This window comes from Mya arenaria, chromosome 5, assembly GCF_026914265.1.
Source record: "Mya arenaria isolate MELC-2E11 chromosome 5, ASM2691426v1".
Taxonomy (NCBI): Eukaryota; Metazoa; Mollusca; class Bivalvia; order Myida; family Myidae; genus Mya; species Mya arenaria.
Window position 1 is genome coordinate 7,038,724 of NC_069126.1, and position 72,089 is coordinate 7,110,812.

General features: G+C 34.2%; 2 protein-coding genes across 3 annotated transcripts; one reads left to right on the forward strand and one right to left on the reverse strand.

The window, feature by feature from the left end:
• The first annotated feature begins 223 nt into the window (after positions 1-223).
• LOC128236235 (proliferation-associated protein 2G4-like) lies at positions 224-13,101 on the forward strand. The gene is made up of 13 exons (XM_052951116.1): positions 224-354; positions 3,695-3,823; positions 5,503-5,608; positions 5,811-5,880; positions 7,589-7,678; positions 7,890-7,953; positions 8,324-8,402; positions 8,884-8,962; positions 9,376-9,454; positions 10,202-10,253; positions 10,489-10,583; positions 11,136-11,263; positions 11,933-13,101. Exons 1-13 carry the CDS (start codon positions 273-275, stop codon positions 12,035-12,037), a joined length of 1,158 nt encoding a protein of 385 aa, XP_052807076.1. The 5' UTR covers positions 224-272; the 3' UTR covers positions 12,038-13,101.
• Positions 13,102-19,811: 6,710 nt separating this feature from the next.
• Positions 19,812-39,275, reverse strand: LOC128234692 (tetraspanin-13-like). 2 transcript variants are annotated; one of them, XM_052949099.1, is made up of 6 exons: positions 39,116-39,275; positions 35,217-35,384; positions 34,789-35,007; positions 33,922-34,089; positions 30,539-30,634; positions 19,812-25,347 (listed from the first exon to the last, which is right to left on the reverse strand). In XM_052949099.1, the coding sequence occupies exons 1-5, from the start codon at positions 39,176-39,178 to the stop codon at positions 30,560-30,562; spliced, it is 693 nt and encodes a 230-aa protein (XP_052805059.1). In that variant the 5' UTR covers positions 39,179-39,275; the 3' UTR covers positions 19,812-25,347; positions 30,539-30,559. The 2 variants fall into 2 exon arrangements, with proteins under 2 accessions (XP_052805059.1, XP_052805058.1); XM_052949098.1 differs by lacking the exon at positions 30,539-30,634.
• Between the last annotated feature and the right edge of the window lie 32,814 nt (positions 39,276-72,089).

Here is a 72,089-nt window from a genome sequence, read left to right on the forward strand (position 1 = left end):
CTCTTCATTCGGTGCACAAGGTCGTTTCTAAAAATTATCGTTGAAACATGTAGAAAACAGTGGTAATTCTCACCGAATCGAGGACGTTTATCACTCAAAACAATGAACCGGGAAGCATGGACGCACATGACATTACTGCCCTTGAGCCAGTACTGATCCGATTCAGCAATCTTGAAAAGGTTCCTGCTGTTTGACCTTTCTGAATTATCGGACTTGAATATTCTCTCCCGCCATTGCTTTGCATTGTGGGAACACGTGAATCAACTCTCAAGATGGCAGAGAAAGATGAAGAACCGACACCGGCCGATGACATTGTTGTCACCAAATATAAAATGGCTGGAGATATGGTCAATGGTTAGTTAAATCTAACATTAACTAAACAATTATTCGGAATAACGTTCCATCCTCAGTCGACTTCATTCAACGACATATGGTCCATTGCACAATAGTGTGTTATTTTTATGGGAAAAAGATAAGATGTTATAAAGCGCGTTCTGTAATGTTGTTGACAACAAAATCCATACCATTGAGAAAAGAACGTTGTTTTTCAAAGAAATCGCCAGAGGCCTAACAAAAACAACTCCCTCAATATGTATAATTTTGTTTAATACTGTACTGACATGGGTCGCCACATGTCTTGAATAATCAAGGTCCATAACTCTGTCATTGATAATTGTTAAGTTGTGGCCCTTTATGACTGAAAAAGATGAGCTTTGACATACCATTGTGCGGTAACATGTTAAAAAAAATGTAGATGATAAATTATTTTATTTTAAGTGGAGTTCACTTTGAACAAAGACTAGGGCTTATTTCCAGCTTTTGGGGGGCTGCAGTTGTGCGCTTTTAAAGAATTTAATTTTTTGTATTTTTTATCTAGAAAAGTGGATATAAACAGACTAGTCCAAATAATTGTACGTTGACGGATTTTTTTTAGATTTTTGATATGGCAAATCCTTCACGTACAAATTGTTTAGTATCAAAAGTGGGTAGTTGTTCCGATCAGGATTCCGGGTTAAAGCATATAGCGTCTATAAAATATCATAAAAACAAGAAATATTACCAGATAATGTTATTTTATATTAGTTCCGTACACAAAAAAATAAATATCCAACTTATAATTATGAGTTTGACGGCTTTTTTTCATTTCATTCTGTCAAAACATAACGATATATACATGAAGGGCACCTGCAAGGCTGAAGGGCACAGTTTTAAATCGCTCGGAACATTTCGGCCATGGCCGAGTTGTTACGGTTGTATAACGAGGTCTATCTCGAAGCTTTGTCGGAGGAGGCCGAGCTATTACGATTGTATCGAGTTGTTCCCCTTCGCATAATTGTTTTCTGTGTCAGTCAACTTTCGTTTTATTGGAAAGGTAAACAACTTGTTTTAATGCATTTAATGCTTGTTTAGTGCAAAATAACATTTCACTTACATGGTAAAATATGAATATAACTCTTTATGATCAATTTCAACCATAAAATACTTCACTTAAAACAATTTCAATATTTTTAAAACACCCCCGTTTTTTGCACATTCCCGTTTAGACCTTAGGGATTGGAAGAATCCCGTATAACACGTCTATTATTTTAGACTATAAACAGACTATTCAAACCAAAGTAAATTATATTTTGAAACTTGTCCAGTCGGACTCTATACAAGGCCTCAAAAAAAAAATTGTGTACATTTGGTTTGGGTTATCCAACCCTACCTACGAAATAGGTGCTGACCCTAGCCCTTTTATAGGTTAGAAAAAAAAAAAAAGTAGTGTGTTTAATTTGTAGTTTAAAACCTTGATTAATATAAGCTTTATACCACTGATCGTCACATAGCTTGGACACTAATCTATGGCCATTTTAGTCCTTTGATTGTTTAAAAAGTAATGGTATGACATGACAATATATTTCTATGAGTTTGACTATACATACACAGTGTTCTGCCAAGGACGCGCCCTTGCGCCATTGGCGCAGAAAAAATCAGGATGGCGCAACGAAATACCTGTAGACGGGCCGATTGGCGCGCCCGTTTTTCGAAAAGCCGTTTTGACTTAATCAAAAAATTTAAAGAGCCGTTTTGACTTAATCGATTTCTTTTTCAGAAGTTTTACAGCACAGCATCCATTCGATAAAACAACGATTTTCATTGGTCCGTTTACGTGTAACTAATCGCGAGGGGTAGCATATGTTTTTTTACCAAATTCAATGTCATCATCATGGCTGAGAAAAAGAAAACAACTCAAATTAGAGGGGGGAGATATCAACAAATTCAATAACAATGAGGCCCTGGTGCATTATAGGAATGCAAAACAGAGGAAAATGTTCCTGGGTGGGGAGGGTTATAATTTAGGAATGTGATTTGTCCGCGGATTCGCAGAATTCCGCGGTTCTAATGACCCCAATGACCCCCCCCCCCCCCCCCCCCCCCCCAAAAAAAAAAAAAAGAAGAAGAAATAAATTTAAAAAAAAATAATTTTTGATTTTTTAGCTGATTAATAAAATTACTAGTGTGCTTTTGGGCCAGTTTTTCTTCTACGGCAGTGTGCTTTTGACACCAAAAGTGCCCCAATGACAGAAATGGTTTCAGTCCTCCAGCTGCCAGGTCAATCACATCCCTGCTAAAGCATAACAACACATTGACATGTGAAAATGTTCATTAACATATCTCATTGTGTCTCATTTGTGCCATGTTTATAGTTTTTTTTCTAAATGTCAAATGGATCTGTCCAATATTTGAGAATACTGATGTCACGTGGATGTTACACCATGTATATAATGGGTAAATAAAACACTTTCATTTAAAAGTTTTCTTTTTTCCCCTGGAAAAGGTCATGGCCCTTCACTTTTGAAAATGGCCCCTAATTTTCATGACTGCTGGGCCATTCGGCCCCATCTTTTTCAATCCTTGGCAGAACACTGCATACAGGGCTTTTTCTATAGTACCCACGGGTCCGACTATCGGACCCATTCCCAAAGCAAAATATAAGATATTTTTTCCAATCTTCAGAAAATCCCAATCAAAAGTAAAATAAAAAAGACATGTACTGGTTCATTAACAACATCCTAATAAATTGTGTGATGTAGTTTTTTTGATAATTGAACTCGGAAATCATTGATTTTCATCACATTCAGATATCTGTATAAAATATTATCTGTCATGATTGATTTATTGCAGTAGATATTTACAACCAAGGATTGATATTTCAGCCATTTTGGTTCTATTAAAGGGAAATAAACTAATATAAAATCTTTTCCTAATTCACAGGAGACTAGACATTTTTTTCTTTTAACTGTAAAATTTCCCAATTTCGGCATTTTCACGACGCAAAATTTCCCAAAATGTCTAGGGTCTTTTTCCCAAATTGGGCAGAAAAAGCCCTGATATATATGTGTGTGGGAAATATATAAGGAAAACATGACTTGTATAGAAATTCCCAAAACTTCAATTGCCTTCAACAATGTCATATATTTCCTAAAATAATTGAAAAAATCTTATACTTTTTACCCTGTCAGAAATGTCAAAGACTAAGCTACACGAAAAACAACTTTTATCTTAGTTTCTGCTACAATTCATACATTATCGGACGATATGTGCAGGCATATAACTTTCGGTGAAAAAGGGACTTTTCTGCGAGGGGAAAGAGCTGAAACCAGTAATATTAACTCCCAAGAAATCATTGTATGGGATATTTTGTTTACAGGCATTCTCAAGGAGGTGATTGGTAAATGTGTCGACGGGGCCTCAGTTCTCAGTATCTGTTCGTTCGGAGATGAGAGACTTCTGCAGGAGACTGGAAAGGTGTTCAAGAAAGATAAAGAAATGAAAAAAGGTGAGGAACCTGAAAAGTGGTAATTATTGAGAGGAATAATGATTGATAGAAATTACATACTATTTCAAATGTAGCCTTGCCTGATCCAAGTTTCTTTATAGTTATACCAGAATTAGCTATGCTTTATTGTATACTGTTTTGTTTTGCGATTTGGCAAGGGAAGTCTTGTTTTCATGAATAACAAATGAGGCAGGTTCATTGGCTTCGCAAGGAAACATCTCCAGAAATCAGACTCTCGCATATGCACAGACACTCATACTTCTGTTTACCTGTGGAAAAAATTATGGCGAAATTTCAAATTGATCTCGGTCCACCTGATCACTACAAATTTAAACCAGCCAATTAGACGATTCACCTGCAGAGACAGAACAGTGTTATTAAAGAGTACTTAAATTATTATCAGTGATTTCATTGAAAGAGTTGTCTCCCTGCCTCATGCATATTCATGCAGGGTTCGAATTTAACTTTGAGGAGCACTCGCAAAATTTTGCGAGTGCATTTTGAGGCAACTCGCAAAATGACAAATCAACTTGCAATTTTATTATTTGCTTTATTCCCTTATAATATTGCCTAATTAAAGTAGAAATTAACACCTAAGACATATTATGAATATTAAAAAGTATCAATCTTGAGTGACTTGACTACTAGAACTTGTTGATGGCTTATTCTATTGGGGGGGGGGGGGGGGGTATGGAAAGACTCGTCTGATGCTGGCAGCTTTTTGTTAACAAAGCTGTTCAATAATTTGACATTGTTCACTTTGTATATTTACCCACGCCATCGGGTAATTTAATACCCATTCGACAAGCACGCTACAGATTTCATAAGTCTTTAAGTAATAAAAACAATAAAATAATAAATTTAAAATAAAAAAAGCAACAGTAAATGTAGCGTGGATATTTTGGACCATGAAATATATCGATCAACGAAGTCTATTCATTTTGACAGTTGGGTGGAAATATATTCAAAGGATGATGGGGTTTACATATAGTGTGCAAAAGCGCTAAATTTAGCCAATGATTGAGCTAGGTGATTACGTCATTCGTATTTACTTTGTAATAATGCATGCCTCGGAGCATCCTGGAAAGATTCGAGATAAAACTCGGCCTTTTCCGTATTTGTTCTATTTTTGAAAACCTACTAGAGCGTTACTCCGTACTGTCTTCTTTATACCGGTAGTGTAAACATGCCACTTATAGGCTGTTTACACTCAACTACATAGTGGAATTAAGTTCATGTTTATTCTACTTTCCTTTTAACATTTTGTGGTCTAGAAAAAGCCACTCGCAGAATTTTGCGAGCTTGAATAAAAGTCACTCGCAATTTCCAAATGTCGCTCGCATTTTGCGAGTATGCGAGTCTAAATTCGAACCCTGTTCATGTAAACAAGATTTTGTCAGTCAAGTTTTCCATGGTATGTATGAAATTTATCCGTAGAAAGTAGTGATGATGGTTTTCTAATTGACAGTTTTAAAGTTGAAATGATTTCATGTACTTATAAAAATCTTTTAGATAAGGCTTAAAAATATTAGGTTTGTTTCAGGTTAACCAAGCAACAATGTTTTAGACAAAGCCAACTGATGTTTTACAATTTGGAGTTAACTAATAAATAACACACATATTTTCAGGTTGTAACAAACCTATTTATTTAGGCCTAACATAATGGTGTTTTCTTTCAGGCATCGCCTTCCCAACCTGTGTGTCTGTGAACAACTGCATATGTCACTTCTCACCCCTAAAATCAGATCCAGATGTTACACTAAAAGAGGGGGACCTTGTCAAAATGTAAGTGAAGCTTGGTTAAATATGAGAGTTACATGACTTCTTTAGAGTATGTTTAAAAAATGTTCCCCTATTGTTGACAGACAGCCCTGAAAATGAATGTTCTTATATAAGTGCTATTTCACCATATACTGTATGTGTGACTATTTCTGCAAATTCACTGATTCATGTTTATAATGATTTGCCTGTGTTATGTACATTTCAGTGATTTGGGGGCACACATTGATGGCTTCATAGCTGTAGTTGCTCATTCTCTTCTGGTTGGGGACCAAAAGGTGAGAGGCTTGAACACTTCTTTTTAAGGCATAGCAAAATCAATGATGTGGTTTCGGTTAATCGACCATCTCTATTGTAATGTCCCAGTCCTGATATATTTTTGAATAATCAGTAAAATCTGTATGAAAACTTCATGGATGAGTATAAAATGTAATAAAAACAGAATCAAATTATTTTACAAAATCAGATGTTTTCCCTTCCTACCTAGTCTGAGTTTTTTCACCTTGGAATCAGATTGGTGAGAACCACAACATTGGTTTTGTATTTTCTACCATACTTCAACTGTATGTAACTTCTGTTGAAAGTATAAGACATAAGTTACGTTGGCTTTCTTTGGAAAGACATCAAATTCACATGCCAAAGGAGTGGATAAATATCATATGATCAGACCGGCAGTAATTTTTTTTTTCCGGCGCATACCGCGTCCTACACTAGCTGTTTTTTTAGCTCGACTATTCGAAGAATAAGGAGAGCTATCCTAGTCACCCGAGCGTCGGCGTAACCACTTAGGCCTAAAAAAAAATACATTTGGTTCGGGTTACCCGACCCTACCTACGGAATAGGCGCCAACTCTTAACGTTTTTATAGTCAGTTTGAAAAAAAAAAATTTTTTTTTTTTTGCTTTTCAATATGTAGTTTAAAACCTTAATTGCTTATATAGAAGATAACTTTAACACCATTCTCCAATGATGAAAATGACATTCTTATATAAAGCCTAATAAAAAAAATAAAAAAAAAAGCCTACCTACCCTACCTATTTTTGAAAAGGATGTGACCCCAACCAAACAATTTTTTTTTTTTGGGCTTTATGTTTAAGTTTTTTGAGTTTTTGTACCACCTCAAATATTTTCAAAGTCCATTGACATATGGCTTTGAAACTTTGCACACTTGTTCACCATCATGCCCCCAAACTGTACACAGGAGGAGGTAGCTCTATCAAGCATTTTGACAAAATTATGCCCCTTTTCTACTTAGAATTTACGATATTGCGTACCACCTCAAATTTTTTCAAAGTCCATTGACATATGGCTTTGAAACTTTGCACACTTGTTTACCATCATGCCCCCAACCTGTACACAGGAGGAGGTAACTCTATCAAGCATTTTGACAAAATTATGCCCCTTTTCTACTTAGAATTTACGTTAAAGTTTGCGTACCACCTCAAATATTTTCAAAGTCCATTGACATATGGCTTTGAAACTTTACACACTTGTTTACCATCATGCCCCCAACCTGTACACAGGAGGAGGTAACTCTATCAAGCATTTTGACAAAATTATGCCTCTTTTTTTACTTAGAATTTACGTTAAGGTTTGCGTACCACCTGGAATATTTACAATTCAATTTATGTAAATATCTTAAAGCACATCATGTATTGCATTGAAATCTAATCCAACAGTGATCCATGCATGTTTCGCCAAAACTTTTCAATCCATACACCGAAAAGCGGCGGAATAGTCGAGCACGCTGTCTCTGTGACAGCTCTTGTTACATATATGCATCCAGGGGTTGCATATTGATGACATAATCTGTACACTCTTCGAGTCCAAAATACACATTATAGGATGTTTAAAAAAGAATAACTTAACTGGAATGCAAAAATGACACTGAAGTCATTTAATGAGTTTCTACTGCTTTCAACTGTATTCTCGAGTAAGATCTAGGCACCATACAACGGTATTGTAGCTTTGATTTTTGTCTTGTTAGGAGAAGGTGAAAGGACGAAAGGCTGATGTACTTTTGGCGGCTCACAATGCAGCTGAGGTCGCTCTACGAATGGTGAAACCAGGCACAGAGGTAATAATCTAACTCCTTCAGATCTTCAGTGCAGTCTTTATTGTTTGTATGTTTGCTTATGATAATGTAATTGGGTATTGTGTATATTGTGGAAGAGTCGTGGGTTCGATCCTGAGTAGATAGTGCATTTTGGTAGTCTTGTTACATTAAACTCATTTTTTGTTTAATGAGTAAACTCACTGGATTTTATACTGGCTTTGTATGCTTACAGAATGACACAGTCACAGAGGCTATACAGAAAGTAGCAGAATCCTATAAATGCAAGCCTATTGAAGGTAAGTTCTATAATATGAAGATTTTCTGTTTTTAAAGCCTGTGGCATATCTTTGGAATTCTAGAATTAAACTCTGCGACCATAATAGCATATCTTTTGTTAACAAAATAAATACATGTAGCAATATTTAAAATTCTACATTTTTTTAAGAGGCTTTCGATGTGGTCAAAACAGTTGTTACTGAAACAGTTGTCAATTGATTTGGTATCTGTATTCATACCAATGCAAACAGATGTTTATTTCTCCTTCTCCATACATGAATTATGACCCTTATCGGTAGCACTGGGTTGTTATGAGGACTTGTTGAGGTATATTTAAATTATGATATTCATGACGGGCATTGGTAATAACCATCTGTGCACTGATTGCAGGCATGTTATCCCATCAACTGACGAAGCATGTAATAGATGGGGAGAAGGCCATTATACAAAACCCATCAGAAAATCAGAAGTAAGTAACTGTGCTGATGAACTGTGATGAACCTTTGTTGTGTCACTTTGAGTCACTTTTTAGCAGACATACATGGATGACCTTGTCTGGAAGCGTCATCCATGTCTTTGGTTTGTTTGATATGTATATATAAATATGATCTTATTCAAATAGACTGAAAGTTGATGGTTTATACTATTAAACAAGGCAGATGTTTGTGGGGGGGTTTTGGGGGGAGGGGGGTAGTTTTTTCAAATGTTGAATACAAATTCTGAAGATATAAAAAATCACAATTTTTTCGTAAAACTGGTGTATTGTTGTTGAAGATATAATAAAAGACACACCAATAATTGATTAAAGGAGGATAAAGGTCATTTTCCCAAAATATCAAGAGAGAATACTTGGAAGGTGTGAATATTTGGCATAAACAGAAACCGCTTGAAGTATATTGATTGTACATGGCTGCATATTCAGAAATACATGAATTGTTTTTTGTATCCAGGAAAGAGCATGAGAAGTGTGAATTTGACGTCCATGAGGTGTACGGCATCGATATACTCATCAGTACAGGGGACGGAAAGGTATAGGACAAAATATAGATCTATTTATGATAGTTTGTTTATACTAATTGATTTTCCATCATGGATGATTTGATTGTGACGAAAAGTGATAGCTTATAAAATCACTATTGAGTCCGTTTCCTGGACAAAAAGTATAACTGGTGTCACTTTTAAGAGGTGGTGAGAAAGTATCCCTGCTGGGGATCAAACCCACAAACTCTTGGCTGAGAGGTGGACACTTATACCACTATCACCCCAGTGTATTTACTGCTAACGATAATTTAGCTTGATTGTGTTTAAGCCTAAAAAACAACAGCAATATATGACTGTCATTTGCAAGGAATAGCGCTATTTGCAAGAAAATGTTCTTGACATAAAGAATATTCTAATCATAAAAACAGATTCACTAATTGCAATCCTGACTAAATTTTCAGGGAAAAGAACTGGACACAAGAACGACGGTTTATAAAAAGAAGGACATCGTATATCAGCTTAAAATGAAAGCATCAAGACGTAAGTGTTCTCTTAAGATGTTATTGTAAATCCACGATGGTGGTCAGTTGAGTATATGTAAGTGCATCTGGCTGTCTGACTAAAGCTTATCCTGACTGTAGCTTAGCCATGCACTTGAGGATTTTCAAGTATTTTGGCCTGGCTATGATTGTGGGATCTTGGAATGACTTGTACAAATGTTGACCATGAGGATCATGGATATGATGTGTTAACCTAAAGGTAGCATTCTGGGACATTGATAAAATGTTCTTGTATTTTCTGCTTGTCTGACATCCCTGTCAATGCATGATCATCCAAGTTTCCACCATTTTCATAACCAGTCAGAACAATTGAAATAAGATAACAGTTCCATATTCTTAAAAACATCTTAATATTTCATTGAACAAGACTTCACGGAACTTTTTCAATTTTCTATTGTTGGCATTTAGCCAAAAAGCTCTAGTATTCATAATGCAAGTATTTGAGGTACATGTGTACATGTATTATTACAAAACTCCTCACCGTGAAAGCATGCTGCATGCAGTGCCTTTTATCTTCATATTTTGGATAACCAAAAACTGTGATACTTTTGGTAGCCTGATTTAAAAAAAAATTGCAGCTCATGGGGCTGGGCACCAACTTGTGTAAGAAATAATTTAGAAAAGGTTAACAGTGATACATTTATGGAGAAAGGAACATCAATAGCTTTGGTTTTTTGCTTTCCAATTCTTTTTACCTTTTCTTCATGAAGATAATTGTTCTTTTCAGAATTTCTCAGCGAAACAGAAAAGAAGTTTGGGTTGATGCCATTTACTCTCAGGTAAGACTATCTTAACCAGGTACTAAGATTTCACCTCCTTTTTCTGCAAAATAATGTTCCATATAGTGTTAAGTTTTAAAATGTAAACATAAAAACATCAAAATGTGTAAAAAAATTCAAGACACTGTCTATATGGAGTTTATCATATGTGTTTAAAATTATTAGCACTGGCAACACAATTAAGAATTATTTACCAAGATGTTTACATTGTCTGCATGTATGCACTTAACTTCAGGTTATTTGATGAGGAAGTTAAGGCAAGGATGGGGGTGGTGGAGTGTGCAAAACATGACCTGGTGCAGCCTTTCTCAGTTCTCCATGAGAAGAATGGTAGGTTGTGTATTGTTAAGTGCTAAAATTTCATCAGGATTGATGACTCTTCAGTGATTTTGGGGCCAAATTCTGGCCCAATTTACCATCTTAAAAATATATTCTTACCCCAGTTCTTGTTTCCTTGATAATTTATGAGTTTGGTTTTTCAAATGAACCAGAAGGAGGCTTTTAGTTTATCCTGCTTGTGGTGAGCAAGACATAGTTTTCACAATGACGGTTCTGTGTATGTGTGTGTGTCTGTCCAGACTGAATTTGTCTAGGCTGTATCTTGACCATGCACTATAGGATTTTAAAAAAAACTTGCCATGAAGGTTCATCATAAATCTAAAGGTATGCTAGTCCAAGATTATGTTAGAACAATAGACTTTTAGATGAACGAGCCAAAATTCATACACTATTGCTTTCAAGCATTAAAAAAAAATCAACAAGCCCTTCAATATAAAATTGAGAATTTTAGCAAGGCTGGAAAATGTTATAGAAGTGCAAAGTGTGCAGGCTTGTGCCAAGTTCCACAACTGATAATTAATTGTTGTACTGGTGTTATTTCAGGCGAGTTTGTAGCCCAGTTCAAGTACACAGTTATACTGATGCCTAATGGACCACTGAAGATCACAGGCCTTCCATTTGAATCTGAACTCTACGAGTCCGAGTACAGCGTCGAGGATGAGGAATTAAAGGTATAACACCAGGGAAAGTACAAAATTGAGTGTGGCCAGTTCATGTTGTCTTGCATGCCTAATACTAAAATGCTTTGTCATTTATCACGGTAAAAAATGGTTCTTAGTTGTATAGTTAAGCAAACAAGGTGTGTGCCGTTTGTAATAGAGCCTTCAAGCAGTCTTGAAAATATAAACTTTAACTTTAATGCAATGGCGTGGTGTCTGTCGTTTCAAGCTTATACAGTAGTTAAATCCATAAGAGCTTGGTTCCTGTTTTAAACTTGTCGGATCTGCCCATGCATGACTAGATTATGGCCCTTGAAATGCTGCAGTATTTTCTAAGGGAGACAACTTACTTGTTCAGAGATTGTTTATTATGTTGTAGTTTTAGTTCTTTGTGAAACATATGGTTTACTGATTGCTTCCCTTTGAATGTGATTTCAGAACATAACCAAAAGATTCATACCAGTAGAGCACAGGCCCTTTTGGGCCTCTTGTTTTCAACCACTGGTATTGTTTGGTGTCTGTTTGAAATACTATGAAATAATTGATAGTCAAATAGCCTTGAAACTACTAGAATTTGGCCATGAATCAACATTTACCCAGTTTAATGAACACTTTGAATCAAAAGCAGAATAGTTATGAAACCTTATGACATTGTAAATATTAATGACTTTCTTTTTACAGTCACTGCTGTCTCAGTCCGCCTCCAGAAAAGCCGCCAAGAAGAAGAAGAAGAAGGCTGGCAAGGCCGTTCAGGAGCAGGCAGAAGCTGCTGACCAGGAGGCTTGACCTTGACCACTGAACATGTGACCTTGACCTTCAGTGGGGGGAGTCAATTACATCTCAGATATGGCAGAAGAAATAAGAATGGGTGGGGTCTTAATTCCATCATGGATGATTTTTGTGAGAAATTGGTAGATTTTTTTGTAGTTAATGAAATGAAAACCCACATTGGGAGATAGAAAAAAGTAAATGTATGAAAAATAACTTTTTTTATTATTGTTGCATTGAAATTTAGATGGCGAGAAATTAAACTTACTCAATTTTTAAGTGCTATTATTGTTGATTTTTTGCATTGTTAAAGAAAACTGCAACTTGCTTATTTGAAAAGTGCTAATATTTGTGATTACATTTAAAATTGCTTATATTGTTAAGAGTTAAAAATCTTGGATCCCTCCATGTTGGACTGTTAATAGCTGGGTGCTGGTTTTACTACTGATTGTGGAAGCTGGGGACTTGTAGAATCAAACTGAATTTGCTATATATTTACTGCGAGAGTGTACCTCTGCTAGTAATTCCTTATTCAACTTTGAATTTTTAACTATAAGAAAGTATCAACAAATGTAAGTTTTAAGCAATGCTTTTCATTCAAAAGATCAAAATAAAATTTGCATAATGTTAATAAAGAAAAAGTGAACACAATGATACTGTCATTGAAATGAAACTTTTAAATGATTACGCCCAGAGTCTTACACTAGTGCTTGGCATAAAAAAGTCAACAAACACTGCTATATAAAATTCGGAAAATTAGCAAACCCGGAAAGCATTTGACTAGTGCATGGCTGGTGGGCTTGTGCTTATTTACGTCAATGATGATATTTATGCCTAAATAATGAATATTTATGTTACATCTTGCAGTGAATATGTAGCAAAATATTATTTTTATTTTTGATAAAACCATCTGTATATGAAATGATTTATAGTGGCATACATTTGTAAGCATGAATTTTTGATGTCCAATTGAGTTAAAAGATTGAATTTGTCTATGCCTTTGATGGAAGTGGTTGTAAGATGTGTTGACAGTACAGATTGTAAATTGCCATTTAGTTACATCAATAAAATTTAAAAATGTGTTACAACTTCATTGGATTTATTTAAGTCGATACCTGAAGGAATTTGCAAGTTATGCTCAGGACAAAAAATAAGTATATGAATAAAGGGCAGTTACTAATAAATATGGAAGCCAGAGTTATGGTTCCTGTGCATTGCACTTATGCTCGATGAGATTTATCAAAGTTAGAGATAAAGAAAATGTACAAAAGGCAATAACTAAAAAATACTGCAGCCTGAGGTAAGGTTCCTGTGTACTGCACTTCACAAATGAGATCTATCTGTATAATTAGATTGTTTGAAGTCGAGACTTGCTAGTTATGCTCCGGATAATAAATGAAAATGAACAAAGGGCAATAACTAAAAAAGGTTACTAGGCACTGCATTTCTCATCAGAGAAATTGATCTGGGGCTGTATTCAATAAGCAACTTAGATTGAACTTAAAATCAAGATTAGAAACTGAGGTGTTTTGATTGGCCTGTATATTTAGCTGACCAATAAGCTGAATGGAATCACTGAGGCATGCCTAAGGATAAGATCAATATTGAATACTGGCCCGGGATATTGAGTTTTAAGTCTTGACCACAATGACTAAGATATGCTCAAGACAATAACACACCTACCATAACTCTATATCCCTTTCACCATTTACCTTGTAATAAATTAAATGGCTCTCAAAAAAGCAGATTGTTCTAGCCCCTTGACCTTGATTTGGGCCTGGATCCCTTAATAAAGAAATGTACAGGGTAGCGCATTTCGTTCTTTTATTATCCCTTCAAATGGCGAAGGGAGGGGCTGGCACTCAGGAGCAGTAGACATAACCACTGCACCACCTTTGTTTGCCTATATTGCATTTCTAAATTGTACATGAAAATGTCGGTATGAAAACTCGTGCTGAAAAGGTCATTGGGACTTGGAAGTCAATGTGGCCAGACGTTTATTTCATAGCAGTACATGTAGATCCCAATGCGGAATTGTAGCAACATGTTTTTTTTATGCCCCCGAAGGTGGGCATATTAAAATCGCACCGTCCGTCCGTCCGGCTCTGTAACTTTCCCTTGTATGGACAGATTTTAAAATCACTTGCCACATGTGTTCCACATACCAAGACGACGTGTGGCGGGCAAGACTCGTGTCCCTACCTCAAAGGTCAAGGTCACACTTAGTGTTTATTCACAATGGAGTGCTGCATTTAAGGATATAGAGTATAGGTTGTCGTGTCCGGGCTGTAACTTTCTCTTGTATGGACAGATTTTAAAATAACTTGCCACATGTGTACCATATACCAAGACGACGTGTGGCGTGCAAGACCCGTGTCCCTACCTCAAAGGTCAAGGTCACACTAAGTGTTTATTCACAATGGAGTGCTGCATATAAGGACATAGAGTATAGGTTGTCGTGTCCGGGCTGTAACTTTCTCTTGTATGGACAGATTTTAAAATAACTTGCCACATGTGTTCCACATACCAAGACGACGTGTCGCATGCAAGACCCGTGTCCCTACCTCTAAAGTCAAGGTCACACTAAGTGTTTATTCACAATGGAGTGCTGCATATAAGGACATAGAGTATAGGTTGTCGTGTCCGGGCTGTAACTTTCTCTTGTATGGACAGATTTTAAAATAACTTGCCACATGTGTTCCACATACCAAGACGACGTGTCGCATGCAAGACCCGTGTCCCTACCTCTAAAGTCAAGGTCACACTAAGTGTTTATTCACAATGGAGTGCTGCATATAAGGACATAGAGTATAGGTTGTCGTGTCCGGGCTGTAACTTTCCCTTGTATGGACAGATTTTAAAATAACTTGCCACATGTGTTCCACATACCAAGACGTGTCGCGTGCAAAACCCGTGTCCCTACCTCAAAGGTCAAGGTCACACTTAGTGTTTATTCACAATGGAGTGCTGCATATAAGGACATAGAGTATAGGTTGTCGTGTCCGGGCTGTAACTTTCTCTTGTATGGACAGATTTAAAATAACTTGCCACATGTGTTCCACATACCAAGACGACGTGTCGCATGCAAGACCCGTGTCCCTACCTCTAAAGTCAAGGTCACACTTAGTGTTTATTCACAATGGAGTGCTGCATATAAGGACATAGAGTATAGGTTGTCGTGTCCGGGCTGTAACTTTCCCTTGTATGGACAGATTTTAAAATAACTTGCCACATGTGTTCCACATACCAAGACGTGTCGTGTGCAAAACCCGTGTCCCTACCTCAAAGGTCAAGGTCACACTTAGTGTTTATTCACAATGGAGTGCTGCATATAAGGACATAGAGTATAGGTTGTCGTGTCCGGGCTGTAACTTTCTCTTGTATGGACAGATTTAAAATAACTTGCCACATGTGTTCCACATACCAAGACGACGTGTCGCATGCAAGACCCGTGTCCCTACCTCTAAAGTCAAGGTCACACTTAGTGTTTATTCACAATGGAGTGCTGCATATAAGGACATAGAGTATAGGTTGTCGTGTCCGGGCTGTAACTTTCCCTTGTATGGACAGATTTTAAAATAACTTGCCACATGTGTTCCACATACCAAGACGACGTGTCGCGTGCAAAACCCGTGTCCCTACCTCAAAGGTCAAGGTCACACTTAGTGTTTATTCACAATGGAGTGCTGCATATAAGGACATAGAGTATAGGTTGTCGTGTCCGGGCTGTAACTTTCCCTTGTATGGACAGATTTTAAAATCACTTGCCACATGTGTTCCACATACCAAGACGACGTGTCGCGTGCATGACCCGTGTCCCTACCTCAAAGGTCAAGGTCACACTTAGTGTTTATTTACAATGGAGTGCTGCATATAAGGACATAGAGTATAGGTTGTCGTGTCCGGGCTGTAACTTTCCCTTGTATGGACAGATTTTAAAATAACTTGCCACATGTGTTCCACATACCAAGACGACGTGTGGCGTGCAAGACTTGTGTCCCTACCTCAAAGGTCAAGGTCACACTTAGTGTTTATTCACAATGGAGTGCTGCATTTAAGGATATAGAGTATAGGTTGTCGTGTCCGGGCTGTAACTTTCTCTTGTATGGACAGATTTTAAAATAACTTGCCACATGTGTACCATATACCAAGACGACGTGTCGCGTGCAAGACCCATGTCCCTACCTCAAAGGTCAAGGTCACACTTAGTGTTTATTCACAATGGAGTGCTGCATATAAGGACATAGAGTATAGGTTGTCGTGTCCAGGCTGTAACTTTCCCTTGTATGGACAGATTTTAAAATAACTTGCCACATGTGTTCCACATACCAAGACGACGTGTGGCGTGCAAGACCCATGTCCCTACCTCAAAGGTCAAGGTCACACTTAGTGTTTATTCACAATGGAGTGCTGCATATAAGGACATAGAGTATAGGTTGTCGTGTCCGGGCTGTAACTTTCCCTTGTATGGACAGATTTTAAAATAACTTGCCACATGTGTTCCACATACCAAGACGACGTGTCGCATGCAAGACCCGTGTCCCTACCTCTAAAGTCAAGGTCACACTTAGTGTTTATTCACAATGGAGTGCTGCATATAAGGACATAGAGTATAGGTTGTCGTGTCCGGGCTGTAACTTTCCCTTGTATGGACAGATTTTAAAATAACTTGCCACATGTGTTCCACATACCAAGACGTGTCGCGTGCAAAACCCGTGTCCCTACCTCAAAGGTCAAGGTCACACTTAGTGTTTATTCACAATGGAGTGCTGCATATAAGGACATAGAGTATAGGTTGTCGTGTCCGGGCTGTAACTTCCTCTTGTATGGACAGATTTTGAAATAACTTGCCACATGTGTTCCACATACCAAGACGACGTGTTGCATGCAAGACCCGTGTCCCTACCTCTAAAGTCAAGGTCACACTTAGTGTTTATTCACAATGGAGTGCTGCATATAAGGACATAGAGTATAGGTTGTCGTGTCCGGGCTGTAACTTTCCCTTGTATGGACAGATTTTAAAATAACTTGCCACATGTGTTCCAAATACCAAGACGACGTGTCGCGTGCAAAACCCGTGTCCCTACCTCAAAGGTCAAGGTCACACTTAGTGTTTATTCACAATGGAGTGCTGCATATAAGGACATAGAGTATAGGTTGTCGTGTCCGGGCTGTAACTTTCCCTTGTATGGACAGATTTTAAAATAACTTGCCAAATGTGTTCCACATACCAAGACGACGTGTCGCGTGCAAAACCCGTGTCCCTACCTCAAAGGTCAAGGTCACACTTAGTGTTTATTCACAATGGAGTGCTGCATATAAGGACATAGAGTATAGGTTGTCGTGTCCGGGCTGTAACTTTCCCTTGTATGGACAGATTTTAAAATCACTTGCCACTTGTGTTCCACATACCAAAACGACATGTCACGTGCAAGACCCGTGTCCCTACCTCAAAGGTCAAGGTCACACTTAGTGTTTATTCACAATGGAGTGCTGCATATAAGGACATAGAGTATAGGTTGTCGTGTCCGGGCTGTAACTTTCCCTTGTATGGACAGATTTTAAAATCACTTGCTACATGTGTTCCACATATGAAGACGACGTGTCTTGTGCAAGACCCATGTCTCTTCCTCTAAGGTGAAAGATAGTGTTTATTCACAGGGGAATTCTGAATATAACAGTGTAGGTTGTCAAGTATGGGTGGTATTTTTTTATGTTCAGAGGCAATTTAAAATAACTTGCCATATGTATTTGACACGTGAAGGCAAGATCAACTTTTCATGTACTGACCTTGTTCGTAGGTCAATGTCACATTCGGGGGCATTCGTCACATACTGTGACAGCTCTTGTTTATCACTTGAATATGGTTAATATCACAGTAAAACCCAACCAGTTTACCCTTCTGTCTGGAAAACTTGACGCTGCATTAGCTCGAGAAGTAGGCATGCTTAATTAATGAAACCTGGGTTGTGGATAGAAGGCCATTAATAGATAATGCACGCTCTTTATGTGTCTGTTAAATATATCAATTTAATATTCATGAATGTAAGTACGAGGATATAGGGCCACCAGGGGATTGTGCACAGTCTGGTTGCTATGACAATGAAAATAGGGAAATACCATTTTTTTGGTAACTATTATACTGTAAAACGAACGCTACTGATTACCCTTTGTGTGTGAATGCTGGAAATTGCAATATCTTGGGAAAGGATGCAAGCTTAGTTAATGAAACTTATGTTGTGACAGTGTGTCTTTTGGAGATAATGCATGTTATCTGTTTGATTTTGACATCTTTCATTTAAGTCGGTATGAGGGTATAGTACCAGCACAGAATTGTGTTTTTTATATTGTATTTTTCTACGGACACAAAATGTGCTTGCAATGGTAACGAAATTAGTGCAAATACCACTTTTCTACTGGATCTAGGCATAAATTGAAATGTAAAGAAAGCTATTTTTATGTAACTTGACTTGTAGAAAGAAGTAAAGACGTATATTATGCACATTTTTTCAGTTTTTTTTATCTGAAAGAGTTCACCACAACCTTGAACTCTGACATATTCACGTGAAAATCAATAGGGTTCATCTGCTGTCATTTCCAAACTGCTATCAAGATTGAAGTCTCTGGGCCTTAGTGTTCTTTAATTATTGATAAGAAAAACATCTTTGCTCGAGGTCACCTTAACCTTTGACCCACTGACCTAAAAATCACTAGGATTCCACTGCTGGTCATTAATAACCTTCCATCCAAGTTTGAGGTGTCTAGGCTGAAGTTTTTTTCAGTTATTGATTGAAAACCTTGTCATTACCAACCTGCCTACCTAGTTTGAGGTCCCTTGGCGTAAGCGTTCTTCAGTAGTCAATCGGAAAAAGATTTTCAGCACAAAGTCACCACAATGTTGAACTTTGAACCAATGACATCAAAATTCAAAAGGGTTTATCAGGTGGTCATTACCAAACTACCTACCAAGACTGGGTTCTCCAGGCCCAAGTATTTCTCAGTTATTTATTTGAATCGTTCTCATCAACATTCAATTTAACCCAAAACTCGCATGTTCTTGGTTGGTCCTCTTCCAAATCCTTTTAAAATTAGTGGTTCCATGCAGTACTCTGGTTGTCGTGGCAACTAAGAGAAGTTACTTTTAAAATCTCCTGGCTTAAGTGACCCTTTTCCAAATTCCTTCAAGCCATGTCGGTTTGTAAAAGCATGGCTGCCTGAGGGCAGAAGTCTCATCCCCCAAATCAACCAGTTTGGTAAACATGGATGCCAGGAGTTGGGTGTGGCTTTCCCTCTATGGCTATATGGAAAACTTTGAAACTTCTTAGATGTATGGAACTACTTTTTCTGGTCACCACGCAACTACATGTACCTCCCTTGTTGAAGACAGTCATCTTGTATGTAGCAATATAGGTGGGAGAAAAAGCATCGAGCATGGGCGCCCATGTAAGATAGGTTCATCCAATCCCTTGCGCAGGGTGTTCTGCAAAAACTTTGTCAACCTTGTTTCTACAAATCAACCTGCGCTCGGGTTGGGAAAAACCTATCTAACTCATGCGGCCATGGAAGATACTTATAATCACTGGTGACATTCAAGCTATAAAAAGATCAGTTGCACTTGCCAGTCAATGCAGCCAACTGGGGACTTCAGACAATAAACGGGATTTCAATAAAACATTTTTTTCAAAAGATATTTTTCATAATCCAAATGCGTTTAATACTACAATTCCCAAGGCTAAAAAACCTTACCTCTGTATAGAGAGATGGCCACGTTAATATCAAATGACAAGAAGGCTTGATAATGAAATGTGTTTAATCATAATAAAAACAAGATATGCCTTTTAACAAATGAATGGAATGACATTTTGTTCAAAGGTAAATTACATTGGTGTTTATTTTCGAAGAAAATGTTCAGCAAGATCTTTCAATGTACTAGATAAAGTGTCATGGATAGAGTCATCTCTATAACAAATATATTGCCATTTATTCTAAGGCAAGATTCTGACTTACTTAGTTTTTAATTCATCATCATCCGAATCTATTTTATATACATCTGAGGCAATCTTCCTCAAGAATAACTCATCTCTGTAATACAACTGTTTGCAAAATTAATAATAATACACACAGCAAAATGGGCTCGCCAGTAAGTTAAAAAACAAGATCGCAATGCCATATTAACAACAAAGAGACGGTTGATTTTTACCTATCTAACAGAGCATTCAAACAGATTGTTTAAACGCTTTAAAAGAATTTTGCAAAATCAGCTTTAAGTTTTAATTGAACTGGCTTGTTGAATTGAAACAAACGCAAACTGTACATGTTAGGATACTTGGTGAGGCAAGAGCCTGCCTTTTTAGCATTGTTATTTCTATGTGATAAGTAAAAATATACGCCAAATTGCTGATCGTGATAGTCAATTTTTTGTTTTCAAATTCACTTCATTGATTGGGGCAGAGTAAAAGCCACAATCATTCAATGCTTCATAATCAGAGGAAATTCATTTGCAAACAGTAGTAAAATCATACCAAACATAGATAACTATATAACCATAGTAGCAAGTGAGCCACGATATTTATTAATAAGGAAAAAATAAAAAATAATACATTTTGCATTTTCGATTGGTGAAACATTTATAATATCTTTAATATCTTGTTTAGTTGAAAATGTTATTTCATTAATTACAATGAAAAGATAATGGTAAAACTTAAGGCAATACATCAGCACAATATGGAACAAAAAGTGCAACATTAATATAATTCAGTAATCAAGAAATACGTGTAACAACATAAATAATAAAACATGTCCAATAAAACAATGTCAAGCAAAATTTAGCGCAGTAATAACAGTGAAAATACTACAACTATAAAACGGAAATGAAGAGCAGAGTTAAGAGAAAAAGTAGCCCCCTGCCCCCATCTGCCCCACAGCTCCCGTTTCTTGGCACAAATAGGGTTCTTAAACGCGAAAATTGGGGAAAAAATATAAAAATATTGTTTTATTGGAAATTGCTTATCAATATTAAATATGAAAATTATTGCTTGACATCTAGAAAAATGTTGTGAAACAATTGAGTGCACCTTCTTGCTTCTGGGTAATTACTCCAGCACATTTCTTGCTTGAACCCTAGCCTCTATATCACGAAAATACTTAAGTAAACTATCATTCTCAGAATCGACTCATTTTATCAAAAAACATTGAAAGATATTATAAATTGTATATGTTTTTATACCTTTTAAAAGCGCATTCTTTAATAGAATATGTTGATTAAAAACGGTCAGAATTCAAAAGAAATAATATCCTACAGCATAAAATGTAATAGAGAACAACGTTAATGTTTTTTAACAATTACTTATGTTTTGCCCTTAAAATAAGTTTTCTTCGAAGAATGACAAAAAATTGTTTTTTCAACACATTTTATGAGAAATGTTTTATAAAATAAAAAAATACACACACAGGACTTTGAATGATACTATGCCTTTATGTGGTCAGGGGCGTACCTGAAGGATTTTGAAAAGTTCGCCCGTACACTTAAGCGCGGTTAAAAAGGTAACGGTAGTTCTATATTCTGGTCCCTATATGATATATGGGGTTGGAGCGGGACCGATATCCCCTGACGTGGGACTTTTTTACTGGCCATTTCGCGGGAATCTTAATTCATTTGTACGCCACGGCTTACTGGAGTATACCTAGGTACGCCCCTGGTGGTAAAAAGAGTTGAGACTAAAATTAAGATTTGACTTGAGCATGTTTATGATACTGAGGCCTGGCTCCAATTTCTCGAAACTTCTTAAGACCCTTATAACAGGATTAAGCTAATCTCATTATTTTTGGTTTTCAGTAAATTGCGTAATATTAACTTAAGAGTTTTTACGCTTTAAATAGAACTTATCTTTATGATTATCACAATACACCATTTTTCATTTATCAAAATTCAATTTAAGTATGTGTTTTGGGTAAATGAAATAAGCTACTTAAGCCTGTTAAGCTTAAGAAGTTTCGAGAAATCGGGCCTGGACTTCACATACATGACTTAACCAAGCCCTTGCGATAACTTTTTCATTAGTAACTATACACAAATAACAACCAAACACCTTGTAAACAAAAATCTTACAAAAACATCATACGGCCATACCAAATGAATTTTTCGTTTGATGTATTTTGGCTTGAAAAAATACCGGTAAAAGTGATTAGGCTCATAAAAAAATAATCTGGTAAGCTTGGTGAAAACTAGGAGAGGTTGCTTGAAATGTTTTTCCTCACTTTTCAGAAAAAAAAGGTATGGTAAATCCAACAAACAAAGAATAAATTTGGTATAGCCTTAAGCAAAAATAAAATGAGCACTACATCTATACAAATATACATGTATAACCAAATACATAAATATATTATTGCACTCCTATCTGGACACTTTTTCCCCTTGTGTACAAAACTTCTTGAATAATTATTATTAAATAACTTTCAGATAAAATGAACAATTTGGTACAACATACTGGTACATGTAGCAAACATTTCTAATAGTTCCTGGCTTAGAGGAATTTTAATAATAATATTTTTTTATAGTAGTATTAGGGGAGGGGGGCATATTTTCTTTCTTTTCTTGAAGATGAAAAAATCCCCGAAATCCACTTAAGTTTCTCACTCCTGATTTCTGCAGTGAAGCAAATGTTTTGAAATGAGAAATACAAGGAAAGCTACAAGACAAAAGTATGACGCTTTGGTAGAAATGCTCCACCAATGGATATGGGATATGGAGCCAGCAGGTTTCGACTGTACTATGATGTCATATTGTTACTTACATCATATTTAATAACATATATTGCTAGTATTTGTTGCAGTTTACTTAATACATATCATCATGCAAATACATGTAGTGACTTGAGAAAAAATACAACAATTTAAGAAAATGTGCTAGGGCCTAAAAAAAATAAAATTGTTTGGTTAGGGTTACATCCTTTTCAAAAATAGGTAGGGTAGGTAGGCTTTTTTCTTTTCTTTTTTTATTATTAGGTTTAAATAAAAGTTATCTTCTGAGTAAGCATTTAAGGTTTTAAACTACATTTTTGAAAAGCAATTGAAAAAAAAAAAAATATATATATTTTTTTTTATTTTATTTTTTTTCAAACTGACTTTAAAAACGGTAGGGTTGGCGCCTTTTCTGTAGGTAGGGTCGGGTAACCCGAACCAAATGTTTTTTTTTTTTTAGGCCTAGTCATACATGAAGTTAATTGACACTTTCACTATGAACATACTTGAAGAAAAACTTGCATGCATCTTTTATGACACAAAAGATATGTAATATCATGTTAATGTAAACAAGAGCTGTCACAGGAGTGACGAATACCCCCAAATGCCGCCTGGACACAGGAATGGCAAACCATTCCTTTGAAAAGAGGCCATAACTCCAAGGTTACTGCACACTGCATCTTCTTTTATCATGCATGTATTGTTTTATTTAAATCTGTTGAGTAATTTAGAAGTTACACTGCTGACAAGAAAAACTAGCCTTTCATGAGTTATCGTCCGGAAACCGTTTTTCTACTTTTAGTAACGGTGACCTTGACCTTGGCCCCACCAGCCCCAATATCGAACTTGACCTGTATCTTCTGATGTTACACCTGTGTACCAAAAATTGTTCAAATCTGTCTAGCCTTTCATGAGTTATCGTCCGGAAACCGTTTTTCTATTTTTAGTAACAGTGACCTTGACCTTGGCCCCACCAGCCCCAATATCGAACTTGACCTGTATCTTCTGATGTTACACCTGTGTACTAAAAATTGTTCAAATCTGTCTAGCCTTTCATGAGTTATCGTCCGGAAACCGTTTTTCTATTTTTAGTAACAGTGACCTTGACCTTGGCCCCACCAGCCCCAATATCGAACTTGACCTGTATCTTCTGATGTTACACCTGTGTACCAAAAATTTTTCAAATCTGTCTAGCCTTTCATGAGTTATCGCCCGGAAACCATGAAAACCGACAGACCGACCGACAGACCGACCGACCGACAAGCTCACTCCTATATACCCCCTCAAACTTCGTTTGTGGGGGTATAATTAGCTGTAGATAGAAAGACTGATTATTTATTTAAACTGTTGAATTGCAGTTGTTAGTTAAATTGCTGCAAAGATTATTCAAAACATATTCAGTCAAAACTTTATACACTATATAGAATACATGTATTCTTTAATTTCTTGCTGTAAGACGGTCACAAGAGAAAATTGTATTTTATAATCTGATATAGTCCAAAACTACAGAAAAATTATTCTAAGAACACTTTATGGAGGAAATTATGGAGGAAATGTACAAGTCATTATAAATATCATACATTTAAAGCTGGCACAAAATAAATTGGGTGCCTTAAAGGCAGACACCCATCAAAGGTGTTTTTGTCTAAATCTTATATACAGATATTCAGGTATTTAACTCAAAATTGAAATAACTTGTATTTTTTATTTTTTGAAACAATTTTTCGCCTCCATCTTCCATCAAATTGCTTTTTAATATTTGTAAATAATTATATTTTTGAACTGATGAGACATGGCATACACAATCTCTAATTTTGGAGAAAAAAAATGAAATAACTGTTTCATTTACTTTTAGCAACTGGGTAAAATACACAATCATATTTAATAACAAATGCAATGAAAATGAACAATCAATGAAAAAAATACTGGAAACACATTGTAGGAATTTTGAGTGTTGAAAGCTTTAAAGCTGCATTCTCACATATTGGATTGTTTTGACAACTTTATTATTTTTTGTCTTGGAATGAGGCCAGTGTTTGTGTTAATGGATGTAAAACAGTGATATAAGACTGCTGAAAAAGAGCAGATCTCAGTTTCCATATAAACATCTGAAAATTGATGTTTTATTGCTAAAAACGTCAATAACGCTTTCAGAAAATTGATTGTTTTGGCAGATTTCCATACAATTTAGATCTGTTCTATTGTGAGAAATCTCATATGACTAAATTGGAAGTGTTGACGCCAAAATCAGCTGACTCTTAGACAGCAATAAATAAAAACAGTCAAAACTGTCAATCTGTGAGATTGCAGCTTTAACATTTAAAGCGACATTTAACAAAGACCCACTTAAAACGTTTTCACTTTTGCCTGTCCATTCAGCCAGCTGATAAAGTAATACACGTTCCAGCTGTCTAACAGTCCTGTGCAGCAGCATCACATGTCAAGCAAGTTAGTATTCTTGTGACAGCTTGTAGCAAAATGTAGCGTGGATTTCAGATAGATGTTCTCAATGTTTATAGGAAAGCGTCTGGGTTGGCCCTAGGGTCACGTAGGTGCCGGTAACGGAATGCAAGCCACACCCCCAGTATCTGAAAATATACCAACAGAAAGTTGTGACCAATATGTCGCAGAGTAACAAATTTATTTCTATTGCATATGTATAAAACATAATTCAGGGTTATAAAATTGGCACTAAACTACTCTAGTATAGCTAAAGAGCTAAAGAACAAATAGAGTTACTGCTATTTAGGTGAAAAAATTATTTATGAAAATGACGTTATTTTTCACCTACACATTTTTCCAAAAAAGGCATGTTATTGAAAAAGCACAAATTTTAAACTTTTCTACATTTCAATAATGTAATTCTAGTTAATGTATTTTGTACAATTAAGAGAACAGTAGAAGGCAGATACTTGATTGATCTTTTTTTGTACAAAAGACATCATTTTGATTTGAAAATTACATGTACTGTTAGGATGTTTACATCAGATTGGTAATAAGCGAACACAACCAAATACATGAAAGAGTAAGAGTGATTTTGTGTAAAAAAAAATGGCAGTTAAACAAGTGTTTACAATTGGTACACGACATATCAGTTCCATGGGTTTGAATATCATAATCAAACTGATTAAATATATTACAATTTATTCTTTTTCCTTCTTTTTCATTACTCAAAAAACAATGCTTAAAGGGACTAGACACCAGATGGTCCAAAAATCCGAAAATACAGTATTTTCTCAAAACATGCCTAGAATTATCAAGACGAACTAGTATGAGGTCGATTATACATCTTTTTTTATGATTAAATGAATGTTTCCTTACTTTCTCAGCTGAGTTGACCCCTTTAAAAATAGCGCAGAATGAGGTCCCCAGATTATAATGTACATATTTAGTGGAAGTCATGTGATAAATACGGAAACATACACGGGCGATGCTATTTTTAAATCTTGTAATTGACAACACCAGTAAAACTTTGAATGGGAAAAATATGCCAAAAAATATGTAAAAAATACAGGTGCCGTAAGCGATGTGATGCACCACAAGTAAGACTCAATGCGTATTACACAAGGATATCAATTTAATGTAAAACTTTAACAAATTTCTTTTTTTCTTGCAATGGTATCATCTGGTGTCAAGTCCCTTTAATACCAAATCTCATATATAACATGTTTTTTTCTACATGTCTAAAGCTTGACAAATATTGACCCCAAACCAAGTACTGTAAGTTCAATTCTCAAAAAAATATTTACTTAGAAGACATATATCTTACTTAAGCAGAAGCATGATGTGCCAGAATATGAACTTAAACATGCACATTTACACCGAGATATCATCATAAACAAATAAAACATTTTACATGCAAACTCAGGGCTAAAATACTCTTAAAACTCAGACAAATCACCAATATTCATGGAAATAGGTTAAAACAGAAACCAAATGCTTTGGTTGGAAAATTAGTAAAAGGTCATTAATGTTTTAATATTTATAACATTATATATAAACTCATAATTTATACATGGGCTATATAAAAAAATATGTACACTGTTGGCAAAGCATTATTGGAGACAAAAGGCACTGAACGGTATAGTGACAAGCTGTCGTCAGATTTCATGGGGAAATTAGTCAAGGTCATATATAATTAATAATTTGGCCATTGAAACAGGAAGATACAATACTACCCCTGAAGAACAAAGATTGTGCGTGTATTGTAATATGCAAGTTATAGAATCAGAGTATCATTTTTTATTAGTATGTCCAGCATATAGAGATTTACATTTGAAATATTTTAAGTCTTATTATTGTAGATGGCCTTCTTTATACAAATTTGAAAAATTAATGTCTTTAATATCAAGACCGGCTTTAATCGGTATTTCAAAATACATATATTTTGCAATGAAAAGAACATGACTTGGTTTTTTGTACAAAACTTATTATTATAAGTTTCTAAAATGCATTGTATCTTACACATGCTAAATGTTATATCCACACTTCGTTTTCCTCTGAAAAGGTTATACTTTTACTACCATCCTGTTTGTTATCGCTATAAACTTTGTAAGTTTTTTATGCGAAATAAACTATGGTACTATTGTATTGTATTGTATTATATAAACATGAACCAAAAATACAAATATTCAAAATGTTCAAGTATAAGTAACATTATACTATAAAATCATTACTATACTTGGGCCATTTCAGAAACTACACGGCGTTGGCACAGCAATTATTGGAGATAAAGGCACACAATAGTATAGTGACCAGCTGTTGTCAGATTTGAGTCCCCAATAAATCCATACCAAGATAACATCCAGATAAAGAAATACCCTGCATATTCCCTCTTAACTGTCATTAGTATTGACAGAACCATTGGATTTATTTCCAGAACGTTCACTTTGCCTGTATACAGCGCAATGGCCAAGCCATTGCTGACCAGCTGGCCTTTTTCCCTGCATGGCTTTAGATTTTGTCAACTGGTGTGCTATATAATAGAACAATATAACGCACGCAACATATGGGACATTTTGACAGATTTTTATTTCTTGTACACAAAATGACTTTCAAAGATAGGGATTGAAATATTCCGTCAGACTTAAAAACAATGTCATATCTTAAATGGCAAGGCTTTTTCTGCCCATTTTGGGAAAAAGACCCTAGACATTTTGGGAAATTTTGCATCGTGAAAATGCTGAAATTGGGAAATTTTACAGTTAAAAGAAAAAGTTGTCTAGTCTCCTGCGAATTAGGAAATGATTTAATATTAGTTTATTTTCCATTAAAAAAAATTAAAAAATATCAATCCTTGGGGTGTAAATATCTATTGCAATAAATCATGACAGATAATATTTCATACTGATCTCTGAATGTGATGAAAATCAATGATTTCTGAGTTCAATTATCAAAAATAATTTACATCACACAATTTATTAGGATGTTGAAAATGAACCAGTACAGGTAAAAATACTTTCTGAAAAAAAAATAATTTGATTGGGATTTTTTTCTGAAGATTAGGGAAAAATATCTTATATTTTGCTTTGGGAATGGATCCGATAGTCGGACCCGTGGGTACTATAGAAAAAGCACTGAACGGAGTTCTGTTTTGAACATATTATCCTGTACTCAACTGCATAGTATTTTATGTTAAACGATGGTAATGATTAAATCAAGGCAAATATAGTCACTATATTTCTTTTGATGATGCCATTAAAAGTTCAAATGAATTTTACAGCAACCCTTGAGATGCCATCAGAGTGACGAATAACTTGGTTTTGTGAGGGTATAGCAAACAAAAAATATTTTGTAGTTTCCAACATTATATGATATTGATTCAAAATCTTTAAACAAAGGAAAATAATCATTACAATAAAAAAACATTAACAAGTAATTCATATAACACGAAAAAATCCAAACTTATAAGCAAATTTTAAATTGTATGGGACTGAATGGAATCATATTGTCTTCTATTTCACCAGCTTATTAAAGAATTAGTATTTATGAAATTTTATCAAAAAAAATCACTTGATTTTAACCAACCACTCCCTCCCCCCATTTCCAAACAAGCAACAATTGTACACATTGGTATAAAAATTAAACTTGAAACCATGCATCAAATGTTGTCAAAACTTTCTCAAACATTATGTTTTCGTGACGACAGGGTTTGATTTTATAATGTTATCAAGGTGAAGATAGATTTTATGATGAATATTGATGTTATTATGTTTTTGATGTAAACAGTGATGTTACCATATAAATAGATATAATGTTAACCAGGTGAAGTTTGATGTTGAAAAGTAAACCGTGTTAAGTTTGATGTTATAATGTAAACCGGGTGAAGTTAAATGTTATAATGTAAACAGGGTGAAGTTTGATGATGTAAACCGCGTGAAGTTTGATGTTATAATGTAAACAGGGTGAAGTTTGATGATATAATGTAAACCATGTGAAGTTTGATGTTATAATGTAAAACAGGGTGAAGTTTGATGTTATAATGTAAACCACATGAAGTTTGATGATATAATGTAAACAGGGTGAAGTTTAATGATGTAAACCGCGTGAAGTTTGATGTTATAATGTAAACAGGGTGAAGTTTGATGTTATAATGTGAACCACGTAAAGTTTGATGTGATAATGTAAACAGGGTGAAGTTTGATGTTATAATGTAAACAGGGTGAAGTTTGATGTTATAATGTAAACAGGGTGAAGTTTAATGACGTTAACCGCGTGGAATTTGATGTTATAATGTAAACAGGGTGAAGTTTGATGATATAATGTAAACCACGTGAAGTTTGATGTTATAATGTTAACAGGGTGAAGTTTAATGTTATAATGTAGAAAGGGTGAAGTTTGATGTTATAATGTTAACAGGGTGAAGTTTAATGTTATAATGTAGAAAGGGTGAAGTTTGATGATCAAATGTAAACAGGGTGAAGTTTGATGATATAATGTAAACAGGGTGAAGTTTGATGTTATAATGAAAACGTAGTGAAGCAATCTCATTGTGAAAAGCTGTAAAATAAAGACAGAATTATAAGCACCACCACCTTGAAATAATGATTTAAATAGGTTTAAATACATTATATGTGTATACATAATGTAAAAAAAATCATATGATGTGAGTATGTATTTAACTTGGTTACAAAAGTCGTACCAACACAAACTCGTATTTCTACAAATTGTAACCAGATTTTGAGACGCCGCCCCAAACATTTGGTACATATTAGGAGTTTCCTGTATACATATAAATCAGAAAAAAAGAAGTGTTACATACAACTTTTTAACATGTGTATTGGGCAACTTCTCTGCATCTGGTACAACTTGGTAGTGGTTTAAGCTTGAAATGGTACGCCTTCTTATATAAGCTTTTACTTGATCCCATGCATAGTTGTAAATAAATAATGAACTTAAAAAAGAATAATTTATATTTATGTACCCTCAAAAAAACATTTAGCCCAGACAAGCACTTAATATGTGAATTAATTAAAAAGTAAATTATCATATATAAAATGTTCATGCATTGTAAATCATAACTCCTTTATGGTACTTGATCCGTAAGATTATGAATACAGCAATGTAATTGGACAACAAGCAGCTGTTACCATAATGTAATCAATTCCAGCTGTTAACAAATTTGATACCAGCTCTGTTATGAAAGGACATGAGTATTAATAGTAGTATTAATAGAAGTTGTATGATATATGTTAAACAATCTCAGAAAATAAACAAAAGCTAATCCATGCTTGACCAGCTAAAAACACAATAACCAGAACACCTGAAGAGTGATACAACCTATTTGCAATTTGTTAGTAGCTAGAGAAACGAGCTAGGATTAGCGCGCGGGTCTTTCTGGTTACGATATCGAACTGTAACCCATACTCCTATAATCTGAAAGAAACATGCCAGCAGTGCTTTGTTAATAAGCATACCATTAATTTTGTTAAAAACGTTAAAATGTTATTAGTATAAATTATTGATTGAGAAATACAATGAAGTAGAACAGCTTTCGGGGAAAGGACTTCGAAGGTCATGCTGCAAACTATTCAATTAAGATGCGATCCTACTGAGTAAGGGGCAACAAGTCTAAACAATTATAAGCGTCTTCCCTGTTTTCGAGTTGGATGAAAAAAATATCAAAGGATACATGTGAAAGCCAGTAATGAGCCTTGCCCAAGGGTTGATTTTTTTCCATCTGTGCTGGAAACACATAATAGATACTTATTCTAGCTCACGCTCAACTTTTAAATTTTATCAAAATTGTTGAGATTTCACCAAAATGCCCATTTTGTCTTTGTTTACTGATGTCATCATGTGATATTTATTGAAACCATAATGAACGTCTAATTCATTTTATAAGATCATCACATTTTTACTCAGTTTGAATAACCTATCGGGATCATCTATGTGTTTATTCGGACCAAATTCTAAATTCTGTTTTCCAAAAAAGCCAACTCCATTGAACAATTTCAAAGAACAACAGATGTGGCCTAAAATAAAATGTTAAAGGTTTCCCGCCTTATTCACGTGACAGACACAAAATGAAATATATCTGACCGATTCCAATAACTTCATTTTTATTATTTGTACAATAAAGTCTGGAGTGAAAACTATTCTAGCTATATATTTTCACTGGAGTAAATTTCAGCAGTAGATTTTCATGTTTTGTATGTCTGACAAAGTTATAATAAGTTCAGAGCTGTCACAGGAATGTGACAAATGTCCCCTTTAAAGGCCTTATTGGACAGATAGCTGTTATTTTTAGGCCTATATGGACAGATAGCCTTCAGTTTCAAACACATTTTCATTTAGACTTTCCCAACCTTCCCAAAAATTTGAAATATTGATCACTTTTCAGCATAAGTCACTTTTACCTTGACCTTTGACCCACTGACCTCATTATCAATAGGGTTCATCTGCTAGACATGACAAACCTGCGGTTGAAATAAGAGTTCCTTGGCCCCAGCATTCTTCAGTATTTGATAGGAAACAGATTTTCAGTTCAAGGTCACCATGACTCACTGACCTCAAAATCAATAGGGTTCATCTACTGAACATGACCGACTTTCCTACTAAGTTTGAGGTCCCTAGGCCACAGCTTTCTTTAGTAATTGATCAGAAACAGGTAATCAGCACAAGGTCACAACGCCTAAAACCTTTGACCCACTGACGTCAAATCAATAGTGTTCATATACTTGTCATGATTGAACCTGCCTACCAAGCTTGAGGTCCATTGGCCTAAGTGTTCTTCAGTTTTTGATTGTAGATTTCGGGGACTGACAGAGTCAGATTTCTGTAGTATGCGCTCAGGGGGAATAAAAATCTTCAATAATTCCATTAAAATGGACCTTTTCAAACAGTACACGTATAAATCTACCTGTGTCAAGGGAGGGGAAAGAAAGAATATCTTACATCTGGCCTGACCATTTATATGGATCAAGATGCTTCATTTTGCAAACAAAGCCATTTATAAGCATTTACAAAACAATGACCTTGGCCATACCAAATTGAGGTTTTGTTAGTCAGATTTACTGCACCTATTTTTTTTAGAAAATGCCAAAAATATAATATTTTGATACAGAGCCCCTTACTTAACCAATAATACAAAAAAGCAGCCAAAACTCTTCCTACATCCTTATGATGCATCAAACAACGTGAAAACATGAAATTATGTTTTTATGTTTCTGATGACTAAAGGAAGACTGAAACAGGTATATATATATATATATATAAAACAAATACTTTTTAGGGCATTTCTTCAAGGTAAAGTGTTACTTGTTCTAAATATGAATTGTATAGCAAAACAAGAGCTGTCACAGAGACAGTGCACTCGACTATTCTGCCGCTTTTCAGTGTAAGGATTGGAAAATTTTGGCGAAACATGCATGGATCACTGTTAGATTAGATTTTAATGCAATACATGAAGTGCTGAGATATTAACATAAATGTGTTTACATGAAAAATTTTAACCAGAATTTTTCAGTCTAATAATAAAGGGCCATTATTTGCAAAATACAATCATCTAACTTGGTTATTCAATTACGTTGGGTGGTTGAATACCATTGTATAAAGTCTCAATGCAATACATCAAGTAGTTGCTGAGATATTATCCTATGTGTGCTAACATGCAAGACCTTAACCAGAATTTCTAAGTCTCATAATAAAGGAGCAAAAATTATATACATATAATATGAAAGATAAAGTTATCTTTAAGTGGTTAATTAAGTAGGTTGGATGGTTGAGTACCATTGTATTACGTTTCAATGCAATACCTCAAGTAGTTGCTGAGAAATTAACCTATGTGTGCTTACACGCAAAACCTCAACCAGAATTTCTAAGTCTCATAATAAAGGAGCAAAAATTATATAATATGAAAGATAAAGTTATCTTTAAGTGGTTAATTAAGTAGGTTGGATGGTTGAGTACCATTGTATTACGTTTCAATGCAATACCTCAAGTAGTTGCTGAGAAATTAACCTATGTGTGCTTACACGCAAAACCTTAACCAGAATTTCGAATGTCGAGTAATAAAGGCCTATTATTTGCATTAAATGCAACTTAGAGTTATCTAACTTGGTTAAATAAGTAGGTTGCATGGTGGAGTACCATTGTATAAAGTCTCAAAGCACCTCAAGTAGTTGCTGAGATATTAACCTATGTGTGCTTGCATGCAAAACCTTAACCAAGGTGTGACGCCGACGCTGACGCCTGAGTGAGTAGTATAGCTCTCCATATTCTTCGAATAGTCGAGCTAAAAAGGGGGTTGCTTTCGCCCTCTGCTGTTTGGAACAAATGAAAAAAAAAATTAATAATTTATTTCACCAAATGTTGGATGACCAAAACATAAATTGGTGTGGCCTTATATGTACGTATGCACAACATATCTTACATAACACAGTTATACAAAAATAAGTACAACCAGACATGAACTGATTTTAGAAATATCTTATATAAATAATAATAATAAAGTCAACTTTGTCTACTCTAAGACGATTTTTATGTCGAACAGTCACAAAAAAATCCCTTTCATGAATACTTTGAAGAGGAGAATTAAAACCTGTCACAAAATTTTCTATCATTTGGGAAGTAAAAACTGCGATGTCATACAAAAACAGCTTGCAACACTAAAAATATATTAGGATTTACTATTTTTTCCATCTTTTTCCCCAACAAATTACCTCAGTAAAGCTGAAAATGAGTCCCAGGCTTCCAGACCACCCGAAGGCCGTGGTAATAGCTTCATTGGCCTTTTGTAAGCATGGCTGACAAGAGCACTGTGTAGCCGTCAAAGTTACAGTCATATCACTCGTGCAGCAGGAATCCTTGCTGTCAGAACAACATGGCAACTGTAAAAGAAATTTTTATGTGCACATTGGTATCAACATCATCATTATCATCATCATCATCATCAACATCATCATCATCATCATCATCACCCTCATCATCATCAGCTGCAGCTGCAGCATTGACATAATAATAATCTTACTTATTGGATCCATACTGTAGTTAACAAATGTAGCTAACATATGAGCAGAACATGTACAATACAAATCGACATACACTATAATCAGCACAAAAATAGACATGTAAATGATACAACTATAGCTAAGGGCTATTTCAGTAAAACATATAACCCACGGGGGAAGGCAATTTTTTAAATGGTATAAGGTGGGTGCCCTTTTTCCCTAATTTGGACCCATCTTGGGTAAATTTGCTTCTGTAGGAGGGTGGCATAATTTAAAAGTGCCTTTCCCCCCGGGGGTTATATGTTTAAATGGAATAGCCCTAAACAAATCATTTTTTTTTGAGACTAATTTTTGGATTAAATAAATATAACAACAACAGAAATTATGAATTATGTCTTTATTTTGGGGGAAAATGTATATGTTTTAGCATTTGGAGTGGGGCTGAAATTCAGCCCCAAATTGGTCAGAAATACACACAGTTATGACACTTATATATTGTATCTCAAAAACTACATTTATTACACTGTGATCTACTTCTATCAAATTAAAACTGATTCCTTGCTTCACAGTTTGGAATACCTTTGAACATGTAGGATGTCCGAGAGGCGCTGAGCTATTTAAGTTTGGATCCTCAAAGCCACAGCAATCCAGTTGCTCCTGAAAACTGCTCTTTGTATAGTTGCTTGACGTCATCCATGCCTTCCGCATTAAGTCAATTTGTTGATTCTTATTCACTGCCAAACATACCACTCCAAATGAAAATTGGAACAGGAATAAAATAAAGAGTATTATCATATACTGTAGAATCGTTAAGGAAACAAATTACTCGTGAACTAAACACATACTAATTAGGGTTTAAGCGAAGAGTCATGAAAGGGTGATGCACCCTGTTCTCTATTTAGAATAGTGACCCCCTTCTGCCTTCATGGAGACCAGCATGGGCAACTGTCTGATGACTGATGCTAACTTATTCCTTTAAACAGTCTGGTTCTCAAACCAAAGGATACAAAGAAGAGAATCACTTGGTGGTGCCTGATTGCTCCAAAGAGCCCAATTATAGAGAAGAACAGCAAGAACACTCCACTGGCGATGATACCTCCGACGACGGAGAGGCTCACGATCACTGCAGCAGCTTTGGCATATGCACCCACTCCAATGAGAATAAATGATACAATCTGAAAAACATATTATAACTATATGATATAGTATCCATAATCTGAACCATAAAGAAAAGCAACAACCACAATCGCGTCTTCAATGAATACCCTGCTTTGATAGGCCATTTTTAGGGCATGATCAACAACTTAACAATAGAATATACATGTGCTGACTTCTTCAAATCTGGGACAACTTTGGAGTGGTATGACTTGCGTTGGTATTTCACCGCCTGTACCATTACACACAACCTCTCTTATCAGACACCTTTACCACTACCTGTTTTCACGAAAACATACAAGTGACCAGTCAGACATTCGGTTTGAATGACTTATGTCTGACCAAATTGATTTTCAGCAAAGGTTAAATTTGTAATTTTCATTTATTTAAAATAGTTTTGATTAATGACTGATGAGTTATGAATATGTAAAGGAATGCCTGCAACACTAGTGACCATCTGAATTAATAGGACATACTACTGACTTGTGGGCACTCCTTAATTTGCATTTTCAATATGGCATACATGTCTGCCTAATAAAAGTACTACTTTATGTGGTTTTTCGTGTTTTCTTTCAAAATACTCTGGTTTCGGTTAAAAAAAAAAATTGCACATAAAACTTTGATCAGTGTTCTGTTGAGGCAGTGCTAAACAAAATACAGTGTAATGTAGCAATTGGCATGTTTAAATTTCAAATGGCGCATATATATGTATAATTGGCCGACCAATATTCCTGTTTTGCCTAGATCATCAGGACTTAATATCTTGCAAATGCCCCGATGTAATTGAAGCTGATATTGTTTCATACCTTGCTTAGCTGTCAATGGGAACTCACTTTGCATTTATTACAACCTACAGTACACTCAACGCGGAACTACCACTTTCCTCGGTGACTCGGAGGCGTTTTTAATTTATCGCGGACGCAACCTTTTTCCTCGCTAAATTTCGCCGATTTGCACGGAGTTAATCATTTTCTATGGAGGGTTTTATTACCGGTAGCGCCGGTGATCGTATCGATTTATTGACCTAATCGCGGAACTCCGCGTGTTGTGCATAGCTACTACAGTACATTGCTTCTGTTAAAACAGTATTAAATAATTAGATAATTAATTTTTCAAAGTACAGTAAGTTTCTTTTTAAAAACAATTATCGAAAATTTCCATATCAATATTCATCAGCATCGTCTAACAACTGTTGTTTTTCACATTATGTAATTAAAAGATAGCGTTCGTTTGTGTTTGTTATTTTTATCTTTCTCTTACTATATATTAAGGTGTTGAGAACTTAAATTAGATTGGAGTAATAAAGGTGTTGAGAACTTTGTAAATGTAAGTGTGAATATTTTTCGGTCTTTTTTTCCTAATTTGCATTTTACCTGACTTATTAATTTATCCGTAGTTATCAATGCTAAACTTATTTATTACACATATAAGTGTAAATCCTTTATCAAGTTAATTAAAATCCCATTAAACACCATTTTATACATGCATTGAAATGAATAACACATTCTATCAGCTTCAGATCAAACAGTCACTCTGTGTGACGTCACATAACTCACAGTTTTACCCACGAGGATCTCATGGAGAGCATGTATATTGTTATGCAGGATTAATGTGTCTGAGTGGTGTTTTCGAATGTAACTGGAGTATTGCATTTCCAACTTTAATTCATTACATTAATTAGTTACCTATATCATTGAATGTGTTGACTTTTATTGATGATTCAATAAGTATACCTGTACATAATTGCTTCTTACAGTCTATAAGTGTGGTATAAGTTTGTTTTACAAAAATGTCATGTCTTTGTTTTCTTAATCCCTTGATTGCCCTTGTTATTTATTTAATCCTCCAATAAATATTTCACACTTTCTCTTTCTACATGCAATACATCGTTTAAGATGGGTATTTACTAATTAACTTGTCACAGTGGTGTACTATACGGTTAGTTAATCTAGCCAGGATAAAAGATGAAAATCAATAATCTTCGTCTGTGAAACTTGTTAAGTGTGAAAGTTACGATTAAGGTTCTTTGGGTGTCCGAAAATTAGGTACGCGAAATAAATTATTTTTTATAAACAATTACGGGTGTAGCAAAAATTATCAAATAAATTAAACAAAATTAGATACAGTGGGAGATTCTTATCGGTTTTCCTCCGAGTTTCGCGGTGTTTTTACCTCAGAGTAACGCGGCGATTGTAATTATACGGTCCACTGATCAGCCTCGGTGGGTGAACGAGTAAAAACGCCAAGGAAAGAGGATTATGATCAATTGGATGTCGTGTCCGCGATGACCGAAATCCGCCGAGGAAAACGGAAAGTGGTAGTTCCGCGTGGAGTGTACTGTAACCAAGGACGATTAAGTAGTATACTAGTAATGCACCAGTCAATTGTAACCACGGCCCCCCCCACGTCCCGGGAATAGCTGGGACTTTGACTTTTGGTCTAACCAACCCCGGCTAAAATCCCTGCTCCGCGGGGATGAACAGATGGTAAAATCACCACAAATGCCCCCGCACCCCAGGGACCATAGGTAAGGCCCATTCCCCGCTATATTTTAAGCGAAGACAAAACAACCACATTCACCCGGCACTGCGGGGCCACCTGAAAGGTAAAAACACGGCCCATTTCCCCGGCATACCCCCGGACTAGTCCAAATAATTGTACGTTGACGGATTTTTTTTTAGATTTTTGATATGGCAAATCCTTCACGTACAAATTGTTTAGTATCAAAAGTGGGTAGTTGTTCCGATCAGGATTCCGGGTTAAAGCATATAGCGTCTATAAAATATCATAAAAACAAGAAATATTACCAGATAATGTTATATTATATTTAGTTCCGTACACAAAAAATAAATATCCAACTTCTAATTATGAGTTTGATGGCTTTTCTTCATTTCATTCTGTCAAAACATAACGATATATACATGAAGGGCACCTGCAAGGCTTCAGGGCCCAGTTTTAAATCGCTCGGAACATTTCGGCCATGGCCGAGTTGTTACGATTATATAACGAGGTCTATCTCGAAGCTTTGTCGGAGGAGGCCGAGTTATTATGATTGTATCGAGTTGTTCCCCTTCGCATAGTTGTTGTTAGTGTCAGTCAACTTTCGTTTTATTGGAAAGGTAAACAACTTGTTTTTATGCATTAAATGCTTGTTTAGTGCAAAATAACATTTCACTTACATGGTAAAATATGAATATTACTCTTTATGATCAATTTCAACAATAAATACTTCACTTAAAACAACCTCAATATTTTTAAAACACCCCCGTTTTTTGCACATTCCCGTTTAGACGTTAGGGATTGGAAGAATCCCGTATAACACGTCTATTATTTTAGACTAACCCCCGGACCTGGGGGGCCGTGAACAATTGACTGGTGCATAATACTTCATTCCAAGGTATGAGTATTTATTTTCAATTTTAAAGAGACATTCTTAACACGGAGCTTATTCATTTGATTTGTCATGGATAATTTCACTCGAATATTTTGACCATTGAGCTCAAATTGTCTTCATAACATCACGGACCTGGTTTATAGGTCTGTGATAACATTAACAAATTGACAAATCTCGATGTTGAGTATTAAGCTGATGTTCAGTATACAGAATTCTAAGCATACTTTTAATACCATATACATAATAAACTGAAACTTAAATTCAATCACTTGATTAGTCATAATGGATCAACAATAAGAACAATAAACATATTTTTTTATTGATCGATTAAAACACATTTTCCCAATAAATACGTACAATGTATAGACAATTAAGTGTTACTAGTGCGTTTTTAGAACACCCAAATCCACCGCAAACCATGTTTTATCACTGTTCTATGAATACACCAAGAAATATTATCTAAAAACAACTTTCATTTGTAAAAGTTCGGCTGCAACGAATGGCGAAAACACGTCAATCGGTGTCGAATGTAATTAACGTTTCCGGTTTTCAGCAGGTCAAGCAGCAACTTTCATTGCAGGAGTTTTATACGCAGTGATTTCCCTTGGCAAGCACATCATTTTGACCTATCTCCGATGTGAGGAAAATGTACTACATGACCTTATGTACTAAATTTATTGATAAACCAGGTCATGCATAATTTTAGAACGAAGTATGTCTACTTATCAAGGATATTTCTTGCAATCGAGTAAGTATCTAAATCTATCTATCTATCCATCCATCCATCCATCCATCCATGAAGTCATTCACTATAACCTTTACCTTGAACAGTGGCCATGGCCTTGACCTGCTCACTCCAAAACAATAGATGTTTTTTTAAGGACCATGTACAACATAACGCTGAATTTTCATGGCCGTATATCAAACCGCTTTTGAGTTGTTATGCGAAAAAAAAAATGGTTGACCATGACCTTTGCATTTGGTATACTGATCCAAACGAGAGCGTTCAGGTTCTGGTAAAAAGCAATCTACCTATGAGGTTTTATGCTCCTAGGTCAAACTATTGTTTCAAATTATCGTGCGAGTTTTCCGTACAACATTTACCCTGACCTTTACGTTTGAGCTACCGACCCCCGAAAACAATAGAGCTCATCTATAATTCAACCTACCACTGACATTTCATGGCCCAGGGTTCAATCGTCTTGGAGTTATAGTAAAGAACATTATTTAAACGCTGTATACCGTGATGTTGACCTTTGAACTAATGATCCCCAAAATATAAAAGATAATCTACTTGTCAAATTCAACCTACTACCGAAGTTTCATGACTCTAGTTCAACTGTACGCTATTATTGTGCGGATAAAGGAATTAAAACACTTTTGGCCGTGACATTACCGATTCACATACTTGCCCAAACACAATTAGGCGTTTATACTGGTTGATGACAACTAACCATGGTCCTGGTTCATGGGCGGCCTTGGTCAAACCGTTCTCGATTTATTGTGCGGACAAAACTGTATCTACCGTTCGACAAACAGATGTTGTTTTTTAAAGGTGGAATATGGTTAAAATAAAATACACTGATTAATACACAGTTTGGTTTAAGAACTCAAAAACATGAGCATTGCAAAGATCTCACTTAAGTAGGGACAACATAAAGGACTCAGTCTAAATGCGTTTCAAGAAACGTTTCAAGAAAGTAAAACACCTAATTAATTAAGAAATCAATATCAATCAATTAAAAATATAAACACTTTATTAAAGATCAGATGTCTTTTACCAGACCTTAGAATTATGCTTAATAAACACTCGTATTAAAGTGCAATTACTAGAACGTTCCTCCGCAATCGACAATAAATTGATTGAAAGTTAAACCCTTCATTAAAACATTTGAGAATATTTGATTTCTATGATTATTTGAAACGCCAGACAGAATGTGAACCTATTTTAATACTATACTAATACTAATATATATTTTTCCTGTTCATGCGTATCATATTTAAGACAAGCAGCGTGTGTTGATATTGGATTATATTTATTAACACTATGACAAACTACTGAAGAAAACCCGTCACCACTAGCGGATCCAGGAAATAATAGAGCTCCTTTATTGGCTAACCTACCACTGACATTTCGTGGTCCAATGTTACATCGTTTGGAGTTATAGTGAAGAAAAATATTTAAACGCTGTAAAAAAACCGCCCAAGTTTACTCTTTAATTCAATATAGGCGATAAGGGAAATAAAATACTATCAAAATGCACAATATCAGACCAGAAATTGATAAAATTTCTTCGGGGAGTACTCCCCCCCCCCCCCCCCTGCCAACACTTTAAGTTTAAACCAAACATATTTCGGTTCTGAGGGAGGTGCTCAAGTCAAAGGTTACGCCCCTAAGTAAGGCCCCCTCTAACGCCAAATCCTTGAGCCGCCTCTGGTTACAGCCAAACACGCATTATTTTAAGGGATGGGAAACAGTTACATTCACAGACGCATGAGTTAAAGAAGAGTGGGAGGGGGAGAAATAAAAACCGTTACAGTCACAGACAGATCAGTTAACGAAGAGGGGAGAAGAGTTCGGGGGTTGCAACAATCAAATATAAAAAGTGAGTGGGTGGCAATAAAAGTCGCATACAAATCAGTTAAAAAAGAGACGGAGCGGGTGGGGGGGGGGGGGAGACGAAAGTTAGATCAAACGCCACAATATGCGCTACAGCATGGACAAAAATGTATTCAGCAACGTCATAAGCCTTAATAATAAATTTATGATATTTTTCTTAACTGCTGTTTTACTAGTCTGGAAATAAAACTTAAAATTCTTCGGAAATACTCGCACATCTTATCTGCTGCTGTGTAGGTTGTTACTGAGCACTTTGTATTTATGAGGTACCATATGGGTCTAAAGTCGCCTCGTACTAGTTGAAATATGTATAAAATGGAGGTTCTAAATATAGATGTACACCTCCATTTTCAAACTATTAAATAGAGGTAATCCTCTATTTCATAAATACAACCACACCTCTATATTGAGAAGTGCCCCTCTATCTCATAAACAAAAGAGCATCTCTATAGATATATTTATCAAGGCCGCCATCTCTTTATTTAGACATGCACCTATAACTATAGTAACAATGCATACAACATATATTTTTGAAATAGGTGAATACGTATAATGCAAGTCATAAAATTCAGTATGGTCGGACGTAAATTAAAACAAAAGCTGTTAAACAACTAATACACAGTTACCATTATAAAGGTTTAAGATGTACAAATATTTTAATCACTACCAGTGATATACTATAAGATATAATAACCATTATTACAAGGGTGTGTAAATGATTGTACTAAACTTATACATAAATATCTCTTCCCACTGTGTATAAATACTATTTATTAAAGGTCAATGTCACTGCATTGTACAGTCGAGTCAATTGATCGGCTCGACAAACGTTTGTGAGACGTCATGTTGATTTTTTTTATGGCGTACCAAGTGGCTCACAAGTTACTTACAATATGACAAAAGTTAGCTGTAATTCATAGCTGTTGTGATATTTCAAAATACAGCAATTGCTATAGATACAACTGTAATTATACATTTGGCTCTAAAATGACAACTTCAAATGTCTATTTACTACGAATAGTTGTATTTTTTTTTTTTAACTATATCAATAACTAGAATACAACATACAGTGAGTGTATACCACGTGATAAATTACGTCATATATGCTACGACGGAATGCAACATTTTGCTTAAAATGAAGACTTAAAACAAAGATAACTTTTCGTTTTCTTCACTATTTTAAATGTAACAAAGAGCAGTCTATACCGCTTAAAGAGCCCCGCCTTCGTTTTTTACCGGATTTTGATTAGGTGGTTAGTTTCCTAAAATACTTTGACAAACCTGTTTCCGAACTGATGTTTTGACAGTGCTCCATCAGGTGGCGGTTTTGTGAAAAGGTTTGTCGAAGTGTTTTCAGAAACTAAGCTCTATAAACCTCTGGTAAAATACCGAAAGCGGAGCTCTGTAAGCGACATGACTGCGTTATGTTTCATTTAAATTGGGGAAGAAATAGTCAAGTTTTCTTTGTTTAAAGTCTTCACTCAAAGCAAATTATTGCCTTCCGATGTAGCATTTTATCACTTGATATACACGTATTTTAGCCAATGAAATTGCAGATAGGCAATCATTAAGTACTATAAGCTTTATCATTAAGAATTTCAACTTTGGCGGATGTTTAAAGGTCCGCCAACTGCCACTCAACCGATACACAATCCCTGCATCAGATTTTGCGTTGACAATGTGTAAGCCAATGAGGTTGTAATTTAAGCCAGTTAGATGACCTGAATTAAAATCTCAATGATTTATAAGGGCTTGTTCGCTACATTCACTCCGCCCATTCTTCCTAATCCAGAGTTTAATTCATGTTATCTAACTATTACATATAGCTAAAGCTGTAGCAGTTAATTACTGTTGTTGTATTTCATCTATAGCTACAGCTATATATTACAGTTACAATTCTAAAGATACAGCTGTACCTGTCTTTTTAAGTACAGCTGTAACATACCATAGCGATGCTGAAGTAGCATTATACATTTATATCTGTAACTATTGTTGTGTCTTTTACTGTTGTTGGCTTCGTACGTTTGAGCCACCTGGTACGCCATAATTTTGAGATTAAGAAATCAAACACTTGATAACGACTTTTTTAGTATTTACGGAAAAGGCGGGCATCATATTTGATATTATTATGACTAAATTGGTTTTCAACAAAGCTTTATTGTAGCATTACTGCTTTGGAACAGGATACAAGCTTTGAAATAAACGAGCCTGACGTTCAACAGATGTTCCTGTATCATTTTGCGAGAACAAAAAGTGGAATATTTAAACTATTTTCTTATTTAGAAACTTTCCCACTTTTCGCAGATATATTATTTATTTTTCAATTTAATTTAAGAATTGCTGTTATGACATTCAACTTATATAGAAGGACAGAGTTAAGTTGGAGACTGCAGACTCCATTCAGAAAAGGAAAGTGAACTACAAATCGCTTACATCTGGATAGTTTTAAGATGCCTTCAATTTTCTGGACAATAAATTTCTTTATCTTAGGCAAGTATTGCTTCCTTAGTTTAAAACCATCCATCATTAATACAAACTATTGCTACTAGTAAAGATTCATTTTGAAGTAACAAAATGTTTAGTTTGAATATTTTTCACCATTATATTATGTTATTTAAGAAACAAATTAATAAAATGGGTAATAAACATTTGTTATATTATCTCCCTTTAATATGTAAAAATCATTATGGTGTTATTCCAAAATGAAATTCATTAAAAATAATATAATGGTTAATCATTAAACATTAAACATAGAAATCAGTTTGATAAGACATCTTGGCATCTTAATTACGGGCGGATCCAGGATTTGACGTTAGTAGGGGCGTAACCTGTTGACTTGCGCTCCTAACTCCGAAGCGAAATTTATTTGGCTTGACGTGTTGGCAGTTTTTTTAACAATTTTCAGTCCGAAATAGTGCGTTTTGAGCTTGCTTTTTTTTCATTTATTATTATTATATTTTTTTTGAGTGTGGTGGGGGTGGGGGGAGCAGGGGCTAGATCCGCTAGTGTTTATGATAGATGAATAACCTGCCATCTAATCATTTTAACTGAATTTTGTAAACCCTACCCTCAGATCATTCATTTTCGATAGCGTAACTTCAAACATTTTTGGTAAAAATATATCTTTTTTCGATAATTTTATTTTAAGAAATAGAGCTCTCCAAATAAACTGGCAGGTACTCTTTTTACCTGTATTGTGTAACTCCAAGCCTGAAGTATTTAAATTGACGAAAGCGTTACTAAAAGTGTATTTCGGCAAAAAATACCATGTTTTCACAATTAGATAGTTTTTATTTTTTACGAAAAAAGAGCTTTTATTTTAATGATGCTTGACGTTTTATCTCTTTTGATGATGTTTCATCATTGTTATAAGCACGTTTTCATATTTCAATCGAATTTTAATGTTCTCGATGGCAGGTGCCATGATTACGAAGTCTCCATTCGGAACACCTCGGACTTTTCCCATCTTAAACAACCGCGGATGTATGGCGGTACATTAGTAACAGCAGTTCGTATTTTTTAATTATAGTATTAATTATTTAATTGTAGTGTTTCGGCGCGTATTTAGTATAAACTAAGTTTTAATCGATCGCAAGTGAAGAGTATTAATGAATAAATAATTAATATTCCCAAGAATAAAGTCAATATGAAGTTTACTATCTGGCACTCCCCACATGCTAGTTGAGTCACGCGCTGTGACGCAATTCTTTTTTATTTCTTTTATAATACATTTTATGTAAGCATAAATATGATATTTCAATAGATGATTTTCACATTAACATTTCTGTACATTTATTAAAATAATGTTTGTAATTAAAAAGTATAGGTAAACTTAAAATGCGAATTATTAATCAATAATATACTTAAACGTGGTTAAGCATTTTTCACGAGTCATAAACTTGGAACACATTCAATGTTCATGTAATACTTAGAACATATCATATCCAATGTGAATGCATAAAGCTCTCACAAATTGACAGTTTTGACCTTTTTTAAACAAAATTCTCATAATCAGCTCATTTTGGCATTAGTGCCTTCAATTCAGTCATATAAAATAACTAACAATACAACATATCTCAACTATTTGGTAAACTACCGAAACATTCATTTTTTCTTTAAGCCTTTACCTATAAAATATCAATTTTCGAACACAAATATGAAAACTGCGATCTGTTTTTTTAATACGAAGCGTTTGTGTATCATTTCAATATCTCGGGTTGTGGATGCGGTACCTTTTACATAACTACTGTATATACTTTTGTATACGTTGTTATAACACTTGGTCACATGTGTCCATTCCTTTTCTATTGCAGGACTTCTTGCAGTGACACGAGCCGACCTCTGCAGCTGTAACCGCTGTGCCGAGGTCGAGGAAGTTGGTGACAGATGTAAATGTTGCGTTTATATGCTGCACGGGAAAAGAGCGGCCCCTGGCTACCGCCTTTACGAGACATTTGACCAAGGATCTGGAATGAAGAGAAATGAAGATTTAGCGTTCCCTTACACAGAGGCAAAAACTTTCAATTCAAGAAACTTACACACACTAAAAATTAAAGACAATCGTAAAATTTTAGAATATATATTTAGGAGGTCAGACTTAAGTGATACTGACAACTTTCGTTCCAACGATATATTTTACGATTATATGGACCAAGTGTACAACCTCGATATCCCCGAGAACAGACACAAGCCTGGACTATTTTGAACCCAAATTCAAGGATGTGTACCTTAAGATATGGTACCTTTAAAAGATGAATTACAGGAAAATTATTTAATATAATAATAATTACATGAACTTCCAGTGTAGGATTTTGGTGTCAAAATTCTGCCTATCATAATTCTTCAAGGGGGATTTTCGGCCTTTGCTCCTTAAACGCTTTTTAAAACTATTATCCAAATAGCTGATAACGAAAACTGTCGTTAAAATAATATGTTCATTTCACCTAAAACAAAACGCTTTCAAATTTTGAAAAATTCCAGTACCTGTATATGCTATATAAACGCCCAAATGCCGTGTCTATACAGTTGATGCGATATATTGTGACTTGCATATACTTACTTACTTACGTTTACATATAAATGTAAAGTCTTAATTATCAATTTTCAATTTGACACACATCTTTAGATACGTTTGCTAATGTTACATCATATCTTTCTTTACATACAACATTTTATTATTAATAACTTTATGACCGTTTTTGATCATTTTTTTCTTCAAAATTATCCAAGTGTTATTGAAAATAGATATGGCAATAGGCTTTCCCCTTGCCGGACAGCATGATCACAATTTATTTCTTCACTAACAATATTGCTCCTTTAGACTCTTGATTTAGCATACATAAACATATTGCTAATAATATGTTATACTTTAATTCTGAAAACTAGTTAAAAAGTCTAATAAAATAGTGTATATCTTCTAATGTAATCAAAAGCTTTTGAAAAATCTATAAAAGCGACAATCATTTTCTTATTCCTGTTTAACGTATGTTGTATAATATCAGGACATACAAAATTAAAAAGTTTCAATAGTAATGATTTTCTATCCAATCTTGTCTTCGGCATAAGTCTGATATTCATAATCTTAGAAATTATTTTCCCATTTTGTAATTACTTTATTGCTTCCAGGAACTTTAGTGCTTCCCTTTTTAATATTGTCAAACTATAAAATATCCAATTTCAAGCTGATTAATGAACAATTTATATTAATATTCAAGTCAAATATGAGGAGCATAGTAGAACTATTCATATATGACTTTGTCAGGACCTCATGAGCGTTCAGATTTTAAATTAGTACATGCTTTAACAACATCCTTCAGCAAAATTGTTTAAGTTCATTAAGGTAGTACGACCCTAATGGGCATCATTTCAACCTGCTTGATAATTTATTAATGTGTATCACTTCCTGGACTCAAAAACTATTTTTTAAAGATTTTTACCGTCAAATAACTATTTCATCTAAACTTGAATCACCCTACCCCCATTTCAGATTTTTTTTTATAACAACAACATCACCCGAGAGACATTTATTTTTCAACATTCTGGTAATAATTTGATATCAGAGTAACTGATATAGCCATTTGGTATGACAATTGTAACATATCTTCTTAGTTTTAGAAATATTCATGACCTGTTCTTTATTAGTAATTAACTTTAACCTTTTTGGAACATTTTGCCTAAAAATCTAAATGTTTTACCGTCTCATAAAAAAAAAGAGTTTGAAATTCCCAACCACCGTTTTCAGCCGGGCCTGAAAGTAATGAAATCTTCAAAAAAACTAACATTTATGTGTAGAAATGTATTTAATTACTTTTTGATAAAAAACAACAACAAAACAATATAAATTTCTGTAAGAAATGTGAGCTAATGAAAAAAGAAAAGAAAAAAAGAATGAAGAAAAAATGGGCTTCTGGATGGATTCCAACCTCTACCTTGAAACCATCAAAAATTGTAGTCATGTGCGTTACAACATAGGCTAACGCATTAAAATTGAAGAGTTTAATGTGGAGGTTTTCATTACGGTTGTGCTACCTTAAACTTACACGAACAATTACCATTCATATATAGTTCATGTAAGTACAATATATCATCATCAGGTTGATAAAAATGTCTCAGGATTTGTTTTGCGATGAAATAATAATCAAATTTATCAAAGTTTGTTAACATGTTCATTACATAAGCTCTTCAGCAGTATCCAATACTGTTCAGCATTGTTCAAACTACAATGTTCAAGTTTAATGCTTTAAATATGCTCTTTTCAGATTTTATTTTGTTCCTACATATACTTGTATACCCTTTTTTGGAGATATTATACCCATAAACAATGTTTTCAAGTTTCTGAAAAGTTAGTAAGACATAATACTCACTTCTTGTTTGATATTTTTTTTCTTTAAACACATACTATCAATACATTGTTGATTTGTTAGACTGAAACATTTTATATCACGGCAACAAATGTCAGAACTATTATTCCTTCGTAAAATTTGCTCAACTCCTTAGTTATAACAAATCACGTTACAAAGGATGTATGTTTATCTCTAATAAATTTTATCTTAAAACTAAGTAAAAATGAATTTTTCAAACGTTTTCGCTTTCTGCCTTTCCTACCCACTTTTGTGTTGTAGGAGCTTATAAGTGGGCATCACATCATTACCATCATTACTATCAATGATCCACTATGTGCATTTTTTACAATATAAGACAAGGGATATGCATTTAACAAATATACTATTAGGAGCAGCGTGTGTAATGCACACATCCACTTACCTGGAAGCTATCTGTTCATGACTTTTAAATCGTATTATGTCAGAATGCTTAATGATGTGCTCTTACTCCCAAATAAGCAGTACCACAATAAAGACAATTGTTTTACCGAAAAGGAAGAATAAATATCAAAATCAATGGCTTCTTATGAAGGATAATGTGTTTAATTTGAAAGAAAGGTGCAGAAAACAGGTATTTCTACCTAATGAGACATAGTTGATCACTGTAAATCTTTTAGCACTCACCAGTTATTTAATATACAAGTGCGTTTTCAGCTATTAAAACACGGTTACAGTCTTGTTATCAGTAATTGATATTTTCCATAAATGTAATATTTAGTAAATAGTTAAAGGTTTATCATTCAAAATGTTTGCAGTCTTAGTTGACCGTAGCTCAAAAGTCATTACAGTAGGTAGGTTGTCGTTTATTATTGTGACATGTCGAATACGAAACAAACATAATTACATCATATGATGACATAATTACAAAACATTATATTTACGACTGCATTTCTAATCACTAATCTATTCTCTCTACCCACTCCTGTAATTTATCTGGATGGTTGTGTCTCACGCTGCAGTTGAAAGTCTAGCATTTGCGTTCCAAGATAAAAAAGAAAGTTATTTACCTGCGGGGGACAGCTGTTGAATACTTAAATGTTTACAACATATAGGACTTGCACTCAATCCAACCTATTGTAAAACTGTATTACTCTTAGTTCATTTAAAAATCACATCATACATTTTACAACAATCAGCTAGAGCATTTTAAAGTATCTGTAAGTCATTTCCGTTTGAAAGTAACAGAACAATGTCGTCTGAATATAATATAATATAATATAATATAATATAATATATATGTTCTCATTTTCTACAGAAATGCCAAAATCTAAACTTTATAGGTACTGAAAAAGGTCATCTTAGAATAGATTGAATAATAATCGGGACAAGAAGCACCTAGTCGAAGACCATTAGAAACCTCAAACCAGACTATACAAAGAAAACAAATCCGACCATAAGCTTTGACGGAGGAGAAGAGAGACAAAACAGCATTGAGCATTTCACCAGAAATTCCTAGTCCAAAGTTGTTGTTTTGTTTTCAAATAAAGCTTTATATTGAACCTTATTTTGACAAGCTTTTTACACAAATGTGTCGTCAAAAGATCCATTACACGGCTGAAATTCATATTACACATATGGATATAAGGAACAGTCTTTGGTAGGCTTTTTGAATGGAAATAGATGACATGTTCAAATAATTATTATATATACATTTAAACTGGTTTTCTGGACTCACAGTTAGCATACTTGAATTGTCGTATGGTTTAGAAGTGTGATTTTGCGATTGACAATTGAAAACCCGTTGAAAAACAAACTGTTGCTCTTGAACTTACGATTTATAAGGCATCAGACAGCAACAAAGAGTCCCCAAGTGCGACACAGTCATCATCTTACATTGACAGGAGATATACATTCTGCAAAAGTCTAAACAATTATCTCTGCCTATTCTATATTGATATAGCTTATGAAAATAAAAAAGGAAATCAATCTCTATATTAAATGAAATAAGATTTAAAATGTCAATTTGTCATGATTACCGTCTATGCTGCAATAGTAAGGATTCATAAACACTGCTTAGATTTGTGGCATACGAGGCCGGTTTTTTGACATGTGAGGCCTGATTTTAAACATACGAGGCTTGTTTTTGAACCTTTCGAGGCCTTGAGTCGGGTTGAGACTCAAGTAACAGCTATTCCCTAATGAATAGGAGGAAACTTTCTGAATGCTTTTTTTCATCATAATCTACACTTGGAAAAACACAAACGAGGAAAATGTAAATTTTGGGCAAGGAAAGAAAACTTAAGTATAATGCGACATATAGCGTTGTCGTTTTCATTACATTATAAATTATATAAAAGAGAAGATCAAATGTAGAAATGGGGGAAATAGTTTGATAATCCATGTCTTCTTGACCGGCCCCAACAGTATGTTGGGATAATTAGCTTAAAGTATAGGTTTCTTTTTTTTAATTCCGACGTTACCAAAGGCAGTTAAACCTGAATTTATTAACATACTGCTTGGCATAATCTATTTTAAATCGATGGAGGACAGAGAGAAAAAACTCACAATCAGATCATATAACAGATATGCACTCAGTGAAATCTCATTACCGATCAGAAAATCGTTTAAACAAGATACGTAAAGCGTTTTAACGATATAAAAATTACACCTATGTCAGCCCTATGCCACCGTACCTTATAGAACGTTCCTTTAGTATACGTTTCAGCCGTGTGAAGGATATTTTGACGATGCTCTTGTATAAAAAATGTCTTACTGAGTCAAAACCATACATTATTTTGAAAAATAAAAACAACTTTAAACAGCATTAATCACATGGAACTGGGGTCACCCGGTAAAATGCTACGGGCAGTTTTGTCGCATGTCACCTCCGTCAGATCTTGTCTACAGGTTCTCTTTCTCCATGTACGACTGGTTTGATTTTTTTATTGATCTCCGACAAGGTTGTATCTTATCTCTATTATTATCTAATATATACTTAGATATACTTCGTTCAAAAAAAAGATTAGATGGTGGCGTTTTGTAGATGATGAGAAAATATGTATTTTATTACTATGCAGATGGCATTGGTCTGTTAGCTTCAAACACAACTGATTTACATATACTAGGATCAAAATCATCGTATTTACTGTGCTAAACAGAAAGTAGCATTTATTTTAATATATGTAATTTTGGGATTCTCCTTTACATATCTAAAAATAAAAGTGAAAATGGTTGATATTTAGGTTCAATATATTTTTATAAAACAAGTTGTCTCTAAATTCATTCATACAATTAGATGATATTATGGCTTTGGTAATTGCTCAATGAACAATTGTATGACCTGGTTATGCAGGGTATTTATCTCCAGCATGTGCCGATTTCAAACAATTTGTGACAAGCAATAGGATCATTTATTCAGGTTTAACTACCTAAGGTTATGTATAAATGGTTAAAACATATAATATAAGTAACAATTACCAATTCACTATTGAGTTGGTCCGGAAGACATGGGTTATCAATCTATTTCCCCATTTCTACATTTGACCTTCTCATTTTTATCTGTCGTTTTCACAATGCATTGCATTTACGTTTTCATTCCTTACTAAAACAACGCTAATGCTAAAATGCCAAAACAATCCTCATTTGTGTCATTATAAGTGTATACTTTGTTTGGGTAAATAGTTTAGAACAAACTGGTATTAAGAATCTGCCTCCTATTAATTCAAGAATAGCCCATTTATGCTGACCCTACCCTGGTCAAAGCCTCGTATGCCCAAAATCTACGCAGAGTTTATTGCTCTTTCTAGTACGATCCCGGTGATCATAATAACGTCACTCAACGTTTGTCTTTTTTAATATAAATATATTATTCATTTTTTAAATGCTTAAAAACAAATGAACTTTTACGATATTGTATATGGACGCATATTAACAGTTATTTCAAGAAAAAACAGCATGTATATCACTGCATTTAGCTATATTTTCTACGAGGCATAGGCCTTTCAGGCTCTTGTATAATGAAAATATATTGTCTGTTAAATATGATGACTGTATTGTAAATCTTTGCTTTCTTCGTACGACTTACGAATTGTGAGATCGAGAGAGTCAAACTCTTATTTTTGGTGAAATGATAACTTGTTTCGCACAAATATTAACTCATACATAATAAAACAATTCAAGTATGTTAACTGTGAGTCCAGAAGACCACTTAAAGCGTTGTTAGATTCAAACAAAACTTACATATATATTAGGATCTGTATCATAAAGATATTCAATTTTAAACAGAAAGTAGCCTTTATTTTAGTATTTGCGACTTTGGGATTCTCCTTTACGTATCTAAAAATAAAATTGAAAATGGTTGATATTTATGTTCAATATTTTTATAAAACAAGGTGTCTCTAAATTTATTTTTACAAATAGATTATATTATGGCTTTGGTAATTGCTAAACGAACAAATATACGAACTGATGATGTAGGGAATTTATCTCCACCATGTGTCGATTTCAAACAATTTGTGACAAGCATTAGGACAATTTATTCATGTTTAACTGCCTATGGTTATATCTGAATGGTAAAAACATATAATATAAGTAACAAGTATCAGCACACCATTGAGTTGGTCCGGAAGACATGGGTTATCAATCTATTTCCCCATATCTACATTTGACCTTCTCATTTTTATCTGTCGTTTTCACAATGCATTACATTTGAAACGTGTTCTTTCCTTTCTAAAAAGGGCAATTTCCTCATTTGTGTCATTTTTAGTGTATACTTTATTTTGGTAAAACAAAATAGTATTCAGAACCTGCCTTCTTTTCATTCAAGAATAGCTGTTTTCTGCTGACCCTACCCATGTTAGGGCCTCGCATGCCCACACTCTACGCAGCGTAGATTTTATAAATATATATATAGTTTGACGATGTTTTTGCTTTAAAACAAATAAACTTACGATATAGTATAATTATGGACAGTTATTTCAAGAAATAAACAGTATTTTTATTACTGCAATTCAGCTATATTTTCTACCAGACAGAGGTATTTCAGGCTCTTGTAAAATAAAAATATCCTGTCAGTTAAAGATGATGACTGTATCGCACATTGTTACTCCTTGCTTTTTTTTCTTACGACTTAAAACGTGTAAGATCAAAAAATTTAAACGCGTTTCCTTGGTGAAATGATAACTTGTATCGCACAAATATCAACTCGTCTTACCATAAAACAATTCAAGTATCTTAACTGTGAATCCAGAAAACCTTTTAAAACGTTCACTGAGTATGAACTTCAGCGGTGTTTTGGACCTTTGGCGACGCTTTAGAATTAATAGTTTGTCTTTCTGAGTTCAAAATAAAATAGCGTGATTTTACTTATGGGATTTCTGTTCACAGGCAATAAAATTGATTGTAAAAACTCTTGACTTGAGTGGCCAAAAACTGTAACCTATCATTAAATGTCATAACCTAAGAATAGGTAATGTAAATTGATTTAATTTTAATACAAATAGATCGTATCATTACACTAACTTATACACCCATTTTTACAAGGATATATGAACATTGCTTTCACCTTGCATGTTTATTGTCAGTGTAAGGTTACTAAAATGAAATACGATATTGGTTGAGGACGTGTTGAATATTTGCAATAGATAAAGTGAGGCAGGGTCTTTAAATGTAGGGTACATTCTAAAAATACTACCCTGGATGCTGAGATGCTCAAGACAACCAATTAAATCAGCAACAACAGTATTATAAGACCAAATCATGAAATCTGAGATTTAAAGAAAAAACTCTCAAAAATAACGCACAAATAGTCAAAACCTACACTCACCAAGTGGTATTAGCCAATATGATGTTGATAAAACCTAATTCAGACGTAAATGAAGTTATATAAAGACAAAAAGAAAAGATCATAAGTGCAAGAGTTTAATGGTCGAGTGCTGCGAGCACAATGGATGAGAAACTCCAAACGCGGAATTAATCGATCAAATATCAATGGACGAAAATAACAATACTATATGTAGTATAAAAACTAAAAACTAGTACTAGATGGTATGAAGGTTTGATAGTTTGGAAAACAAAAATGGCTTCCTACAAAAATGACCGGCGGACTTCTCGACAAAAAATGTCTCAGTTCGTACCTCGCAGCGCAATTTGCTGTACCTGAATAAGTTATTCAGATGCCAATATTGAATAAAACAAACAGTAATAAAATCGGAGATAAACTAAGACAGTAAGAAAAACAAAGTAAAATACATCACGTTCTGAAGAACGTGGGAAAGGAAACAGTAGAGAACCGGAAATCTACTTTCGGTTTCAATATACCATTACTGCACAGTCAATACTGAGATATACTCTCTCGCTCATAAACATTAAGTGGACGTTTGGCACTAGGTTTATCAAGGGTGGCACACTCCTCCCTGTCCTATTTACGATTTAAATGGTATTCTGTCCTCACCATAACATTCAGAACATTTCAACTTGACGGAATTAAGAACGATGCAACGTTGTGTGCGCCGTGAAATTTTAATCGAGGATTGAATCGTTGAAATACAAGCAAATCTATTTTAAACAAATAGTCCACACGTATAGAGGCAAAAAGTTGCGTCTTTTATAGGCTAAGAAATATTGTCATATCGTTTCTGTCAAAATAGTTATTTAGAAATTAACTTCACTTACTTATTTGTTAACATCGGTTTTGACCCGTGGAGTCCCATGTGAAAACCCCATTAAAGCCACGTGATTCCTCAACCTTTTTCTGTTAAGTATTTCAAATATGTTTATAATTGATTGGTTAATAAAACTATTTACCAATTAAATAATTTTAATTTGCAGACTAGCCGTGATGACGTGGAAAAATGAATAATGTCCTGTCGGTATTTTTTGAAATATATTAAACAGTAACCATAAATAAATTGTCCACGCTAGTCTGCATTTTTAAATGATTTCACTGATCAATAGCAATCATAAGACGATAACTTTTACCATCATACAATTGCTTCAACATCTTATCAGTAACAAGTATGTCAGGTATTTAGTCTAGGGCCCATAATAGTTAGGCCTAAAAAGAGTATCCGAGTTAATGGCAACGTTTACCAGTCAAATGGTAGGTAAAATTAAAGTTGTGTTTTTTGTTTGTTTTAAGTTAAGAAGAAACAGCAAAGCAAGTCTCGAATATATATAAAAATATTGTATATTAAATAAATAGTACTTATTTTTATTGTAATCAACACGAATGTGTTTCAAGGTCAACAACAATCAAAAATTGGAAAATTCGGATGTTTAATCTTGGGTTGAAAAAACACGCAACTTAAGTCGAGTGTTTTTGCCCGATATGGTCGGGTTGCCCTGAACACAGATTTTACGACCTTTGTGTTTTACTTCGGGATTCGTTTAGTTAAACACTCTCTTTAACTACTATGATAACATTGATATCGTTTAACATGTATTATATATCTGTGTTTCATTCTACCGTAGTTCAAATTGTCCGAAACTTAAGCAGGTTGCAAAATAATAAACATTTAAATTTACTTGTTAAAATGATATGTATTTAATAGCAGTTTTATAATGTATAATGCTGATGTGGTGTAAACCATGCTAAACAGAAAGTAGCCTTTATCTGTATAATTATTTGGGATTCTACTTTTCTTATCTATAAATAAAAAATAAAATGGTTGACATTTATGTTCAGTATTTTTACAAAACAAGTTGTTTCTAAAATCATGTATACAATAAAATGATATAAATACTGTGTTATTAGCGAACTTCAATATTATATGACCTGATTATGTAAAGTATTTCTCTCCACCATCTGTTGATTTCAAACAAATTGTGGCAATCTGTAGAATATTATATGCAGGTGTAACTACCTATGTTAGATTATGAATGAAGAAAACGTATATTATAAGCAAAGTGTTTCGGATTAATGATAGGGAGGTCCGGAAGACGAGGGTTATCAAACTATTTCCCCCTCTTCTATATTTGACCTTCTGTTTTAGTCTTTTTCACAAAGCATTGTAATTAAGTCTCAAACATCAAATATTCCTCATAACAGTAAATCTAAGTGTAGTCTTTGTTTTTTTTAATAGTTTCAAACAAAAGTATCACAAGAAAGTTTCATTCAAGAATAGCTGTTATTTGCATACTGCCTTATATGTCCAAAATCAGGCCTCGTATGCCCAAAGTCTACGCAGCGTGTATGACTCTCTGGTGCTCAAACATTTGATATTGTCCTTCTCTTGATATATATTTTGTCGAAAACATATTAACTTTAGAAATATGTTATATGAAAGCATGCAAACAGTTATTTGAAAAACATACTGTGTATCGTTGCTTTTAGCCATATTTCTAAAAGGAAGAGGTCGTAAAGTGGACGTTTGACACTAGTTTTACCGACGGTGACAAACTCCTCCCTGACCCGTTTAAGATTAAGATGGTGTTCTGAGCTGATAAGTTTAACATTAGTAGAATATTGAATACCATCCCTGGATTCAAAATTTTAACTTGACGGTATTTGGTAGAACGATGCAACGCTGTGTGCTGCTTGAAATTTTGGCCAAGGATTGCATCGTTAAAATACAAGCAAATGTAAAATAGTTCATACGTGTTGAGACAGAAGATATCATAGTCTTTAAAACGCTAAGAATGTTTTCGTATCTGTTCTGTCAAAAAGTTATTTAGAAATTAACGTCACTTACTTGTTTGTTTACATCGGTTTTGACCCGTGGAGTCCCATGTGAAAACCCCATTAAAGCCACATGATTCCTAAACCTTTTTCTGTTTAGTATTTCAAATATGTTTATAATTGATTGGTTAATAAAACTATTTACCAATTAAATAATTTTAATTTGCAGACTAGCCGTGATGACGTGGAAAAATGAGTAATGTCCTGTCGGTATTTTTTGAAATATATTAAACAGTAACCATAAATAAATTCTCCACGCTAGTCTGCATTTTTAAATGATTTCACTGGTCAATAGCAATCATATGACGATAACTTTTACCATCACAATTGCTTCAACATCTTATCAGTAACAAGTATGTCAGGTCTTTAGTCGAAGGTCCATTATAGTTAGGCCTAAAAAGAGTATCCGAGTTAATGGCAACGTTTACCAGTCAAATGGTAGGTAAAATTAAAGTTGTGTTTTTTGTTTGTTTTGAGTTAAGTAGAAACAGCAAAGCAAGTCTCGAATATATATAAAAATAGTGTATATTAAATAAATAGTACTTATTTTTATTGTAATCAACACGTATGTATTTCACGGTCAACAACAATCAAAAATTGGAAAATTCGGATGTTTAATCTTGGGTCGAAAAAAACACAACTTAAGTCGAGTGGTTTTGCCCGATATGGTCGGGTTGCCCTGAACACAGATTTTACGACCTTTGTGTTTTGCTTCGGGATTCGTTAAGTTAAACACTCTCTTTAACTACTATGATAACATTAATATCGTTCAACATGTATTATATATCTGTGTTTCATTCTACCGTAGTTCAAATTGTCCGAAACTTAAGCAGGTTGCAAAATAATAAACATTAAAATTTACTTGTTAAAATGACATGTATTTAATAGCAGTTTTATAATGTAAAATGCTGATGTGGTGTAAACCATGCTAAACAGAAAGTAGCCTTTATCTGTATAATTATTTGGGATTCTACTTTTCTTATCTATAAATAAAAAATAAAATGGTTGACATTTATGTTCAATATTTTTACAAAACAAGTTGTTTCTAAAATCATGTATACAATAAAATGATATAAATACTGTGGTATTAGCGAACTTCAATATTATATGACCTGATTATGTAAAGTATTTCTCTCCACCATCTGTTGATTTCAAACAAATTGTGGCAATCTGTAGAATATTATATGCAGGTGTAACTACCTATGTTAGATTATGAATGAAGAAAACGTATATTATAAGCAAAGTGTTTCAATTATATCGTAGGGAGGTCCGGAAGACGAGGGTTATCAAACTATTTCCCCCTCTTCTATATTTGACCTTCTGTTTTAGTTTTTTTCACAAAGCATTGTAATTAAGTCTCAAACTTCAAATATTCCTCATAACAGTTGATCTAAGTGTATTCTTTGTTTTGCTTAATAGTTTCAATCAAAAGTATCACCAGAAAGTTGTCTCATTTTCATTCAAGAATAGCTGTTATTTGCATACTGCCTTATATGTCCAAAATCAGGCCTCGTATACCCAATGTCTACGCAGCGTGTATGACTCTCTGGAGCTTAAACTTTTGATATTGTCCTTCTCTGATATTTTTGTTTTCGAAAACATATTAACTTTAGAAATATGTTATATAAAAGCATGCAAACAGTTATTTAGTTAGGTGGTCGTAAAGTGGACGTTTGACACTAGTTTTACCGACGGTGCCACACTCCTCCCTGGCCCGTTTAAGATTAAGATGGTGTTCTGAGCTGATAAGTTTAACTTAAGTAGAATATTGAATACCATCCCTGGACTCAAACCTGACGGAATTTGGTAGAACGATGCAACGCTGTGTGCTCCGTGAAAATTTTGGCCAAGGATTGCATCGTTAAAATACAAGAAAATGTAAAATAGTTCACACGTGTAGAGGCAGAAAATATCATAGTCTTTTAAATGCTAAGAAATGTTTTCGTATCTGTTCTGTCAAAAACTTATTTAGAAATTAACGTCACTTACTCGGTTTTGACCCGTGGTGACCCATGCGAGAACCCCGTTGAAGTCACGTGATTTCTCACCCTGTTTCTGTTTAGCATTTCAAACATGTTTCTTGATGACTGGTCAATAAAAGCTATTAACCAATAAAATATTTAAATTTGCTAACGGAGCCGGAAAGATAACACGTGGACAATTGAATAATGATGTATGCAACGGTATTATTTAAAATAGATAAAACAGTAACTATTAATAGAATGTCCACGCTGGTCTGCATTTTAAATGATTTCATTGGCTAATAGAAATAATAGGATACGCCTAAATATAACATGTGTATAATGTTTCATACAACAGTATTATTTGAAATATATAAAAACCATTAAACCATTTAACCATTAATAAATTGTCCATGCTAGTTTGCTTTTTTAAAAGATTTCATTGGATAATATAATCTTTGGAGGATGACTTTGGCCATCATATAATTGGTTCAACATGTTGTAAGTGACAGTATGTCAGATATTTAGTCGAAGGTCCATTATAGTTAGGCATAAAAATAATATTTGAGGTTACGACACATTCACCCACCAAAGGGTGGGGCCAATTAAAGCTGGGTTTTTTTATTTGTTTTAAGTTAGGTCAAAACAACAGAGCGAGTTCTGGGGACTTTTAAGCCTGTTTAAATGAAATTAATTTTATCCATAAGTTTCGCGAATATTAACTAGACAGCTAGATAATTATCGCGAATATTAAATGATTTGTGAACGTGTACATGTTATCTTAAAGCAATATTAATATGCCACCACAGTTTTCAACTCCTATTTATAGTTAAGCACAAAATAATAAACACTTAAGTGTACATGTTGAAAACTAAAATAATATGTCTTAAATAGCAGTTTTGTAATGTATAATGCTGATACGGTCCCAGGCGCAAAACAAAACTATGCTAAACAGAAAGTAGCATCTATTTGTACAATTATTTGGGATTCTACTTTGTTTTATCTATAAATAAAAATATAAACGTGGTTAATATTTATTTTCAATACTTTTACAAAACAACTTGTTTCTAAAATAATGTATAAAATAAAATGATATTATGTCAGTGGTATTTGCGAACTTAAATATTGTTTAACCTAAATAAGTACAGTATTTCTCTCCACCAACTGTCGATTTCAAACAAATTTTGACAAGCAGTAGGATATTATATGCAAATGTAACTACCTATGGTAGGGTAAGCATGGAAAATGCGTAATATATATTTTAAAAGTTTCATGTCACTAGTGGAGTCGGTCCGGAAGACGTGGGTTATCAAACAATATTTCCCCACTTCTATATTTGACCTTCTCTTTTATATATCCGTGTTCACAAAAGCATTGAAATTAAGTTTTCTTTATTAATGAATGAATGAATCTTTATTTCCTCCAATACATGAAGAGTTGAACAGAGATATATTTACAACCATGAAATGATATATACATATAAGTAGGTATATACAAAACAAGAGTACACAATCACTTACAGTAATATAAACGTGTTTTAATAGAGTTATATACAAAGGTCAAACAGAATACATACAACTAAATATGTGTTCGTTAGGTTATTGTGTCTGCACAACATTATGTACGTTAAATTAGAGAACCTGTTTAGATTTGTTCACAAAAGTCCTATACAGTAAGAGCATCCTTCTTGTATAAAAATGTGGAAGGACGACTTATTCTGTATACGGGGTGATAATAATGTCCACACACTTATATAGTTAATCTAGCTCGAAAGCGAAACCCTAAAATAACTAAGCGTGTTTTGCATTGTACCAGAGATTCAAATAAGCACGAGTTCAAATATTAAATAGAAACTATCTAACATTACAGCAAAATTACACAAATTTGACAAATTCCTCATTACTTTTAGTCTAAGTGAAGGGTATGGTTTGCTAAATAGTTTCGAACTAAAGTATATTGCAAAAGATGCCATTTATTCATTCAATAATACCTGCTATATAGTCAAGCAATGTCAGACTACGCAGCGTTTATTACTCTTTGCACCTCTGACATACATTTGAAATTGTCTTTCTTTTGATATTTATTCCCCTAAAAAAACATTACTTTTAACAATATGATATGTGTGTGGATGCATGCAAGCAGTTTAAATTATATATTATTATATAGCAGGCAGAGGTCTTATAGACTCTTGTGGAATGAAATCCATTTTTTTCGTGATGCTTTTGCCTGACGTCTTAGAAATGGTAAGATCAAGAACAGCCGTTTGTTTATAGACAGGTTTGTTACTTATTGAGAGATTGTTAGGTAGCTTGTTCCGCATAAATATTTTACCAGCCGTGCTAGGGACCTTTTGACGTCGCATTTGTATAAATAGTTTATGTTACCAAGTTCAAAATAAAATATTGCATTCTATTTAAAGTGACTCTCTTATTCAAAATCAATACATACACGTGTATAACAAACATTATGACAGAGGGATAAACCTTTATGGAAAATGTTAAATACTGATAACAGTTGGTGGAAAATGACTAAGGAGTTCCGATTGGGTTGCATCGTAATATCTTTTCTCTCATTTATATACTCATAATATATCTCTTTAAATGGTTTATTTTAGACAAATCTTAGTTAACTGGAATAATTCCATGAATACGTGTGGGTTTACTATTGGACTTCCCAAAGATTAATACATGTATAAGCTTATATTTAGATGTCGTTCATTCAACTCTAATTGCCATTAAAACGTTATGAAAAAAAAATGAAACAACCATTTAGAAGCAAATTATGTTTTAATATCGAGTACTTAAAAGTTAAATCATATGCATGCATCAATAACGTGTTAAACTTAAATAATAAATAAAGCAGTGACTGGTTTCTGATTTTCGCCATTCATGTTAATATGACCGAGAACCAATTCATCAGGGCAAAGTTTCTGCAATGTATTGGTATTTTGTTTTCGACCAAGCACGGTCAATCACGATTATCACGTCATTTTCTAGATATCAAGCATACCCTCAACAATACACACACGCATACCCTCAACAATACACATAAGCATACCCTCAACAAAATACACCATCATACCCTCAACAATACACAAAAGCATACCCTCAACAATACACATACGCATACCCTCAACAATACACATACGCATACCCTTAGCAATACACATCATCATACCCTCAACGATAAACATACGCATACCCTCAACAATACACATCAACATACCGTCAACAATACACGTCATCATACCCTCAACAATACACATCATCATACACATAAACATACCCTCAGCAATACACATACGCATATCTTCAACAATACACATAAGCATACCCTCAACAATACACGTCAGCATACCCTCAACAGTACACATCAATATACCCTCAACATACACCTAAACATACCCTCAACAATACACACAAGCATACCCTCAACAAAACACATCAACATAACCTCAACATACACACAAGCGTACCCTCAACAATACACACAAGCATACACTCAACAATACATATACGCATACCCTAAACAATAAACATAAGCATACCCTCAACAATACACATAAACATACCATCAACAAAACACACCCTCTGTCGCGAACATCGCGAAAATAACATACTTTTATTCTAATATGAGTTAGTTAAATATACAATACTTTTGAGATTGATTCTTATGTTATACAGATGTTATATGGTTATCATTTGTTTAAACTTTAATTTGTATTACCTTAAGCTTTTTTACAATATTACAGTTTAATCGTTTAAGTATAACATTCTTTCATTTGCACCGTTGACCTTGTAACTAATCGCTATGAGTCTACCGGTGTTATTCAACGGTGTCATTGCTCCGGCGGAGTCGCACGAATATCACAGGAATTCGTGCTACTCACAATACTCGTGCACTTCATGTTTGTTTTGGCGGTAAATAATAGTATAAAAGGCCTTTGTTGGGCGTTTAGGAAAGAGTTGAAAAAAGTTAGAATAAAAAAGAGTTAAAAAGTGATTTAAAAGGAATTATAATTAAAAAGAGTTACAAGTGATTTAAAAGGAGTTAAATAAAAAGAAGTTATAAAGGTTTATAACATCGGACTATCAATTATAAATTGGATATATGACAAATTGTTGGATTATAATAGTTAGAAAGTGTTAACATCTGGAAATAAATTCATTACTTACTATTCACTATTTAGGACATTTACTGTGAATTTTTATTGGAATTAAAATTGTTAAAACTGTATAAATAAAGAAAGAAACAGTGAAAAATTGTGTTTGTGGTCCTTCATTAAGTTAAGACCAAAACTCTAATGTGGCTAAAATAAAAACACCGCCACACCCTCATACCCTCCACATGCACATTATCATACCCTAAACAATACACATAAACATACCCTCAACAAAACACATCATCATACATTCAACAATACACACAAGCATACCCTCAGCAATACACATAAGCATTCCCTCAACAATATACATAAGCATACCCTCAACAGTGCGCATAAACATACAGCACTACAGATGCGACATATAACGTCATAATTTTACAATAACTGGCTGAAAGACAAATGACACAAAAAAAATCAATTATTTTCGGTAAATTGCCTCTACCTATTAAGAACTTCTGAAATAAAATAGTTACTAAGTTGGTTTGGGTTTTTTTTCTCATTTTTTTAGTAGAGGTCAATCCCAGAACGTCCAACGGAAAGACCCTCCAATGGCGCATAACGCCAATTGACCAGAAATCCATCTAAGTTCACTTTTTTTCTTTGTTCATTAAGTATTACTTTTTGTCTTTCTGAAATGAGGAATTTCAGATAGATGCTCATTTGGTGAAATTTAGGGTCCGCCACGCGTAGTGGACAAGGTAGAGCTAAAATGCCCCGGCTATTACTTTAGCGAATACTGTAATAGTTTACTACAACTTTCAAAAGATGTATTTTGGTAATCGAATATTCGTTCGAAAGAATTACCGAATATTCGAATATCAATTTTACCATTCCTTTGCATCCCTAATAGTTATCTTAGTGTGAATGCATGCGCGTGCGTGTGTGGTGCGTGTGGTGCGTGTGGTGCGTGTGGTGCGTGTGTGCGTACTCGTGTGTGTTTGAGCGTAAACATACGTTCATGTGTGTGTGCGTGTGTGTGAACTATAACAACCCTTGGCATCTGAGATTATTGAAACGATTCAATGTTTTCATTTATAATTAGTGCAACTCTAATTAAATCATTTTGTCAAAACGTCAACAGAAAGAGAAGCATCAAACACACTACGCAATGCATAATATCTAAGTTTGTGTTTATGTTAACGCCGATGTAACATTCAATTTTGACACAGTCGAAAATTGACCACAAAAGTCTTTTTTTTCTGTTCAACGTGTTGACGGATCAATATTTCACGAATAGAACTGACCCCGGCCGTTAATTAATGTTCCTTCGTTGCGTGAAAAATGACCCTCGTTAAAAGTTGATCAAATGTTATATTCACTATTTAACTTAGCCAATCAAATGGTCATACATTGCATTTAAACGCTGGCGACGGATTTGTGTATATATTTGTGTAGAAGGGAGTTAAATTTTCCTGTCTAATTTGTTTCTTTTAGTAAAGTTAACCTGGTAATCTTATAATTACTTTCGCGAGCTTTAAATCAGTCACGTGTTTGAAGGTGTTTGGTCATTCTCAGAGGGAAAATTTAATTTGAAAGTCAAGTGTTCTGATTGAAGAAAATCTTACTTGCTTTATTCAATCTTCGGAAAGTCAGTGTTTGTTTTTTAATCATTTGTGTCATTTTTCCTAATCGCATTGATGTGAATCTGATGTGCAATTAGCAGATTTTAGTTTAAACATACATGTTCATGAGTATAATCTGTGATACATTGTAATGTTGAAGGTCTGGTTTAAATTTCTAAGTAGTATTGTCATCCTTTATCTTTTTCAGAAGAGCTGGGTATTTCTGCACAAGGGGCACGTTGACGGTAGCAGTGTAAACACAGTGACGTCTGGCGTCCAGTGAAATGTTCTTGCGTGTTAGATATACAGTTTTCAACAAATATGTGAGTAAACATCCTGTTGTAATTGATTGCAATTAAGAAATTGCAGTCAGCTTTAAAATTTATTTTATATTCTTGTGTCAATTTTGTTCTTGAAGTATCTGCAGTTTTGTTTTATCATTTGTATCATTTGTATGAATGTTGATCTTATTTGAGAAATGCAGGATTTTTTCAGAAGTACGAATACGACTATTTATTTGATAATACACGTAATAAACATTTCAGGAAGACCTATATTCACATATGTATGTGTTTTGTACTGGTGTAGGTACTCTGATATACTCATGTTAGTTTACGATGTCGAAGTGGTGGGACATTTAACCAGTCAGCACCAGGTTCGCATCCGGGATCGTTGTACGGACGTTTGCACCTTGTGTTGTCATGGTGTCGATGCCAAAGTGGATACCATTATAGACTTACACGCAATACTTTTGCGTTTATATGCATTTGTGACAGAAACAGAGAAAAACACAGTGACTTTTTGTGTAAGGACTTGGCAAATGAAAATGGATTTTAGGGTGGTGGAAAATTCCATTTGTTTTATCCATCCTGTTGGTTATGCTATACGACAGTACAGAGAATGCCATTTTGGTCATATCACGATTAAAGTGGTCACTAGATTCGAACCCGGGCCCTTTGTGCGGACGTTCGACCGATGCATTACCATGGTAACCATGCCGAAGAGATACAAGTACGAGTACATTTTCAACAGATATGTGAGTAGAAATAACCTTTGTTTGTTATTTATTAAGAAACTGTAGTTACCTTCTTTTGTTATATTTTATCTTTGCTGGTTTTCAATTTGATTTTTTAGATAACTGCAGTTTTCTATCATTTGTACACGGACGGTGAGATATTTATTACAGAATTTCGGGACATCGTCCATAAAAAGGAAGAAATATACAATTGCATGATTTTTTTCACTGGTAAAGGTATTTATTAACTAACTTGACTTCCGGGTAGTGATACATTCTATTTTCCATTTTCAAATGTAAACTATATATATATACAGTACGGTACTCAACAGATATGTGAGTAAAAACACAATTTCTTTTTAAATAAGATGCAACCATCCAGTTTTGTCACGGAGACTTCTTCACACAAGACATTTAGGTATTGTTCAACGTCAAGGTACTAAGCGACAGGCGTGGTCGAACTCGTATGGATGAAGGGAAAACGTAACACAAGCTTTGAATAAAAATAGGGCATTTATTAATGCCATAAAAGTGTTTTTACGAAATATCGTAAAATAAAACATAAGTGTCAATAGCATGTGTATAATAACATTTCCCGAAGACATTTGTGTATTTAGGTCAACCTTATGAACATTGATAAATATATTTATAAATCACCAGTCACCTATATACGTACATTCTTCAGGTTCCGTGCATACTGTACCCGAATATAATACAGGTTCTTAGGGCAGATAATAAACGCCAGTTAGCCCCGAATTTAGTGTACTGTAGCCTTTTACAGTTATGCCCCTTAGAAGTTGTGAAACAGTCTGGGGAAAAAAGGACACACAAATGATAAGCAAGAACACAAAGATAAACCGGTAAGTTCACATAGAAAATTATACTTTGGTATACAAACATAAAAGACCATTATCAGATTGGTCTTTTTAAAATCTTTTGTGGTGTTCTTTTTGTTGTTATTAAGTTAAAACATTTATGTTTTATGCATGTTTCTTAAACTGTTAGTAACGCTTTTACTTAGACATGAAACATTTCATTTTCGAACGGAAATATGAAAATCTTCGATCTGATCTTTTGTCAACAGTCTTATAACACTGGTTTGCAGATATTCACTCAAAAATGGCTCATTCTAAAAAATAAAAAAGTTGACAAAACAGTAAATCTGTTAGAGTGCAGCTTTAAAGGCTTGTTCATTTTTAAATAAAACAATACATCAGGTTTGTTGATTGGAGTTGGATTGAAATTTTGATTTTATACATTTTCTTGTTCTTTTAAACCTCATGTTTATGAGTTTTGTCATTCGCCATTTTACATAAATCCGAAATAAGGCTTTCTCTTTATTTGAAAGACCTTAAGTGTTTTCCTTGCATTAAGCTTAGTTATGACTCTGCTCTGCATAATTTCAAGGATTTTTTCGACAACGTTTTATTTGCAATTGATGATTGCAAAGGCCTGAAACATTTATGTTTATATTTTGAATTTTAAAATATTTAGAAAAGCTTAGACCTGCAACTTATTTTACGTAGGGAATTTGCAGACAGCAGTTTTAATAGTTTCTGATTTTATCCAGATGTCCGTCATCTGAAAAAAACTATTTTGTATCAATGAAATCAAAGTTGTTGTTAATTACTTTTTACTCGACTATTTGAAGAAGGAGGGCTATACTACTCGCCCAAGCGTCTGTGTTGGCGTCCGGTTAAAGTTTAAAAACAAGTTGGGATTTTCACTTATTACTCCAATACCCTTTATTCAAATCACTTAAATTTTTAATACTTCACACATTTGTTCAGGGCCATCACACAATGAGGTTAGGTAACTCAATATTATCCTTTATACAAATTATGGCCCCTAATTGACTTTTAAGGAACTAATAGGTTAAAGTTTACGGGCAGATTAGGAGATTTCCTATTAACTTCTGTACCCTTCATTCAATTGACTTAAAACTTCACACAATTATTGACAACCATCTTACACAATTATTGACAACCATCTTACAATCAGGTTATTTATATTCATAACCAAGTTCTCACAGATAGGGAAAACTAGTTAGAATTGACTTGCATCATTGTAATCAGGCGGGCAGGTGGGAAGGCAGCTTCAAAGTCACCGTATGTATCGATAATTTTAGCCAGGTTTGACATATAGTGACCAACCTTGGTATATAGGGAGAGTTTATGGAGACCTTTCATGGGATTGTGTTTGGGGCCCCTGGGATCAAGGTCAAGGTCAAAGTTACAATTTTTAGAAAATAGGTTGGTTATGAATGACTGTCAACATTTTGTGACCAAACTTGGTTAATATGAAGTGTTTACAGAGCCCTTTGGGATAGTGTTTTGGACCCCGAGAGTCATGGTCAAGGTCAATGTCACTGTTGCTAAAAATAGAAAAAAGGGTTAGTACTGAATAACTTAAGTAAGGGTTGACCAAACTTTGTAAATAGGATGAGTTTATGAAGACCTTTCATTGGATTGCCTTTTGGCCCCCTAGGATCAAGGTCACTGTTAATAAAAATTAGATTACCATTGACTTAAGTTATGGTTGACATACTGTGACCAAACTTGATAAGTAGGAGGAGTTTATGAAAGACTTTTATGGGATTGTGTTTTGGGCCCTAAATAGGATCAAGGTCGCTATTTCAAAAAAATGAGAAAGCAGTTGAAACTAAATCTCTTCTGCCAATAATTAAAAACCTGGTTTTGTCACATTGCGGTTCTTGTTTACTTTTAAATTTGATTTATTTATTGCTTTGTACAGGCACATTTGACATCATTATTGTATTCAGTTCTAAGACAAAGTGGTGTAGTAAAGTGCTCTGTCTTAGACAGCTCTTGTATTTATTGAGTTTCAAAAACCCACTACATGTACAAATGGGAACAAAATACTTTTGTCATGTGTATTATAAATTGAATTGTGGTACACTGTCAATCAACTTGATGTATAAAAAGTGTAAGGTGATTAACCTTTAGTACATGTATGTGACCCAACAAGTATTGTGTTAAAATCTATGGTGATATTCTAGTGTCATTTGTGTTTATGATGAATGTGATTATTTTAAATTGTGATAAGAGTATGTTTGACTTCAAGTGAAGTTTTACAGTGGTGGAAATTAGGAATTTATAATTGCAAAGGCCGGAAACAGTTTGGGTTTTGAATTTGGAAATTATTTTACAGAATTTATAAAAGCCACCACCGGCCACTTATTTACAACAGAAATTTCCAGACTACTGTCTGCAATACTGCAGTTTTAGTAGTTACTGCTTTAATCCGGATTAGAAAGTTTGATGAAAACTATTTTATCAATTAAGTCACAATTGTTGATAATTATTTTGCTAATTGAGTTAAAACCCATTATTGAGTACAAATAGGAACATAATACTTGTGTTGTGTGTATTATAAATTGAATTGTGATACTTATAAAGACAAACAACTTGATGTAGAATTTACATAGTGATTTATTGATTGTGGGCAGCAGTATTAACAGTTTCTGCTAATATATTTGGAGTTGGAAGTTTGAAAAAACTGTTATGTATCGATTAGGTGGAAGTTGTTGATTACTATTGCTAAATGAGTTAAAACCCCATTATTGAGTACAAATAGAAACATTATCCTTGTGTTATGTGTATTATAAATTGAGTTGTGGTACTTATACTGACAAACAACTTGATGTATGAGAGGTTTTGAATTTACATCATGATTTAGTGATTGTGGGCGGCAGTTTTAATAGTTTCTGCTTATATTGGGAGTTGGAAGTTTGAAAAAACTGTTATGTATCGATTAGGTGGAAGTTGTTGATTACTTTTGCTAATTGAGCTAAAACCCCATTATTGAGTACAAATAGGAACATAATACTTGTGTTATGTGTATTATAAATTGAGTTGTGGTACTTTTACTGACAAACAACTTGATGTAAAAGAGGTTTGGAATTTACATACCGGTAGTGATTTAGTGATTGCAGATGGCAGTTTTAACAGTTTCTGCTTGTATTGGATGTCGGAAGTTTGAAAAAACTGTTGTATATCAATGATATGGAAGTTGTTGATTTATTTTGCTGATTGAGTTAAAAATCCATTATTGTGATCAAATAGGATCATAATACTTGTGTTATCTGTATAATAAATTGAATTGTGGTACTTATACTGACAAACAAATTCATTTATGAGAGGTTTGGAATTTACATAGTGATTAGTGATTGCAGACGGCAGTTTTAATAGTTTCTGCTTATATTGGATGTTGGAAGTTTGAAAAAAACTGTTATATATAAATGAAGTGGAAGTTGTTGATTACTTTTGCTAATTGAGTTAAAACTCCATTATTGAGTACAAAAAGGAACATGATACTTGTGTTGTGTGTATTATAAATTGAATTGGCGTACTTATACTGACAAACAACTTGATGTAAAAGAGGTTTTGAATTTACATAGTGATTTAGTGATTGCGGACGGCAGTTTTAACAGTTTCTGCTTATAATGGGAGTTGGAAGTTGGAAAAAACTGTTACCGTATATATCAATGAAGTGGAAGTTGTTGATTACTTTTGCTAATTGAGTTAAAAACCCATTGTTGAGAACATAATACTCAATGTACTTTGTATTTGAAAAATTGAATTCTGGTTCATAATATACTGGCAAACAACTTGATGTATAAGACTGGTTTGAAATTTACATAGTGATTTAGTGATTGTGGGCAGCAGTTTTAACAGTGTCTGCTAATATATTTGGAGTTGGAAGTTTGAAAAAACTGTTATGTATTGATTAGGTGGAAGTTGTTGATTACTTTTGCTAAATGAGTAAAAACCCCATTATTGAGTACAAATAGAAACATTATCCTTGTGTTATGTATATTATAAATTGAATTGTGGTACTTATACTGACAAACAACTTGATGTATGAGAGGTTTGGAATTTACATAGTGATAAGTGAGCGCTTTTAACCATATATTGTTATGTGTTTACAGAATGTGCCTGGTCCGGGATTTACTTGTTAAGTGTTTTTCACTTTTAACCATGTATTGTAATGTTTACAGAATGTGCCTGGGCCTGGGTTTTCTTGTTTAGTCGGTTGTTCTTTTTTAACCATGTATTGTTATGTTTACAGATGTGCCTTGGCTGGGGTTTCATTGTTTAGCGTTGTTCACTTTTAAAAATGAATAATGTTTACAGAAGGTGCCTGGGACGGGGTTTCATTTTTTTAGTGTTGTTAACTTTTAACCATATAATGTTATGTTTACACTTTACGGAATTTGCTTGTGTCGGGGTGTTGTTATTTAAAATTGTTCACTTTTAACAAAAAATTGTTATGTTTACAAAATGTGCCTTGGCCGGAGATTTATTATTTAGTGTTGTTTACTTTTAACCATGTATTGTTTTGTTTACAGAATGTGCCTTGGCCGGGGTTTTATTGTTTAGTGTTGTTCTCTATTAAAAATATATTGTTATGTTTACAGAATGTGCCTGGGCTGGGGTTTTATTGTTTAGTGTTGTTCTGTATTTCAAATGTATTGTTATGTTTACAGAATGTGCCTTGGCCAGGGTTTCGTTGTTTGATGTTGTTCACTTTTAACCATGTATTGTTATGTTAACAGAATGTACTTAGTCCCGGGTGTTGACACTAAATTAGTGTCGTTCACTTTTAACCATGTATTGTTATGTTAACAGAATGTGCCTGCAGCTGGGTTGGGGTTTTATTGTTATGTGCTTTTAACCATATATTGTTATGTTTACAGAATGTGCCTGGGCCGGGGTTTTATTGTTTAGTATTGTTCACTTTTAACCATGTATTGTTATGTTTACAGAATGTGCCTGGGCCGGGGTTTTATTGTTTAGTGATGTTCACTTTTAAACATGTATTGTTATGTTTTTACAGAATGTGCCTTGGCCAGGATTTTGTTGTTTAGTGTTGTTCACTTTTAACCATGTATTGTTATGTTTACAGAATGTGCCTGGGCCGGGATTTTATTGTTTAGTGTTGTTCACTTTTATCGATGTAATGTTTTGTTTACAGAATGTGCCTTTGCCGGGGTTTTCTTTAGTGTTGATCGCTTTTAACCATGTGTTGTTATGTTTACAGAATGTGCCTGGTTCGGAATTTTGATGTTTAGTGTTGTTCACTTTTAACCATGTATTGTTGTGTTTACAGAATGTGCTTGGGCCAACACTTTGTTGTTTAGTGTTGTTCTCTTTTAACCATGTAATGTTATGTTAACAGAATGTGCCTGTGCCGGGTTTTCGTTGTTTAATGTTGTTCACTTTTAACCATGTATTGTTATTTTTCCAGAATGTGCTAGGTCCGCGGTGTTGTTAATTAGTATTGTTCACTTTTAACCATGTATTGTTATGTTTACTGAATGTGCCTGCAGCTTGGCTGGGGTTTTGTCATTTAGTGTTATGTGCTTTTAACCATGTATTGTTATGTTTACAGAATGTGCCTGGGCCGGGGTTTTGTTGTTTAGTGTTGTTCACTTTTAACCATGTATTGTTATGTTTTTACAGAATTTGCCTGTGCCGTAATTTATTT

What these genes read in the sequence shown, in the direction of transcription:
- LOC128236235 (XM_052951116.1), top strand. Translation starts at nt 273, where the DNA reads ATGGCAGAGAAAGATGAAGAACCGACACCGGCCGATGACATTGTTGTC. An exon ending in AGATAAAGAAATGAAAAAAG is followed by an intron (nt 3,824 to 5,502) that starts GTGAGGAACCTG and finishes GTTTTCTTTCAG; the next exon opens with GCATCGCCTTCCCAACCTGT. An exon ending in TTGATGCCATTTACTCTCAG is followed by an intron (nt 10,254 to 10,488) that starts GTAAGACTATCT and finishes ACTTAACTTCAG; the next exon opens with GTTATTTGATGAGGAAGTTA.
- LOC128234692 (XM_052949098.1), bottom strand. Translation starts at nt 39,178, where the DNA reads ATGGTTTGCGGTGGATTTGGGTGTTCTAAAAACGCACTAGTAACACTT. An exon ending in CACTTAATTGTCTATACATT is followed by an intron (nt 35,385 to 39,115) that starts GTACGTATTTAT and finishes TATGTTTTTCAG; the next exon opens with ATTGTATCATTTATTCTCAT. An exon ending in TCATTTTCAGCTTTACTGAG is followed by an intron (nt 25,348 to 33,921) that starts GTAATTTGTTGG and finishes GTATATTTTCAG; the next exon opens with ATACTGGGGGTGTGGCTTGC.